The sequence below is a fragment of the Strongylocentrotus purpuratus genome, unplaced genomic scaffold, assembly GCF_000002235.5.
Source record: "Strongylocentrotus purpuratus isolate Spur 01 unplaced genomic scaffold, Spur_5.0 spur5_scaffold_12, whole genome shotgun sequence".
NCBI classification, from domain to species: Eukaryota; Metazoa; Echinodermata; class Echinoidea; order Camarodonta; family Strongylocentrotidae; genus Strongylocentrotus; species Strongylocentrotus purpuratus.
Window position 1 is genome coordinate 8,735,661 of NW_022145597.1, and position 72,089 is coordinate 8,807,749.

At 38.9% G+C, this 72,089-nt stretch overlaps 2 protein-coding genes across 3 annotated transcripts in view; one reads left to right on the plus strand and one right to left on the minus strand.

The window, feature by feature from the left end:
* Positions 1–2,367: 2,367 nt before the first annotated feature.
* Positions 2,368–29,718, minus strand: LOC586384 (integrator complex subunit 6-B). Of its 2 annotated transcripts, XM_011677708.2 has the most exons (16): positions 29,436–29,718; positions 29,154–29,231; positions 27,960–28,109; positions 27,502–27,591; positions 26,615–26,807; positions 25,608–25,739; positions 24,328–24,402; positions 18,535–18,722; positions 12,530–12,682; positions 11,825–12,055; positions 10,941–11,134; positions 10,162–10,427; positions 9,197–9,345; positions 8,230–8,467; positions 5,373–5,843; positions 2,368–3,909 (listed from the first exon to the last, which is right to left on the minus strand). In XM_011677708.2, exons 1-16 carry the CDS (start codon positions 29,544–29,546, stop codon positions 3,707–3,709), a joined length of 2,922 nt encoding a protein of 973 aa, XP_011676010.2. In that variant the 5' UTR covers positions 29,547–29,718; the 3' UTR covers positions 2,368–3,706. The 2 variants fall into 2 exon arrangements, with proteins under 2 accessions (XP_011676010.2, XP_030837624.1); XM_030981764.1 differs by lacking the exon at positions 24,328–24,402 and having other exon boundaries at positions 3,427–3,909.
* A 9,453-nt stretch (positions 29,719–39,171) lies between these two features.
* The window catches only part of LOC578329 (E3 ubiquitin-protein ligase TRIP12), a 62,318-nt gene continuing 29,400 nt past the window's right edge, over positions 39,172–72,089 (plus strand). Inside the window, exons 1-12 of the mRNA XM_030981766.1 lie at positions 39,172–39,380; positions 61,008–61,284; positions 62,212–63,170; positions 64,437–64,527; positions 65,582–65,727; positions 66,492–66,575; positions 67,444–67,539; positions 68,086–68,273; positions 69,094–69,189; positions 69,585–69,677; positions 70,224–70,385; positions 71,143–71,265. Of these exons, the coding sequence (XP_030837626.1) occupies positions 39,365–39,380; positions 61,008–61,284; positions 62,212–63,170; positions 64,437–64,527; positions 65,582–65,727; positions 66,492–66,575; positions 67,444–67,539; positions 68,086–68,273; positions 69,094–69,189; positions 69,585–69,677; positions 70,224–70,385; positions 71,143–71,265 (2,331 nt within the window). The 5' untranslated portion in view covers positions 39,172–39,364. The remainder of the gene's footprint in view (positions 39,381–61,007; positions 61,285–62,211; positions 63,171–64,436; positions 64,528–65,581; positions 65,728–66,491; positions 66,576–67,443; positions 67,540–68,085; positions 68,274–69,093; positions 69,190–69,584; positions 69,678–70,223; positions 70,386–71,142; positions 71,266–72,089) is intronic.

Consider the following 72,089-nt stretch of genomic DNA (forward strand, 5'->3'; position numbering starts at 1 on the left):
TTGCGAATGTGATGAAAAAGCAACTTGACTAATAAACGAGAAAAGCTTTAAAAAGTATTATCACTAACCGAGAGATGGCGATATAACAAGAACACAACAGCACGTTGAGGAGGCCTAGCTCAACCAATGTCGTAAAGAAGATATTACTTGACAGCTCAGTTGTGTTCTTTGTATTAAATTATAATCATGTTCACTGAAATGATAAGTGAACAAATACAAATAATAACTTTAATGTCAAACAGGCTGCTGTCATAATGATAAGGTATTCATCTTCAGGCGGAATTTGATTCTCTATTTTCAATCATTCACAAACAAGGGAGCAGATTAATATATGTAATGGTTTGCTTGGAAGTGCTTTAAATCATTTGTTGATATACATCTTCGCGTGTAGTCCAGAATCTGACTGATTTCTTAAAAAAAAAAAAAAATCTCCACCAACGTAGCGCGATCTTCATCTGCAAGCCAAACATTTTAAGTGATTCACGAAATTCTACGACGCGCCCGGCGAAAAAAGGCTGGGCGTACCATCGATGCGAACTGATTCATGGATTAATTACGCCATCTTCGGCTTGCAGCAGGAGAGGGAGGAATCGCGAAAAAAAACACTGTCTAGATGATCATCATGTAGTATACTTACCTTAGCTTTGCTCATTAAAGAGGTTACAATAAAGAGATGAACTTTCACTCAGGTTTATGAATCTCAATATAAATATATGTAACAGCATTTAGAGATGGCATGACTCGACTGGATTTTGAAGGAAAAATGCAAAAGGACGAGTTTTTAATATTTAAATCTGTTAACTCCTGTTAGGTGCATAATGGTCGTAAATGACAACGTAGTAACACAAAGGCTGCTTGATATTTTAAGCCAAAGTTGAAGTGGGTGCAAGTCAGTTGAGCTGTGCATCTTATGTGATGTCACTGCAGTTAAAAGCTTATCAGGTTTTTTCTCTCTTAATCTTGTAGTTCCCCGGCCCCCCGTCTTTCAATAGTATTATTAATATCAATAATAATATCAGAAAATCGGGAACTCGGTCATTCAGAATGCATAGGTCTAAATGTTGATATTTCTCATGATCTTTAATAATATATATGCTACAGCACAGGCGCGTACACAGGGGGGGGGGGGGGGGGGGGGGGGGGGGGGGGGGGGTGGGGGGGTTGGGGAGATAACCCCACCCCCCCCCCCCCTTTTGAAAAAATTATTCCCATGGCTGACCTAAAAAAGCTGACCTTACCCCCCCCCCCCCCCCTAACAGAGCAACAAAAACAAAAAAAAGTGTCCTCTTACCCCCCCCCCCCCCCACCCCACCCGCTTATTCAGCGGCTGGCTGAGTCGTTGCGAAATTTTCGGCCCGATTTATATATGTTAAACCCTCCCCCCCCCCCCCCCCCCCCCCCCCCCCCCCCCCCCCCCCCCCTTGAAAAAATCCTGCGTACGTGCCTGCTCCAGCAACAATAGATCCAGGCTTTAGTTTGTTAAAGGTATATAATTAGGGTTTTGTTTAGTTTAGGTTTAGGGTTAGGGTTGGGTCAAGTGTTTAGTCCAGAATTGAAATCAGTTAGTGTAGAATATTGACGGTGGAGCAATTGGCAATTGTCACCAGAGCATGTGTCATACACCCTACTATTGTATTTCTTAAACAAGACAAATGCCACTACGTCTCCTATATGCCTCCGCCCTAAAGTAAGTATAGGAAATGGATGGAATTATTCATGACATATCACTTTGAAAACAAAAAGCCTATTATCAAATCGATGACTATGACCTTGACCTACTCGCCCCGAAATCATCTTCCTATAGTAATGCTGTCACCATATTTGAAGCTCATACCTCAAGAAGTTCTTGAAATATTGTGAAAGCAAGGGAAATATCTCTACTACATGAACTAGTCGTTTTTAGAATACGAGATATGCAGTGGCTGCAAGACATGGGCATTAGAAAAGGCAGACAGGAGAGCAAAATCAGCCTTTGAAATGTGGTGTTGAAGGAAGCTACTTGGGATATCATGGAGAGATCACATCACCAATGAACACATAATGTCCATCATCGGAGATCAACCGCCACTTGCAACTAGTAAAAGCTATAATATTTGGGTCACATTAGCAGAAGATCAGTAGACAACCTTGAAAAAATTACCATTCAAGGTATCTTTGAAGGAACACAAAGTAAAAGTAGACCCAAGCTAAGATGGAGTGACAGTTTTAGGGATTGATATCACTGGCCACCCTCTCAATACACTCTACCGGATTGCAGGAGACAGATGCTGATGGAAATGTCTCATCAAATGGGTCAAAATAGGTCAGCTACAGACCTATAGAATGACACAATGATACACACAATGATGTAAGGAAGACAGACAAGGGTTGAAAAATTGCAACATAGCATATTGTTTATTTTTTTAATATAAATTCATCTAAAACATCTTTTTATTTGTCCATACATACAATTCAATACTCTGTGTGTAACAATTCCAACTGAACATTGAAACCACATGAATCACATTCAGATATCGGACACAAAGCAATGTGGGGAACATATATCTACCAAGAAAGGGACTTGATATCACCCCGCCCCACCCTTTTAAAAACCTCCTGAATTTCTGGCAAGCTGGTTCTTAACTCATGGACTACTGAAATTTCTCATTCCCATAAACTTAACACAGGGACCACCCACTTCCCGTCAACAATGTATTAACATAATCAAAACCAATCCCCATCACCCCTCCCCGATCGGGTTACTATTTAACTATTTATTTAATGCTTCTTAACCTCGTACACAAATAAATTCAAATTCTTAAATAGAGGGATTGAAGAACTCGAGACTCTTGCCTCAGACTTGTTAGAAACATAACAAGTTGAATTTTGAATACGGTACATGCGTGAACAGATCTATCGCCAAACACGTCCACCGGGGCTTCACAGTTGTCGATAGCGACGGGAGAAAGGCACATCTTCGAAAAAAGGCTAAGACGGAAAGAGTCAAATAACTTAAGTCAATAAAGCACCAGGACCTAACTCGATCACGGTTGACTTTTATATTAAATGCATTAGCGGTCTATTGTGTGTTAAATACACATGCACCAAAACTTTGGTTATTGACAGCAGAATGCAACAGTTGGAATCATAAATAATCCATTTCTTATAGACACTATTTTTTTGTTGGGGGTGGGGGGGGGCAGTATAATATACCATATCTTTTATTTTTTAAAAGGAAATTGGAGAATAGAGAGTAGCAAGAAATTTCAAAAGGCCTCCTGCATAAAAATGAACATTCAAATTCAACTCTAAAAATCAATCGCAAATATGGACTTGTGTTTGGTTGAAAATGGAGTCCTTCTTTCATTTATGGAGTTGCGTTTGAAACATACCACTGTAATCAGCTTTTGGCAATGAGAATTCAGACTCGATACAATGGTCTCCTAACTGCTTGAATGGAAGAAAGTCTTTAAAGGAACCTTGCAAAGATTCTTATGAATTCTATTTGGTAACAACAACAAAAAAACGTTAAAGAAAAAAAAAATGCAACAAAACTCAAATAACAAAGAAATAAATCAAGGGAGAAAAAAACATTTTCATAACTTACGACAAAAAAAAAAAAATCAATAAATTACATCAGTAGGCAGGACAGGGATTGACAATATCAGAATTGGAAAGCACTGTCCATACAGTTCACACAGATATTGAGCGTCCGATCGATCCAATGCTATCTGACGTGATTTAATCCTGTGTTTCCTAATGTCTGCTTCTTCTCGAACGTGACCATGGAACTGCGGAACGTCTCCAGCATGCCGATGAGGGCCTTGCGTCGGAAGCGTTTGGCCTCGTTGATGATGCTCTCGATGAAGAGGTATTTGGTGTCGACGTCGCCCTGGACTTGGTTGAGGATCTCGAAGAGACGTCTGAAGTCTGGATGGATTTTGAGGGAGATGGAAAGTAGAGATATTAAATTCAATCAATTCATTTTTCAATTCTGGTAATGCACGTGGGGAGAGAGAGAGGGGGGAGGAGGGAAAGAGGGAGGGAGAGGGTGAGAGAGAGAGAGAGAGAGAGAGACAGACAGAGAGAGAGAGAGAGAGAGAGAGAGAGAGAGACCCCAATTCACAAAGGAGATTTGTCGACAAACCTAGGTTTATGTGCGTCATATGACGCGTTTCGATGCGTTTCAGACCAAGGTTCAGACAAACCTTGGTCTGAAACAAGTCAAAACGCGTCATATGACGAACATAAACCTAGGTTTGTCTACAAACCTCTTTTGTGAATTTGGGCCATAGAGACTGGGGGAGAGGTACAAAGCTGTCACAAAGAAAATAGAAATAGCATAAGATGGCTGAAGAAGAAAGGATGCATCTTACTCAGAAAACAAAAAGGGGTAAAGAGAAATTATCGGTGAAATTGATTTGAGAATGCACTGGACACTCCACTCATTAGTAAGCCTGACAATAACACAGATGACTGCATTTTAAAATTAAACATGCATGTCATTGCATTTTCATTCAAAATGTAATACAGATCAATGGCAACTTTCAACACACCGGTTTACTAACATGTGCAAATTAATCATTACTTTTCTTCCCAGAACCCCTGTAAGGCATAACCAATAATTTGTATTCAATTCATAATACATGTCCTACTGCTATTTCAGGGAAGTATCCAACATACATAAGTTTATCAAGAGCAACCTATGCATGAAATAAGTCAACTGGTCTATTGCCACTTAAATATAAAGTTGAGCTCTTGTCATGCGATTGCATTGTGAAAGTAACGGTGTGGAATCGATCAGAAAATTTGATCACGTAGCATATAAGTATTGGTGTGTACTGCAATATTCTGGAGTAATCAAAATAATAAGAAATTTGGCCCAGTCTTGTAAAGTAACAATCACTGTACAAAGAAAGATGTATATCGGACTACACAAACATGTTGCATAAAAATTGGGCCTCATTTTTAAACTGTTACTTGTCATATTTAGAATACGAAGGCGTTTGAAGAGCCATGCTTTTCAGGGAACATTTTTTCTTTGATGTTCTTCCACACTTGCATAATAACAGTGATAATGCTCACAAATTAATTTCTACCTCTCCACATAACTCAATATTCTCTTTAAGCTTTCATAGTACAGTGTCCATATCCATCTTTCTGATCGTGCTAATTTCTAGATATAGTCAAACCTGCTTTAGCAAACACCTATTTAGAAAGACCAACAGCAACAACGACCACATTCTTTCTTTCTTATTGAAACATGTAATAACGTAACCTGCACATAAAGACCACCGGTCCATGAAGACCACTTCTCCATTGAGTGCTCTTTATATACAGGTTTCACTGTACTGCAATGGAATATTCACTGAATAGGCCTGTACGCCACTTACTTTTGCCTGGTTTCCGGACCTCCCTTATAACCATCGCTCTCAACCTGGAATTGACCGCATTCACATCAATATCTGAGTTCATAGAGTCTGTTCTCTGATACGCGTTCCTCACATTGTTCATTGTCGACGCGGCAGTGCTCGACTGCTCCGACGTTGGAAGCACATTGTTATTATTCATCTTGCGATGTTTGTTCGTCGTATTGTTCGACTTCTTCGAGTCCACGTGATTTGTCGTCGTCGTCGAACCTGATGACGAAACTGGAAGGGGTGATGATGATGATGATGATGATGGGGGCGTCGCCTCATCCTCTGAGGATGCATTGCTGCTTGTTTCCATGGCAACCTCATCGTTGATGCCGTCCATGATGATGACAAGCTCGTCCGAGGAGCCTCCTGATTCATCGCTTGATGATACGGATAGGTCGGGTGGTTTGCCATCCGGTGAAGGTAGCCTCTCTGGGGTCGATGAACCTAAGAGTAAGACACACAAAAACAGTAAGTTTGTAAGTGCGATGCTTAAGAGAGGATTGGTATGTTGGTTGGTTGGTTTGTTAACTTACTTGGTTGCTAAGACCGCACGTAGACCGCACAATAATGTACCTTTTCTACAAATCTGTGATAGAGAGCATGATAGTAAACGACTGCGTTGTGTGGTTCACAGCATGTCGAAAAGTAGACTTGTCTATGCTAAAAAGAATTGTTAAACAAGCGGGAAAAATTGTAGGGAAGAATCTAGACTTCGAAGATATATGTAGAAATAGAGTACTTAACAAGGCAAAATCAATCTACCATAACAGCCGTCACCCCTTAAATGATAATTATGTAGCCCTGAGGTCAGGAAACAGGTTAAGATCTCTAAGGTCCAGAACGAGCAGGTTTCTCAATTCATTTGTGCCAAGCTCAATCAGGCTGATGAACGAGGAGGGTTTAATCTAAGTCTGAATAATAAACTGAATTTAATCTGAATTGTGAATTCAATTTGAACTGTGAACCTAACTTAATCTGAATTATGACTGAATGTAATCACCTATTTTGAATTATAACTTGTATTTAATCTGAATTGTAAATTTAATTTAATTTGAATTATGAATTGTAGGTGATCGGAACTTGAATTGAATTACATTATGAAATATGAATTGAATTGGTCTGAAGTATAAATTGTATTGAATTTGAATTGTGAATTTCATTTAACCCGAAATATGAATTTAATTCAACTACTTAGTTTGAATTATAAATTGAATTTGATTTGAATTGTTAATTTTATATTAATCTTAATTACGAATTTAATTGATCTGAATTATAAATTGTAGTTAATCTGAATTATGAATTTATTTAACCTGAATTGTTAATTTAATTTAATCTGAATTATGAATTGTACGTGATCGGGATCTGAATTGAATTATTTTCTGAAATATGAATTGAATTTGTCTGAATCATGAATTGTACTGAATTTGAATTGTGAACTTAATTATAACCCGAATTATGAATTTAATTTTATTATTTAGTCTGATTTATAAATTGAATGTGATTTGATTTTGTTAATTGTATTTTAATCTGAATTACGAATTGAATGTGATCGGGAATTGAAATGGATTTGATTCTGAATTACGAATTGAATTGGTCTAAATCTTTAATTGTACTTGATCTGAATTGCGAATGAATTTAATCCGAACTAGAAATGAATTTAACTACATAGTTTGAATTTATGAATCAAATTTTAGTCTGCATGTTGAACTATCGCATTTGTTGTTACCTATGTCCAAGTTAAATGTTCTACTCTATACCCATCTGTATCTTATTGATGTTTATAATGTGTAATCTTGTACTGACATGCAAATGAAACAAATTTCCAATCATTGGACAATAAATTTGAATATGAATATGAATATAAGAAAGCATGTATGTGCTTGTAAGTGAGCAGCCAGGGGACGAACGACTTTAAGTCCTCTCCGAGGGACTTGGTAATGATGATCAATACCTTACCAAAGGACAGTAGCGCATCGACTTGGTAAGAAACTGGGAGGTCCCTGGTTACGAGACGACTGCTCTACCACCGAGCCATTGCACCTCCTCTTAGGATCCCTTAGTTATAAAAATTGATTTACCAGATACTAAACCTTACATTTCTTAACCCCTACTTCCTCCCAGTTTCCTGATAATAATCCCACCACCCTCTAAAAGAAATACAACAGTTACAACAGATACCTATCACAAGCATCGATAATCATCTTGTAAAACATTGCCCAAACGAATCTCTTTAAAAGCACCTCTAATCGATCCCAGACAAGCATTCTACACTTGAGATCAATGCGGCTTGATGTTTTCTTTTTACATTAATTTTGACCGTAAGTAAGCAACCAAAGTCAAGATTTATAGTGCACACTGGAGGGCCTCCTAAAAATCACATGAAACTGCTTTATACAGCCCTACTTTTCATCATTTGGAAGATTTTTACCGTGATTCCATAGTTTCCACAAAGAAAACTGACATGCAAATGCTAGGAAGAGGATTTGGCATGTAGACATTGTGAGTTTAAAATCTGTACTTATAATTCAAAATCAACAGGATGATTTGACTTGAAAATATAGTCCATGAATAATGATCATAACGACTATTTCACTGAGGTGGGGAATTTGAGATTGTAGATAGCTATATGAGTCAGAGAAAAAAATATTAAAACAATTTGGGGGGCTACTTTTCAAGCTTGCTTGCAAATAATACTCTTTAGTTTGTTTTGCATTGAACTCTATGCAAATTTTGGAGGGCTCTTTTATGACTTTCAGGGGCTCCTTTTTGGCATTACGAGGGCAAATTTGCCCGAGCCCCTATGTATTTTTTCACTGAGAGTGATTCTCACCAGAGTTCTTGTTCTCCAGATTACCACCATTAGGGGTGGCATTCTGGGCCCTTCGTTGGACTAGCTGAAGCAGTGGTAGCTTGAGTAGGGCGCCCTGGGCCCCGGGGGACGTCGGTCTGCGGCTGGGAGGCGACGCCCCTCTGAGCTTCTTGATGGAGAGATTGCTGTCGGAGGCCCGCCTTTTCTGAGGTATGCCTGCCATGTGGTCGTTGATGTCAGCCTCATCGACCATCATTTTCTGGAGATGGAAAGAGGATTGGAATATGACGTGTTACAGAGTGTCAGAGTTTGATGATATAGGATTAAATGTCTAATACTGCTTTTATGCTTCTAAGAGTCAGAAGGATGTTAACACCGTGTTCAAGTATGAATGGCATAGTGGCACTCAGAAGATCATATACAGTTAAATGTTTTGTAATTTTTAAGTATTTTAAAAATTGATTTGTACAGATGTATGTTTCTTAAAGCTTGCATCTAAAAGTATTAAACAAGGGCCCTTATTCAACCAGTCCACCTTTCATTCTTGATTTACAAAGAACAAACAAAAACATCAAATTTATAAATATGAATAAGTATGAATAATTTAGTTGAAAACAGGAGCATCAGGCACTTCAAGTAAAAGGCATCCAAAAAGAGAGAACAAATGAGAGTAAATAAGTGCATATTTACTATTCAGAGGAAGAGGAAGAGGAAGAGGAAGAGGAAGAGAAAGAGAGAGAGAGAGAGAGAGAGAGAGAGAGTAAATGACATAGAGACAGATTGTAATGAGAGAAAGTAGAAAGTCACAGACAGACTTACTTGAAGAAATAGATATAGATAGGTAGAGAGAGAGAGAGAGAGAGAGAGAGAGAGACACACACACACACACACACAGAAAGAGAGAGAGCTCTAGAGAGAGAGAGAGAGAGTAAAACAGATAGAAAATCTGACAAACAGCAAAAGAAAAGTTACAGAGAAAACCTTGTACCTTGTCTTTTTCAGTTGCCAATTTGAAGGGGTTGCCAAACGTATGTAACCTGGCTGGAGCAGGATCTGCTTCCCGTAGAGGGCTTGGTATACGCTTCAAGTACTCCTGATAGTTACCCATCTCCGCTATGGGAATGTTGTGGAATTTATCTGCAAAGGAAGGAAAGAAACACAGGAGAACTTGAAATACATGGAACAGGGATAGTGTTGGAAATGCCACTGCACTGTTTTGTGTGTACTGCGCTGGTCGAGTTTTGCCGCAGCACTAATGTATTTCGACAAGATATTAATCTACATTTGTCATACCCCACCGAGGTTAGGTAAATGGGTACCCCGTAGGAAGAAATTCCTTGAATCCTTGAGCGCCTTTCATGGTAGCTCAGCAAAGCTGGGGTATAATAATATGATTGCAGGGCCCTCAGGGAGATCAGTATTAAAGCCTGTCTGCACTATTTTGGCCAGGAGGGATAAGACCTCCCTGCATGGTCACTGACAGGTGTTTATCTATTCAAATCAGCTCACACTTAACATAAGCAAAAGGGGATCATGGGGGACCACTGGTCACCAATTAGGCATTGTTTGCTATATAGAGTGCACAAGTTGCTACAAGTAGTGCAGTTCTGCTTCAATACACCAGTTTACGGTTAGGGGCGCCATTTTAATTTACGAGTAAACAAACCAAATGACCTTTAGAGGTCAGTGGTTTGTGCGTAATTAAGATTGTGCCCATGCAAATTATGATAACATCACTGCCTGGCGCTGCGTTGTGCGCTCACATCATAATTTGCATGGGCGCAATCTTAATTTTATGCATAAATACTACTCACCTCTAGGTCATTGGATTTGTTTACTCGTCAATTAAAATGGCGCCCATGTCTGCTCATGCGCACTGATGTAACCGTAAACTGGTGTATGCTGATGAGGCTACCCTGGGTAAACAAGACATGTTATTATCATCATTATTACCTTCGTTCATGAACCTGACCGATCGGTTGGACGTGATCTGGAGGAAGTTGGCTCTCATCCTCACCACCTGGTCCAGGATCTCCTTCCGAGGAATGTCAAAGGGGTTGCGGTACGTCTGGGGTCGGATGTCACGGTCGCTGACCCTTAGCATGTAACCAGGGAACTCGTTGACGTTGTTGTCCGCTCGGACCGTGATGGTCTCGCCCGTTATACTCTGGAGGAGCTGCTGGAAGTCTCGTCTTGCTGCAAGGGACCGCAACGGAGACCTGAGGGCAGGTTTAGTAAAAGGATACAAATGTTGATATTTCCGTTGGTTGGTTTGTGGTTTTATTTCAAATAGCATGCTAAGATATCAAGCTCGTTGCTCTTGGAGATGTAGTCATATGAGCTGCAATGGAAGTTCTTTATCAATGAGCTTTTCAATTCAAATATTGCTTACATAAAATGAATCTCAAATGAAATTTGTAATACAACTGATTTATACAATCTTAATTGTCGACAAGTAATCAAAGAATTTTAGGAAACAAAACATACAAGTCCATGTGCCTATGCAGTGCATACAATAAACAACTTAATAATTCATACCTCTTGTAAATTCAATGTTTTTTGTGTTATTTGTTACTCAAGAATCAAGGTGGACTGGCTGAATTAGGGCCTTTGTCATATTCTCAAGAAACAAAAATGGGTACAAATCAATATTTTACATACTTCAAAAGTTATAAAAGTTGGTAAGGGTACAAATAATTTAGTTGGTAATGGTATATCTTTGCAGAACATACCTTGACTGTACTTTGATGCCTAGCTCCTGAGCCCTGGGTCTGCTGGCGACGAGGCTGGAGAGCTTCTCCCCTTCCACCTTGCTGTGTTGCTTCAGCTTCTTGAGGTAGGTCACCACGCTGTAGCTCAGGCAGTTCTCGAGGCCGTCGGGTATCAGGTTGGGTGCACCCATGCGTCTTAGAGCTACCTTGAGTGGCTGTGGGACACGAGACAAACAGGTTATTTCAAGCATGGGTAAAGATTATGGAAGTAACTTAAGTCGCTCACGCCAATAAATCATAGTCAATAACAGGTGCAGTGGTCGAGTGTTTAAGTCCCTGGACTGTCGATCACAAGGTGCCCGCGGCACTAATATCCTTTGGCAAGACATTGATCTACATTTGCCACACTCAACCCAGGTGATGTAAATGGGTACCAAGTTTGGAAGCGCTTAGTGATTGTAATAAGCGCTATATAAATACCGAGTATTATCATTATTATTATGAGATATCACTAAATTTGATTTCTGTGGAGGTCTCATCTTTATTCCTTGGAAAGAATTTTGAAAATGAAAATATAGCAAAAACATCCACTCAAGTTTTTCTTTCAAAAAGCATAAATCCATAGTTTTACCTTCTCTGATCTCCTCTCCCCCCCCCCCCCCCCATAAATACTGCAATTCGATTATGATTTTTTTAATGTTTTTAATTCATCTTTTTTGATCCCCTCCCCCCTCCCCTATAAATACTATAATTTGACTATGACTATTTCTTTTTGTCAATTGATCATTGAACTTTTAACCAGTGAAAACCTAATTTCAAAATAGGTAATATGCTTGATTTCAATTTCAATTTTAGTTGGTGAATTTCGTCACTCCAAAAAGTAAGAAAAAACTATCAAAGCTCACCCCTGCGTAGTATCTGGGGACTTCCTCCAAGTAAGCATCGAACGCCTGCTTCCACTTCTGCGAGGGCTTGAGCTTGTGGACCTTGCACAGGTCATCAAGGAGGGGGATGAGGGTCGGGTAGTTGTAAGGCATGACGATGAGGTTAACGCAGGAGAGGTTGGAGGAGGCCTTGAGGAAGCCAAAGGGGTAGCCCATCGGGTCGCCATTCTTGCTGCTGTTGGGTACAAATACCTGAACATGGGATGAACAAATAATGATAATAATAAAGAATAACAACAACAACATGAACAACATTCATAAAATGTAATGTGCTCAAGGCACAGTCGGGTACAAATACCTGAACATAGGACAACAACAAAATAATGATAATAATAATAACAGCAACAACATGAACAACACTTGCAATATGTAATGTGCTCCAAGCACTGTAAAGAGAGAAGAAAGAAAATGAAAACATACAATGGACAAAATAATAACGTATATTAAACTGGTGCTCTGAGAGAGAGGAGAGAGAGAGAGACAGGGGAGATAGAGGAAGCAGAGCTGAAAACTAACAAATTCAAAGTCCAGACCCTCCCCCCCCCCCCTCCCCCTACTTTTAAAGCTTTAATATAGGGCTCATAAATAGATACTGTAAAAGCTTCATCCAGTTTTCCCTCCGAAAAAGGTTGGTAAGGGGTCTTGGAAAAGGGTCAAGTATCTTACCTGCCAGCACGAGTTAGGGTTGCGTCTCTCCAGGATGTACTGGGTCAGAGGGGATGGCTCTAGCTCATACTTGTCGAACGGGAGCTGGTCCAGGATCATCGGTTCGCTGTTTGTACAGGTGAACTTCACGACTGGGTGGGAAACACGCTGAGGCTGCAAATATTGACAGAATAAAAGTATAAACTTCATCTGGAATGCTACTCATTTACATGCACAAGTTCTGTTTGATAAAAAAAATTCACCACAAACAAAACATTCTAGAACACAAATGTCATGTGGATAAATACAGGTAATTTGGCATAATTGAATAATAGCAAGAAAAAGAGTAAGACTTTATTGGGTATTTTACACAACACATCATTATGAACCCCTGCCCCCTCCCCCCCCCCCCCCCCCAAACCAAAATATTGATAATTCTTTGGGTAACTCTGGAATGAGACAACTTTTCTATAACAAATAATATATTTTTAGGGCTTGGATTTATCAATCGTGATTGAGGACTACTGGTATGATTGGCTGGCATATGGCGAGCGTCATTTAACATTTCTATTCTTGCCTTTTCTCTCACAGAATGTAAAAAAGACACTGTTAACTAAATCATTCATACCCCTTCTAAATTTGATGTTTTCTGGGTTTGTCGCAACTCAAGAATGAAAGGTGGACCGTTTGGATTAGGGCCTTTGTTATATACTCTTAGATGTAGGCTTTAAAGCCACACAGTCCTACTTGAAGCTACTTGCTCCCTCTATATAGAAAACAATGCCTAATTGGTGACCATTGGTCCCCCATGATCCACTTTTCTTATGTTAATTTAGAGCTGATAAGCTAACAACCTGTCAGTGACCTTGCATGGTGGTCTAATCCGGTAGTACAGATAAGCTTTAATATGTCACTTTCTCAAGAAGAATAAATTGGGACAAATCAATATTTCATATACTTTAAAAATTACATAACATGGTAAGGGTATGAATAATTCAGTTGTCAACTTTATTTGGTCAAATGTTGTCGAGGGTTAGTGTTCTCTTTAGGGCAATATGCACAATACTACCTGGGGGTGTTTCACAAAGACCCTAAGTTGAACTAAGTTGAACTTAGAAATACTGCCAATGCAATTGAGTTTTGTCACCACGATTGATTGGCCTCATCAACTATAGCATTACATTATTTTTTCTGTATTAAATTCCAACCCGTGCATGATTCTCACAACATTTTTAATTGTAATACAATACTTAGTCCATTGTTTTCCTTGTTTAATTACAATATCTGAAAAGAACCATGCTTCTAATTCTTGATAATTTATATCACATGTAACGCAAGCTGTTTACCAATCTTTTCTTGTCATATAACTTCATTTAAAGACGTTTTTTTTCTCCAACACATCATCTGCTTATTTCATATTTTAAGGATTATTCATCGTTATTTGATTTTTTTTCTCATTCGCAATTATTATTGTCATAGGGCCTTATGGCTGATCGTTTGCTTTTCCTGTATCATGATATGCCCCTGCATGTATCGATTGCCTTTTAATGTTCGTAATGCCGACAGAGTTTCATTTTATGTTTTTGTTCTTACTTCATGTGTCTGTTCTCCTCTCCTTGTTTCAAGTGGTTATTCCATCTCTTCTAATCGTGTTTATTCTTTCAGCGACAGCAATCTTCTTTGTTCTGTACAGTTTATGCATATGTCTTGTTCATTTCTTCTTTCTCCTTGCTGCCTTTGGATGCTCTATTTTTCTCTTCCTTTCCCCATCTCTCCTTGACAGCGCCAAAATTTATCATGTATTTTATTTCCTCATATCGTCAATTATTCATATTCGGATACTGATTCTGAATTCATGATGGCAGGTTCACCTGATAAGCAGCCATTCCCTTTCCATACGGTGAATGATGATGATTTTTTTTTATTTACACAGACCTATTCGACTTGAGGATGAAGCTAACACCCCTGCTTATTCATTTGATAATTCTGTTATGGACAATTTCAACTCTTCACTTGAAGAACTAGAATTCGACTTTGATTTTGATGATCCTGCTCATCGTAACGTTTCCAAATATGTAACTGTTAATCAGTTTCGTAATGTAGTGAAAGAATTTCGTAGTGATACGTTCTCCTTGCTTCATTTGAATATTAGAAGTTTAAATAGGCACTTCAATGATCTACTTTCGCTTCTTGATAAGCCCTCTCAAAACCCATTATCCTTAATTGGTCTTACTGAAACCTGGTTAACTTGTGATTCCAATCACCCATACTCTATTGATAACTACGATTTTATTCATAAAAATAGGCAAGAAAGACTGGGTGGCGGCGTTGCTTTATATATCCTTAAAAAACTGAATTATACCGTTCTAGATAATCTCTCAACATGCAATAATATTATAGAATCCCTTTTTATTGAAATCGTGATTCCTGGTAATAAGAACATAATGGTCGCGTGATATATCGACCCCCGAGTTCGAATGCACACAAATTTTTATTGTATTTATCCGACACATTACAAAATGCCAGTTTCAACAATAAAGATTGTTTTTTGATGGGCGACTTTAATATAGACCTGTTAAAGCACTTACATAGCAATGTTTCTCAAGAATTTCTCGAAACAATTTTGTCTGCTTCTTTCTTACCCCTTATTTCCACGCCAACTCGTGTTGCAAATACATCTGCTACTTTAATTGATAATATTTTTTCTATTGTTACTCCACATTTTGATTCTTACATTATTCTTTCAGACATATCTGACCATTACCCCATTGTGACTCACTACACGGTTTCACAGCCATTTAACAACAATGGTCCTTACCCAAGTAGACGTAAAATAACTGTAGAGAATTTAGCTCGCCTTGGCGCTAATCTTGAAAATACTGATTGATATAGTGTTTATTCCGAAAATGAAATTAATTGTTCTTATGAAATGTTCTCTAGTATATTAAACAACCAATTAGATACTAACATGCTGAAGCAAAAAGTCAAACATGGTTATAAGAAAATGCCCAAACTCCCTTGGATTTCTAAGTCTATATTGCGATCAATAAATCGGAAGAATAACCTTTATTATAAATATAAAATAAAAGGCACTGAGCAATCAAGGAGAAAATATACATCCTATAAAAACATTTTGACTCGGATTATTCGATTAGAAAAGAGAAATTACTTTGTAAATCGTTTGAAACTTTTTAAAAATGATATGCAAAACACTTGGAAGGTAATCAAACAAGCAATGAACCAAGTTAAAAATAAATCTGAGGTAAATAAGATCAAATTTGATGATGAGATTGTTGAAGACCCAAAAGATATAGTTAATATTTTTAATACTTATTTTTCTTTAATAGGTGATAATCTTGCTAAAAACATTCCGCCTTCAAACACAAATTTTGTGGAGTTTCTAGGCCCTCACAATCCAAATTCTATTTTCTTTGTTCCAACTAATAGGCAAGAAATTGTGAAAATTGTTTCTAGTCTGAAAGATAAGAAAAGTTCAGGGTATGATGGAATCAATAATGTCATACTAAAATCCATTATTCCCTTTATTGCAGATCCATTGGTTCACATCTTTAATATATCACTTTTACATGGTAAATTTCCTAACTCTACGAAAATAGCCGAAATTATTCCGTTATTTAAAAAGGGTGATAAATTGGATGTGGGTAACTACAGCCCGATTTCTTTATTATCTTCATTTTCCAAAGTTTTGGAAAGAATAATCTATATCCGGATGATGTCCTTTTTGAAAAAATATGATGTCTTTTCAAACTTCCAATTTGGTTTCAGAGAAAAGCACAGCACCGTTCATGCTTTAATGTCTTTTGTTGAGAAGGTTGCCCACGCAATTGATACATCGTCACACACTGTAGGTATATTCCTGGACTTCTCCAAGGCTTTCGACACGATCAATCACGAAATTTTACTTTAAAAACTATCTCACTATGGTGTATGTGGAAAGGCCTTGGAGTGGTTCAGGAGTTACCTCTCTTATACTCTTTTCACACTGGTTTTGCTTAACCCCGTACTTTGCTTAGCCCCGTACTATCCTTAACCCCGGACTATTTTTTTGGCTTTTCACACTCGCTGTTTTTAGTCCCGTACTAGCGCCTATTCCGGAATAAGAAAATTCCCGCTGTTCTCACTGCATTTCGTTAACCCCGGATATCGTGTATGTTATGATTGGACATACCTCGCATCTGGCCAGCTGCGATACGCTCCATTGCGTAGTACCGGACTATTTTTCGTTTCTGTTCTCATTCATTTGCTTAGCACCGCAATTGCGGGGTTAGCAGGAGTTAGCACCACAATTGCGGAGTTAGCCCCGCTATTTTGCAGGGTTAGTTAACCCCGTACTATAGGTGGGGTTAGCCAACTTTAGCCCACTTTGGTAAAAACCAGTCTGAACAGAAAGTGGAATAGGCTTAACCCCGTACTATAGGTGGGGCTAAGACCCCCCCTTAACCCCACCTATAGTACGGGGTTAAGCAAAATATTGCCAGTGTGAAAACAGTATAACATCTCTGCATCTGAATTATGCAATATTAGTTGTGGTGTCCCACAAGGTAGTCTGCTAGGCCCGCTACACTTTATTCTTTATATAAATGACTTTTGTAAATCGTCTAACTCCCTGTCGTTTATTTTATTTGCAGATGATACTAATTTATTTTTTTCACACAAAAATCCAAACGTCCTGGTTGATAAAATCAATGCTGAGTTATTAAATATATTGCAACGGATACAAGCAAAAAAATTGTCACTTAATTTCCAGAAAACAAACTACATGCTATTTACGGTAGTAACTCTTTGGATTCATTACCCTCTGACATTATTTTTGACAATACCCCTTTGAAACATGTCCCTCTTACCAAATTCTTGGGTATAACAGTCGATGATAAACTTTCCTGGAAACCACACATTGATACTATTTGTAAAATCATTTCGCGCAATATTGGTGTTATTAATAGACTAAAATTGTACTTACCACAATCATCATTATTTATGCTGTATTCTTCATTGATCTTGCCATATTTGAATTACGGTCTTCTAGTTTGGGGCAATACACATCATACATTGTTGGAAAGAGTTCTATTGCTGCAAAAGAGAGTTATTCGTATTATCTGTATTGCCCCCATAAGCCAAATTGTTTTCTTTCCCTCTTTTCTTCAGCCCATCTCAAAACAAAAACTTGCCATCATGTTCTTGCTCTTTTTGTTTCAGCTATCTCAAGGATTTTGTGCGCTCCCTATTTCGTGCTCGATCTCTACAACTTTCCTTTCCTCTCCTCTCCTTCCCTCCAAACGCAGCCTGCATTTTTTCCCCCTTTTTTTTCTCCTTTTTTTCTTCTTCTTTTTTCTGTTCTTCGTCATGTAATTTGTTACGTCTTCTTGTTTACAGTCATTACGTGTTTTAATAAATGTTCTCTGTTGGCCACTATTCTTTCATTGATTATGTATTCCATATTTTGTTCATACTCATTATTATTTGAGGGGTCCACAATTTACAAGCTTTGCTTTTCAGTGGACCTCTCCATTTCTTCAAAATATAAATGCAGTTAAATTTTAAAATTCATTTTGTGTCTTCCTAAAATGTATAAATTATTATTAAGATTTGTTTATTACCAATGTAACTATGTTTTGTATACATTTTACATTGTATTCGTTATTATGTATTGTATTTTGTTGGAACTGAAAAAATAAAAATGAAATGAATGAAATGAACTTATCTCTAAGTTGGACTTAACAATTATGGAAAGCTGCTGGTAATTTTAAAAACATTTTGTAAAAGATATTTTAAAAGGCATCAAATGTTAACTCAAATCATTCATATTTTCTATCATCATGGGAGATTTCATGTTCTCGATGTGGAATTTTAAAAAGTCTAAAATACTTGAATTTTTGCTTTTGAATATATTTCATTATAAGGCTACACATGGCTCTCCATAATTTTTAAGTCCAAACTTAGAGTTAAGTTCTACTTAGAACCTATGTGAAACACCCCCCTGGATAGCACCCTGTCTTGATACATACCATTGATGGGGCCTGGGGGTCGGGCCAGAATGTCTCTGGGATGGGCCAATGTCCCATGGGCACCCCGCTCTTAGGGTTGGGCCTCACATGGATCATTCTACGGCAGCTGTACCAGGAGGTGTCCGTTGGGGTAGGGGAAGGGGCCCCGTTCCGGCCATTAGGGGGCACCACCAAGTTAACCTGGGCATCTACAGAAAGGTAAAGAGTACATTAATTAAAGAAAAATATTGTACAGTCAAACCTGCTTTAGTGACCAGCTGTCTTTAAAGACAACCTGTCTACAAAGGCCACATTTGTTGTTTCCCTTGAAAATGGTTTCTCATTGAATCATGTACCGGTACTAAAGGAACCTGTCTACAAAGGCCACTTTTTGTGTTACCCCTTGGGCAGTCGCTATAGACAGGTTTGACTGTATTTTGAATTCTATAATGGTTATGATTTGACGTAGCATATTTGGTTATTTGCCTTTTTGTTGTTGGTAAAGAATTGACAAGTTACCGGTACATGTATATTTGGTATATTGACATGGTTTTTACCTTCTTTGTAATGATTCAAGTTTATTTTAGTATATTGCTTTGCCGGCAGTTTAATGTGACTCTTTCTGGTGGAACAATGAATATGTAGCATTATTGTCTGACTGATGGGAATGATATTTGGATATATAGAGTTGACAATATTCAGGCAGGACTTTGGAAAATCATGTCATAATATCTCATACCCATCGAGAAACGCCTCCAACCCACTCATGGAATGGAAAGGACACTTAAAATTGCATTTCATGTATTATCCCTTTCCCTTTAAAAATACTACTTGCTTCTTACCCATTTATGTATGTATTCTTTTAATTGAATATGCATTACATTTCACTGGTTTGTGATTTCTGTGATGGAATGATATGATTATTTTTTTGAAGATTATGAAGTATATAGGGCATGCCGTGTGTTTGAATAAAGAGAAAAGTGAATGTATGAATACAATATGAAATATGTACAGGATTAACAGACAAAGCTTTTGAAAGACGAGTTGCAACACACTGATGGACGAAGGGTTATCTCGTTCCCTGAAATAAAAATCGAGAGACATAGAGAGTGAGAGACAGAGAGAAAGAGGAAGAGAGGAGAGAGACATAGACAGAGAGAGAGAGACAGACAAAGAGAGTGGGAGAGGAAGAGAGAGAAACAGACAGAGACAGAAAGTTAGAGAGGAAGAGAGAGACGGAGAGAGAGAGAAAGAGAGAGAAAGAGAGAGAGAGACAGAGGGAGGCTCTTCTTCTTCTTCTTGATTTGATTGGCAATTACCGGTAGTCAGTAGTCACAATTGACACACACTATTTTATGAATTATTCATATATACATATGTACAATTACATGTCATAAATTACTATTTTTAGGATTTTTTTTCCATCCTTTTTTGTTGTTGCTTATTTTGTCTCAGTAGTTTAGGAGAAAATTATATAAATAAATAAATTTGGGACAAGACGGCCTAGTATATATCACCTCTGTATGCCCACACTTGTGTACTTCACACTCACCCCCACCCTTTTCAAAATGCCATCTTACCAGTAGTTGAGGTTCATTTCTCAGACTTTTGGTTTTTAACTTTATAGGCAATACAGTTAAGAATAGTCTTGAGAAAAGCTGCATGGCTTTATAGTAATCCATGGTGGGTGGGAGGGATTACGACAGTGAAGATTGGAAGAGTATGAACAAAAATACAAAGATGGGTAGACACAACACAACACAGAATGAGAGATACGTGGAATGTGAGGGGTAGGGACGGAGACAGCCAGAGGGGAAGGAGCAGAAGAGATAGAGGCAAAGTCACAGTGAAACCTGTATATCATGACCGCTCAAGGTAGACTAGAGATGTGGTCTCTATAGGCAGGCGGTCTTTGTGTACAGGGTTCTGTTATACATGTATCAATGGCAAAGTCTTTTCAAGGGAAATTTAAAAAATTTTGGTCTTTACAGACAGTTGCTAAAGCAGGTTTCACTGAAAATAAAGACATTGAGATTTGTCTGAAAAAAGGGTGAAGATGAGACAGAGATTTTGAGATGAAGACGGAGAGAGAGAGATGGAAAATGAAGATAGTAAGATAAATGACAGAGACACAGGCAGAAACAGAAGACACACAGAAGATAAAGTAGGCAGGAAAAGAAAGACAAGATGAAAAACATTGAAATGTGGTACTGATGCTAAGGGTGGATAAAAAAAAAAAAGACGGGAAGGCGAGAATAGGATTGGGAGAGACAGGAAGAGAGAGAGAGAGAGAGAGAGAGAGAGAGAGTGGAGGGGGAGAGGGAGAGAGAGACTAGAGAAGGACAATAAAGAAATATTGTGGGAAAAGAGCCTCAATTTGTGGCTAAACCACAAAATGCCTCGGGGAAAGATGAGGGAATCCCCCTTTATCATACAACAAAAAAATGTTTGAATGCTTCATCACTCAGGAGAATGCTAATGTAATCAGATACCAGTAGATATAATACCAAATCTAATCTCCTCTTCAATGTTCAATCAGACTGGATAAGGTTAACCTGTTCCCTACCAATGGCAAGATAACTTTGCCAAGATACACAGGTAGAAGAGGTACTATGTACCGACTAAAAGCAGGGGTTTTCAACCTTTTCTTAGTCAGGGAACCCTTTTAAAACATAGAAACTTTGGTGTCAACCCAATACCAAATTCATAAAAGAGGATTCATTTGCATCACTTTGGCACTCGTTTAAGTGCCATATACATCTGTATCAACATTTTTATTATATGATTAAATAAAAAAAAATTGTAATAAACCACACTAGATGAAATATAGAATATGTGCGGGCTCCTCGCTGCCGAATACAGTTCAGCAGATAGAGAGAGAGAGAGAAAGAGAGATAACTTGAATTTCTAATGTGGTAAGAAATTTACCGCTATCCCCATACTACATATTACACATGCTAAATCTCCAAATAAATGAGCACGAGTGAGAATAATTCCACCCCAGAACGATGCTATCCGTCATCCTATTTTGACGTTGGTATTAACTACATTAAATCCTCCTCATCATGACTCATGAATATTTCATGAATATTCATGCATTACAGTATGTCATCAAATGTATAATGCATAGTGACATAAATACAACTTTAAACAAAACTGACCATAGGCTATTCTGAAAGATCTCTACATGGGATTACACAAACACGTTGTAGAAAACGCTTGGTCAAAACCAGCATGCTCAAGGGATGATTATTTCTACTCTTCCAGAAAAATCCTTCTCGTCTTGCATTTCTAGTACTCTGATATTTGTGTACAATTGAAGAAAAAAAACCCTCATGCTTGTCAGTACTCGTGAATCCCTTTAATTAGTTCGCAATCGTGATTACCCTTTAAATTTGTTGGTATCTATATTTGTCACTTTAATCCCCACCTCTTCCCACCAACCCCCCCCCCCCCCACCCCCTTTTTGTTCTTTATTAGTGTGTGTGTGTGTGTGTGTGCGTGGGCAGAATGCAATGAACCATAAATAGACTGGCAGCTTTAGTAGAGTTACCCCACTCTCTTTTGAGTTCATGCCAATGTTTTCTCTCTTCTACACAAGAAAAAGACGCACATTATCTTCAGCATGGAAAATGGAGTGGTGGAATTTCTCCGTCCTGCTTATTCATTGTCTTAAAATCAAGGTATAACAGCGATATGGAAAATGACATATGATTGTGTTGTTGTTTCTTTTTTTGTGTATGCAATACATGTATAAGCTTCCAATATGTCAAATTTTTCCAGGTATAGGGTGACCATAGAATATAATACGGTATAATGCTAAAGGAAAAAATATCATGTAGTGGTACATATGAATTTGATAGTTGAAACGTTTTAAGACATGCAAATTCATGCTTTGATCTGTTACAATGTACTGCATTTGGACAGCAACAACTTTTTTTATTTTTTTAAAGAAAGCTTCCTTTGCTACTTGTTCAACTTTTAGAAGTACATAATAGCTTTTGTACTTTCAAGGTTCATCAAGGAATATGGGTTACAACATGGCTTTGCTAGAGCACACTACTAAACAACAAACTGTCAAAATAAAATTCTTCTAGTATGGAGTTTAAAAGATAATGGTTTTGTGAGGCTAGTTTTGAAACATAATGGCTAACCACAAATTTTGACCTTTTCTTATTGGCTTGTTGCAAAAGGTTTACCAAGTTGTTGTCAAATTTTGTCCAACATCCATTCAAATGGTAAAGCGATTCCGTATGGATGCAATAATATTTGACATGCAGGTCTAATCTAAGGGATTCATGCTAGGCTGTATGAGAGTTCGCAAGAATTTCTTTTCATATATCGTGTCTGCAAAGAGCAAACATTACAGTAACCTCAAATACTTACCACCATCTTTTTTTAATACCACAAGACATGTAGCCATTTTGGATCTGTGATCCTACTTAGCACACACAGTAACATATATTTCAAAATAATCAACAATATTTTATGACTGCTTGCAAAATTAAATAAATACATTAGAAAATGCATCTGTTATTAGCAATCAGCAAATTGCCCATTGAAGAAAAGAAAAAAAGAAAAGAAAGTTTTAGAGCAGCTACCATCAAGCTTACATCCCAGTTCAGTCAATAGAGAAAAGACAGCTCAAAGTCTCATATATTCAAGAAAATATCAACAAAATGATTAACAAAAGTAATAATAGGATAAGCATATAGCCGCAGTCACAATGGAAAGATTTTTATCTAGCAAGCCACAGCAATCTGGTACACTGTCCCGTCTCGTCTCCATTTCATAAGAAATTAAACCAGAACCACCAAGATCTGGGCACTGTTTCACGAAACCGTCATAAGCACAAGTTCACAGACATCTGGTTGAAACGCTGGTTAAACTTGATACACACGTTGCAATGGGTTGTTGGCAACTTGTACTTATGACGGTTTTGTGAAACGTTGCCCTGGAATTGTTGAGAAAGTTGTTTTGAACGTTCTGAATCATTATGCTTCTTTGGAGTTCTTTTTCGTTCTGTATCAGGAAAATTTACTTCTATTCTTGGAGGCAATTTTGAAATGCAAAAAAATAATGCGTCTGCAGATAAACATGTAGACCAGGACCTGGATTATTCAATTCAATACCTGTACTTGAATTATGCCATTATTTTTTTTATTTAGCACTTGCCGTAGTAAAATAGCACAATTCTTATTAAGATCACATTTAGGAATTTTACTTCAGAGAGCCAACTTCGAACCAATAAACTTACCAATGGCCACTATCATGTCACAAGGCCAATTAAGGAACTGTGAGCAATAACTGCCTTGCATTAATGAGCCTAAACATATTTTGCTGGTATGCAGCTTATGATTCCCTGCCTGTAGACTGTAGACATGAAAATTCGAACAAGGCCTCAGAAAAAATTGTTTGGCTCAAGTCTGCTAGAGTGTTCTTACACTTAGGGTAAAATGATTAGCCAAAAGCTTCTACTGAATAAATAAGTTGGCTCAGTATTTTATCTAGGCATAAAAACTGAGTTAAATACTCATATTTTAACACTGTCAACTAGTATTGAATTGAATAACGGCCCTCATACCTATGCTTCTGATCATTTCAGCTTTGAAACGAGATGGTTATATGACAGATTAATACTCTCATTTCATTGTGGCTTGCTATAAAAAAAAAATTGCCAGTGTGTAACTGGGCAGCGGGGAAGCAGAGGTGGATCTCAGAAGAAAAAGAAAAAAAATGGAGAAAAAAAAGGGAAGCACTTTGTTGACACGGCACTCGGAAGACTTGACCTAGTTTCCTAGGCTGCCATCTTACCCAGCGGTGGCTGTGGTGTGCCCTCCCGGTCCCCCACCTCTGGTGGCAGCGGGGACTGGCGTCCACCAGCTTTCACTGTAAGACACAAAGCAGGGTACCGTCATTCATAGGTGCACAGGGTACCGCCATTCTTGGGTGCACAGGGAAACATGAGCAGGTTTCACGGAACTGTCATAAGTACAAGTTGCCGAAATCCCATCGAATGTATGTAAACTTTAATACATGTTTCAATGGGTTGTCAGCGAACTTGTACTTGTGACGGCTTCATGAAACGCTGTCCTGGGATTCGGGCGCTCATTAAACCCCAGTCACAACGATTCCCAAATGACCGGGAAAAAGACAAATATCTCTGCCGTTCAGGGGGGAATTTAATTTAGGTTTGGTCCTTTGTCAATCAGGGTATTGTTTCACGAAACCTTCACAAGCACAAGTTCAACGACATCCCATTGAAACGTGTGTTAAATTACGCTCGTTTCAATGGCTTGTCTGCAAACTGTATTTTGGTTTCGTGAAAACGATGCCCAGGGTTCCATTTCATAAATCTTATTATCAATGACAAGATAAAATGCACCTGAAATTTTTGAATTGGATTGGTTGTGAGCGAATTTGTTTCATACAAAAATGTGAAACTTGTTACTGATTTCTAAAAAAAAGATTTATGAAACGGGCCCCATTTTCACAAAACGTGTCATCAGTGACAAACGACAGTTTTTTTTTTGTTATAAGCTAGTGAAATCCTTGCTTCTGATTGGTTATCAGCAAATTTGTCACCGATTTTTGTCATTTGTCTTTGAAAAAAGGCTTTGTGAAACAAGGTCCCTGGCATTGGTCTTTGTTGTTGTGACGAGGGTATTAAAACAAGGGTCCCTTTAGATGTTGTTAGAAAAACCTGGGATTAAACCCATTGGAAGTGTGTTAATTCTAATTAAAGCAATAGGTTGAGAGGGAGCAATGATATCACCACAAGCCTGGAAGGAAAAATTTGTTTTTCTTCTCCCATTTTATTCCTCAACGTTTGAGCAATATATCAAGAATCATGGTCAGGATCAAAACTCAACAAAGATAGATATGATGGGAAGAGGGGAGGATTCTTGCTTCTGGCAACGACAGTATTGTGAAATTTAAGGAATATCTACAATCTCGCTGAACAATTTATATCTTAAAATCGTCCTCCAAGTTGTAAATCAGATAATAAAAATGTTCATGCAATGAACAACTATTTTGATGGCTTAATTAACATCCTATGCCCTACAATGGAAGCCTGGAAGAATGCTACTTACTCTCTCCGTTGGGAATGACTGGATCTGGTCCAAACTTCTCAAAGTGGACCACCACGCCACTCTGGACCTTCTGGACGAGGGACTCGAGGCACTGGTTCAGGGTCTTCATAGAGTTCACCATGTAAGAACGACCTGGTAAAAGAAAAAGAGTTAAAGAATTGCAACTGGGAAAGTGGTACTTCTACTTGAAACCTTGAGCATGATAACCTTCACAAGGCAAAGACAACAAGTAGTCATTTTGGTAATAAACTGGTCCTTGTCCCCATAGACTCAAAATTAGAGAGAGTGAATGTGAAAATGTACCATTTGCTGGTAATTTCAACAGGTTCAAATTCATCTGAGATTATGTTTACAAATCAGAATCGGTACTCCTTTTATCACGAGCCTGTACAAATACTTCAGGACGTCTTACTACAAACATACAAGACGAACATATAATGACTGTTCGGTTGTGATTGCTAATCTTCCTAAAAATGGTAATCTATCTAATGTTGCATACCAATGGACTTCACTGTAGTAACTGTTTCAACTCTTTCTCTAACTATCACATTAACTGACGGTCCAATATTTAACCAATTAATATCATTAATGTATCTATACGTAGATTATCTGACATCATTTCTATCTCATTCTAAGCTTACTCCTGTCTGACAGACCTTCTGAAAAGTTATCTGAGGATTTAAGAGACTGATGGCCCGCACGACATCCATACCAGTCTCGCGGGCCTCCAGACAACTTTTCTGAAGGTTCATGGGACCAACAATGTTGGCTTCCTATGCTGTTTAAAGGCCATCTGTACAAGTTCAGCCAGAAGGGATTAGAACACCCAGTGAGGTCACTGACAGGTGGCTATCTCATTAACTCGGCTCTCAATTAACATAAGACAAAGAGGACCATGGGGGACCAACAGGCACTGATTTGGGAAGGTTTCTATATAGAGGGAGCAAGTAGCGGCAAGAAGTACAGTGGGGCTTTAAGACTAATGGGATTTTATTGGCTCTCCTTACCTCCAGTGACATCACACATACTGCTGATGGGTGAGTCATCTGTATTCACCAGGCTGCTTGTAGGTCCCATACGCTCCTTCTCCCCTGCAACCCCCGGCAGACGCAACACCAGGGCAAAGAGCCGCTGATCCCATCTGAAGGGCTCCCTCGTCAGTTCACTCCCGGGTAGAACATGGCTCATCGGCAGCGACAACTGCACGTTCAGGGGAAAGGAACGATAGACCCTATTATTAACGTATTCAATTTTGTCTTCTTTCTCTTCTTTTTCCTGGGGACCTAGTGACGAGGTATTTCATTAACCCATTTTTAATGGATGAACTACTATACTTGGAGTCCAGACTACATACATTATTTGTTGCTATGTCAGGCAAGCCTAATGCAAGCTTCCAGGTTGTCAAGAACAACCTTTCTTTAAACAGTATGCATAAAATTTCAATATGTTAGTAAGTTGGTCTATTTACCAATCATGTATGCATTCAAGGCTGAGCAAAAAATAAACACACATAATATCCTCAGGTCCAGACGAGGGTTCATTCTCGAAAATCAAAGAGAGAATAACTGCTCATGTTGCCCTACAAAATTCTTGTCAGGTACTGGCCAAGTGGGGTGAATTGATTATTGAGCTTTTGATCAAGTGTACAGCTCTTTCCATAATTCATGAAGCACTCAAAGTAACCACACCAGTAGACTGCATGCTGTACACAATTCGGGGAAGGGGCATAGGACGGGGAAAGGAAGAGTATGTTTACATCAAAAATGTGATACATACATCTAACTTTTTCTTGCGGTCAATTGTAAACTATAATATTTTTTGTAGAGAAATTAGTATATATTAAGACCACACAACTACTTTATTTGCATTAAAATTTCAATTCAGAAAGGTTTACCTCTTCTTGAACACCACCGTTGCTCGAAAGTTTATGTCCGTCAGTGATCGCTATGACAATGGCTGGTTCCAGATAGAAAGGGTTCCGTCCCTACAAAAGATATAATCAAATATTAAAATACAATATGTCATGGAAATCCCTAACTTCTCTTTTTCTGCAAAACTTGGGCTTAAACTCTATAACTTGTTAAGCAGTAGCCTGCTCATATATGAAGATACAAATGGCTAGTAATAACTTCTGATAATTAAACAATCTAATAACAGTTTAGGTAATGATAAAAATTTCAAATGTATAATAAGACCCCTATATAAAAAATATATCAAATATTGTTTTGAAAGATCAACATACTAGTAGTCTACATGTACTTTTCACTAAAATGAGGAAAACATTTTTTTCCTTTCAGAAATACGACACTTGGCCACCAGGCAAAGTTTAAAATCAACCACTCCTATACTTACCTGCCCATAGTTGTCAATGCCAGAGTAGAGACGATTGACATTCAAGAGGTCAAAGGTCATCTTGAGGGCATGACCCAAGGTCGTTAGACCCGTGGCCTGCAGGTTCTTGAGCTCACTCATGAAGACAGCTGGATTCTCCTTCCAACCAGCCTAAAGCAGGAAATTAAATGTTGGGTTTGAATAAAAATTATAAATGATAAATCAGAAAATTAGGTTTTAATAGAATTAGACTATTCGTGCAAAATTACACTTTGTAGTTAATCTTAAAAATATTTTTGGTAAAAACTCTACTAGTAATAGTATTCATGTACCAACTACCAAGTGCATGAGCAGATGTGATCCAATATTTGCTCCAACTTCTATTTCAAGGGTTACATATAATGTAGGGTCCTATATTATAGGGTTGAAGTTAAAAATTTGGTAAGTGTAAGAAATGGATGCAATGTCGCATGAGTAGGTGGCGTTTAAAATAAGTAGAAGGGGGAGGGCCTGTTTTGTTTTGTTTTTAAAGATAATTATTTGAAGTAAATAGAGCTGCAGCCGCCTGGTTCCGCACCGCCTGATAAATTAATGTTCTATATAATAGTGATTTTTGTTATATGTAATTAAGAAAATAGGCGCATTCCTGGCACTAGCTTGTTCTTTTATAATATCATCAGATGATTGCCAATTAAAAATAAGTTGAAGAGGTAGAAATTACAAGTTTAGAAGAAATTAATTGCTAGGATAATAATTTTCATCAAAATGTTTGACTCATTCATACGAAATATTTTAATAATTAATATCAGAGATTATACATGCATATGTATACAGCCCATTTTCCAATAAAAAATAAATCAAATTTATTCGAAATTTTGTTGTACAAGTACAAAAATGGAGTGTAGACCTAGTTTAGTTGAATGAAATCAACAAGTGTTTGCATGCCCCATGCCAGCTGCTAACTTCAGCTAATGAATATTCATGTGACCTATCGAGGATCGATTTTAGTTGCCACAATTCAGTCTGAAACAAGATGGATGACTGCAAGTAGGAAGTGTATTTGGCTCTATGTTTGACGCAATATCTTGCGAATCTAGCACTCATCACGACTTATTGTTGAAATATTTTCGTGGAGAAAGTGTCATGGAATCAAGATTTGGCCTTTTAATGACTAAAATATATGACATATGAGAGAAATCAAGGATCTCTGCAGACCTTGATTGTTGCCGGTGACTCGTCGCACGTCACCAACATGTAGCGATCAGTGCGGCTGGCTTGGTCTCGAAGGCGAAGCTACAAAGCAAAACAAAAGAAATCTCATAAAATGAACGTCATCAGCAATAAGCGTAACTTTAAAACATTTAAAATTAACATGACCATATCATCCAACAACAACACAAAATCATGTGCATAACTGGTTTTCATTACAAGCAAAATTATTCTGAACTTTGTAGAAAATTTAATCGATCTCCCAACATGCATTGCTGCTTCCAATACCTTCATGAACGTCTCCACGGCTCCTTTCGCTATATCCAAGAGTGATGTGCCCAAATGTGTCCGCTGATTCATCGAAGCACTGGTATCTATTAGAAAAACTAGCACCGGCATCTTGTTTAGAATTGTTTTATCTATCTCTCATGCCAAAACTGAGTCAAAATATGGCCTTCAAGGCCCAAATCAAGAGTTCCAAGCCCCTTCCTCTTTTTCAGGCAGCCTCGCGAGAGCTGCCGAATTTCAGCAGCAGCGAAATCATCGCGCAAAAAAAAAATGCACTGGAAAATCGCAGCCACATATCTAAGTCACGTGACAACGTAGCCTTCATTCGCTGGTTGGCCAACAACAAGCGCTCTAGTTTGCATATGATTACCATAATAAAAGATGTTGCTAAAAATATCCCGGTACATTTACTACGGCGTTGATGAGCGAGAGAAGATGTTGACTTTATCATGCAACGTTTTTGCAGAAAAAATAGGACATGGATGGCCTAGCTGTGTTTTAAAAGTATTTTTCTTCCTCTCTTCTCGGCAGTGTACATAGTTTGGGAGATGATACACATAGACATTTTAACCGGGGTAGGGGGGAGGGCGTGCTCCACTTTGAAGTTACCCCTCTCCTATCCCCGTAGAATGCCGGATCGCGGAGAAGGAGAAGGAGGGGGGGGGGGGGGGGGGGGGGGGGGGGGGGGGGAGGAGGAGAAAATAAGTACAATAGGTGAAAAAGAGACACACAAACAAAAAACAGAGAGGGGAGAAATGATACGTGAAAGGAGATAAGATTGGTTCTAGTTGGTATTCATGTTGGTGCATAGCGTATTCGGACAACCCTGGAGGTACGTGGGGGGGGGGGGGGGGTCATTTGGTAATTGGGGATTATTGTCCTAGCTACGGGGTATTTGTCTATAGGGGAGGTATATTGTCTAGGGGGTAATTTTCCTAGAATCGAATTATAGTGATCCCCAAACTCCCCATAATGCTACCATTGCAATAATGGGAGTGGACTGATATATACGTAACGCTTTTGTCTTAGACATGTATATGGGAGGATTTTTTTTGTTGGGCGGGGGAAGGGGGGGGGGGGGTCCATGACCCCCATCAGACATGTTTAATCCCGAAGTGTACCAAATAATGTCAATATAATTATGTTCCATTTTAAAGATTGGAAAAATTGAAAACGAGATCGACCACGGATGGGCCTTCTGCTTGCCTTTTAAATTCTCCCAAATCCTTTAGAATGTAAAACGTAACCCCCCCCCCCCCCTGGAGTGCAAATTGCCCCTTCCTCATGAAAGGGGCCGTGGTACCCCTTTCCTAAATTTTAGACCGGCTCCCGACATACCACCATTGGATAGGGTAGGAACAGTAACAATTTTACAGCCGAATTTCGTAGGTCCTCTCGTGCTTTTAAAAAGGTGAAACTGATCAAAAAAAGTGTGGGGAAGACCAAAGATTTATTTCAAAAAGTCATGACAGTTTAAACGATAGGCCTTGGCCTATGCAGGAGACCAATTATAACAACTCTGTCATCAGGCTATGATAGCATAGACTCCTTGTTTACAATCGTGGTGTATGCTTTTATTATCCTAAAACGTCCCTCGGATAGGACGTTAAATGGAGGCCCCGTGTACAGGAGAGTCACCACCCTTGTACGTTAAGAACCCATTGCACTATTCGTATAAGAGAAGGGGAAACCCCGGTGTAATGGTCCACCTGCACACCCCAATCAGGCCGAGTATACGGCATCTGCAAGAATCTTCAGTATTGAAGGAGGCAGATTATCTTGAAGAAGAAGAAGAAGAAGAGAACTTTCCAATATAGGCCTATATGAGCATTCATTATGCATAAGATAAACACAGTAGAGCAGTGCACGTGAATATTTGCATTAACACATTAAATTAACGTACGTAATGATTTTCTATGGAATATCCAAAATGTTACTAAATTGCCGTCAACATCTTTACGAATGTTTTAAAAGGATTGTAAAAAAAAGATTAAAGAGAGAATTGGGAAAAGGTATAGGGAAACAAGGCAAGGAGAAAAAAACACCAGGACGGCCCCTTCCGTTCCACGAGTATTTTTGTTAGTTCAAATTTTCCGGGGGGGGGGGATTGTCTCCTCGGGAAATTTGATAAAAGTGCACACAAAAAAATGTTTAGCAAAATTAATACTGACTAAAGACTGCAACACATTTTTAGGCTTTCGAGGGCCGAAGAGTGCACCGTTTAGACAAATAAAAGGCAAAGTCTTCTCGCTCTCATAATATCCTTCAAAGTGTACAGGCAAATATTGTGGAAACGTGAAGTGTGAAAAAAGTATATTGCTTGTTTTTATACACTGTCGCTCATAAAGTTGGAATATTTTTGTTTTACCCCAATTCATGGAATTATTTAAAAAATAATTTAAAAATAATAGATCTAGATAATAGTATACATTCTCAGATTTTATTGAATAATAATTTGACAATGTGTGTTTTGCGTGACTGCTAAAGCATGTGTATGCTACTATGCTTATCAACTAGGGGACCTACGCCCTTAAGTCATAAATGACAGTAATGAGGATTATTGCCCCACAAAAGGGCACCAATATAGCACATCGACAGGGTTTTGATTCTGGTGTCTCACAGTTACGTATTGCTTTGTCACTGAACCATGACTCACGCAGCGGGGGCTAGGGTAGGGGGCAGTTTCCATAAATAAAATAAAAAAACAGAACTAATGCAATAAATTGTCAATTATTTTTTGCATTTTACCCCGGTCCCCAACATAAAAAAAATCTTCTGGACGGCCATGCATTATGGCTCAACGGGCATGGGAACACATAGGATTTTTAAAAGTTTTTTGCTCATTACTCCACTGCTCCCTCGTCCCTCGTATATTGTCCCCCCCCCCGGTCATTAAAAGAAATCGCCGCCCCTGGTTCCACACCCTAATCTGTATAATCCCGAATCTGGGACAGTTTCTTCTAATAAGTTGCATCTCTATTCCCAACACTTGCCTCAAACCACCCAAGGTGGCGTTTTTAACGAACTAAATCGCCCAGCTTAAAAAGATTTTATTTTCGCCGTTCGTAGAAATTCGGGGACCACGTCATTTTCGGCTTTCAGAAGGGAAGGTCGCGTTTGAGGAAATTTATTAAAAATTATATTTGCCAGATTCTGACTACCTAATCAGCAGTCTTGCACTTTATTTGTGCACTTTATTTTCTGAGCAAGACGGTTCTAGGACACTTATATTACCCCCTGGGCAATCACTCCCCGGCCATGCATTTACCAGCGGGACTTACCACCCAAGGACAATTGCCCCCGGAAAATTACCCCCTAGAAAAATATCCCCTCCTGGACGATTACCTCACGTGGACAATTATCAAACAGACGACAATTACCTCTCTGAAAATTTTGGACAATGACCCCCCCCCCCCCCCGCCCACCCCCCATGACAATACCCCCTTCTGAAATTATCCTAGGGGTGGTTGACCTGGGATAATTTTCCGGGGGCGACTTTCCTGGGGATGATAATCTAGGGGGTAATTTTCCTAATATTTCTGCATGCTGCTCCACTAAAAAGGATAATCATGAACGATAAAGCATGGGCAGATTTTCTGAAGGCCCTATGCATGACTTTGCTAAATCATTTATGTAATCGCTGATGAAAATAGTAACCTAACAAATTGCTATATTGTCGCAACTCATTTTATTGTAGTTTTGTATATTCACGTTTACACGTCTGATTTCCTACGACGGTCCTTTATATTTTCACTCAAAATTAAGCAAACTTGATTAATTGGGCGACATGCGCGGGTCAAAAATGGGAATGCGGCCGGGGCACACGTACAGATTGAGGCAAGGAAATTAGGTTGCTTTCATGCAAACATGAACCGTTTTTATCCGCTCTTTGCATAATTATACCATCTCTTGCCCCCTTTGATAGGTTTTTACTGTCTTGCATATGCTATACAAACACTCTTTGCATCCAATTCCCTCTAGGGATTTCCGGGTTTGGAGAGATCGATTCGGTGCATAATTATGGTTGCAACCCCTTACAATGCGTACAGTAGTCTAATAGAGTCAACTCAGGCCATCATGGCGCCCCCCCTTTATTTTCCATCAGATCCCATGACACAGCATAAAAAAAGGTTTTTGATGTGGGGTCATAGTCTGGTTCCTAGCTGCACGGCAGTTCGGCCACTGAACTAAAAAAATGGGCTCAGCACATTGGCAAAAGTCGGACGCCCCCTTTAGTATGAATTCTCTATTCCCCAGAGAGAAAAAAAAAAAAAAGGATTTCCAGCGACTCAACAATGAAATGTTGTGTGCTTCTGAAATCTCTCAATGCATGACACCCCTATTATGACAATAGGGCATTTTTCGCATCGGGCCTAGTCATGGATCTTGTATCTTCCTCTTTGTTCTTTATCAGTGATGCAGAACAAACATTATGATTGCACTTCTTTACTTGTCGTGTTAAATTGACAGGAATATAAAAAACAAAGTATTGATGTTTTGTTCACGTAGGCCAATGTCTTCAGAATTAAATTATTAATACCAGCGTTAATCTTTTTACAGTAGTCATGATCAACTTATTGTCGCTCCACTGCACTGATTATTGTGTACGCAATCATTGGGATAGATACAGACTCTAGAGGGAGCTGCATTACTTTCTAGATATCCGTAGAAAATCAACGTATGAGGTGAGAAACTTTGCAATAAATGTCATATTTCTGTGTGTAAAATGCTACTAAAAGTTAAGAGGATGGCTTTTATCCATAGATGAAACAATGAAGTATGTAATAGTTGAATTTGTGATGAGTTGGAATGTAATTTCTTTGTCTATTCGTGATGTAATTGTCATTTATTTGCCGGATGCTTGCAACGCAGGTAGTGCAGAGGTCACAGGCAGCGCCATAGGGCTGTGTGTGGCTTACAGGCCTGCGTATTGTCGATGTGTGTCGTCGCTGAATTGCCGGGGCACTGTCGGGCAAATTTGGCGATTCATGATGCGGCTTATGTTGCGGCATGGTATATGTAACGCACTGTACGGACATGGCATTGAGTTCAATGCAAATTTTGCTCTTGCTTTCTTTTCTGTTAAAATCTGGAGACCCTTAAAATTAAGAATAAGAAGAACGGTAGAGTCATTAGCCAAGGCAAGCTATGCAGGTCCTCGGCTAGGCTTAGGCACCCTGAAAATATATGCAATGGCAATGGATACCGGATATGGATTGCAAAAAGCCAATGCGTGAATGCGCCAGTCTTCTGATCAGTAGGGGCGCTGGTCCGAGAATAAGGATTGTCTTCATAAACGAGGATCGTCTTCGTAAACGTGTAGCGATGAGTCCTCAAAAAATAAGGATCATCTGCATTTGCACAGATGTTTCATATTCGTTTTGAGTATACAATGATCTAATTAGATATTTGATTATTAGATCATTGTATACTCAAAACAAATTTGTGGCATTTAGCTATGACAAATCTGGATTCGTTACAAAAGTCATGAACTTTTCATGCACGCAAAGATTTGTAGTTTTACAGTAACCTTTTATGTGTGTCTGAGACTCTGAAGAGACGGATCTTTGTACGTGTCCAGTCAGATGTGTAAAGCATGTAACAATGGATTGGCACGGTCGAATTGGGAGACTCGCCCACTCAAGATACTGCCTTCTAAATTGGAGATTTAGCTTACAAAAGGACCAAAATAAACAATACCAACAAGAAGGCAATTATTTTCAGCCAATTTTGTCCTCTCTTAGGTCAGGAGCCCGTTGGTTTTGTGTGTGGATCAAACCAAAATATGTTATGAAAAGGGAATATAGACTGAATTTTTAAAGTAGATGGTCAAAAAGGGGCAATTTGTCATGAGGAATCTGCTCATTACATTTTCAATTTGAGCCAAGCCAATCCCCTTGCAGCAAATATAAATAAAGGAAATCTGTACCCCAAATGAGAGGCCCACTCCCAAATAAGCTGCCAAAAATGTTGACAAATGTCTGTGACAATGGAGACAGTTCCCCAAAAGGAAAGAGTTCCCATATATTGGCTGTGCATCTCTACTGAGTAAAACATAGCGTCGGATGCTACACTTTATAAGCCATTATGAAGCTGCAATGATCAAAATTATCTCTAAAACCAGAAACTTTGGCCTTCATGAGACTTTGTCATTCGTGAAGAATCACAATTAACAAAACAGTAAGTTCACATACGATTTCTTGCCGTGAAAAACATTGTTGTATGTTACAAAACGCGACAGTTTCATGACACCAAAGTTTGTGGTTTTGGAGTATCTAAAAATTACTGGAAAGCAACACAAAATCCGTTCAGCAAATTGAGTCATATTACTCATCTTTTGCAAATAGATCACTCAGTTCTGTCGCCTCTCTTTGGGATTGACGAAATTAATATAGGGAGGGGGAAAGGAGGAGTGGGGGAGAGCATCAACATTATATCCTTCTCCTTTGATATTGGATTTAATATCATTTATAATTAATTTCCATGTCTTTTTTTCAGAAAGTTTGGTCTGGAGGCTTGAAGAGTTTGGCAGATATGCTTCTATACATGATTGAACACATAATCTGTAAGTCTGCCCATGTCTAGTAAATGTACATGTAGTTTCACTTGGTATAGACTTAGAAATTGCTCTGTTTTAGGGTGCCATGCTGGAACACTTTATAGAAAAATGTCGGCATAAAGCATTACTTCTGTTATGGGATATTAAAATACAGGGTGTAATGCAAATTTTACATGTAGTGTGCACTCAAGGACTGTAGGTAACACTGACTTGTGGGTAGATAAGTTGATGCCGAGTCTCTTAAATGCATGTTGTAGAAGTTAACTTCAAGTTAACCTCTGTGCGGGCAGTTCTTGTGTGCCTTGATTTTGAAGAAGACTAAAATGCCTCCAAAAGCTGGATCTTCATTAATTGTATGGTTAAGCAGATATGCCAACCAGTATGATTTTATCGTATTTAAGTACAATATCGCCTCTTGAAATACGATTTTTCATCTTTCAAAAAAAAAGGAAAAAAAAAAAGAAGAAAGATTTAAACTCGTGGAATCGCATAGAAACATGTACAAGTAAATCTCCTGCAACCCTGACAACAACTTTGCTTTGCAATTTTTTCATTAAATGTTAATAAAAGAGCAAACATTTTACTTGTCCTTTCTTAGCAGTAAAACATTTTTCTTACATTTTACTCGCCCGGGGCTAATGGGCCAGTGATAGTGACAGGTTTTCGTGAAAAAGGTGCTGCTAAATTATGTAGAACCATGTAGGCGAGGGGGGGGGGGGTGGGTGAATTGAATTAGTATTAGAAATAGAATTATAATTTGAACTTGAATTTAGAATCGCTAAAACACGAGTGAGATAGAGACAGAGTATGAACATGTATGTAAGGGGAAGGAGAGGGGCCATTTAAGGGGATGGGGGGGGGGGGGGGGGGGGGGGGGGTAGGAGAGAGTTAGGATGATGATTGCTAAGAATGTAGGGGTGCTACAGGTATTTACATATACACGAACATGTAGGCGGGCTCAACAGTTACTGGCTCCCGGGACACTCGGGCACCCAAAATCTAGGTCTGGACCCTCAGGCCCGAATTCACAAAGAAGGTTTAAATTTAACCCATGGTTTAAATCTCTATTTAAATAACCCATGGTCTAAAATTAGTCCAAAATAAGCGTGACACAGTCCGAGATCTAATAATAATATTAGACGTGTGCAAGGCAAGGTATGCTTAAATTGCGCCGATTTCAAACCATGGGTTAGATTTAAACCTCCTTTGGGAATTCGGGCCTCAAAGTTTCAAAATTTATACTTAGTGTGGAGCCATGATATAGGGATAGGTGAATGCCTGACTGGTACTATTAAAAGAGTGGTACAAAGGCATGCTTTGTCTTTTATTTTGTGAATGAAAAGAAAAAAGGGGGATGGGAGGGGATGGAGGTGGATTATTACAGTAGAAATGGAGGGGGACTATCATGTTCAAGTTATCTCAAGCTTGAAATTCAAATCTGAATGAGGGTAAGCCGATTCCACTGTCAAAGCCTCTTTTCTGCCTCGTTCATCCCCTCAAAGTGACTCCAAATTGACCGATTTTGCCATTTGTGGTAACTTCCTCTCTGTTCTGTCTGTTGACGGTCTGATGTCATTCTCATTGGTGTGGTATTCTGGTATTAAGAGTGGAACAGTAATGAGGAAATACTTCCCTGTATATAATTGGACTTAAGAGGGGGGAGGGGGGAAATGTCAATGAACTTTGTCCTCATGCAATGGGTCCGAAAATGCCCTTAGAGGCTGGCAGTAGATCTGTGTTTAACAAGGGTCTTGAGTTTGACTGAGACTGTGAGGGCACGTCCCCACATATATTTGTGTGTTCATGCACCACAGGTCTTGTGTCAGTCGAGACCCCCAGTGCTGGCCCCACTTACATTTGTACGTAACAAGGGTCCCACATGCAATGTAATCAAGATCGGTCATCCAGGTGGATAATTTTTCAAGTGTGAATGGGGTCCCAAGACGAGGACCCTCTTGACCTGGTTTTTAATACTCCAATAGGGGTACCTGTACGTGGGGGAAGGGGGCTCACTCCATAACACTAGAAATGTATGCATCATTGACTAGACTCCCACAGTGTACCCTACATTAACCCGGACATACATACAATGTGCACATATGCGTGTGTGGAGTAGGTAAAGATTTGTTAAAGCACACAACAATGAGAATATTTAGAAGGGCACCTTCATATATTGACATGTCAAACATCAGACTCAGAGGAGCCAAGGTGTGTTTTAAGCTGAGTGAGGCAGACAGGATGATCATACACAGGTTTTTGTTTTATTCTTTAAAAAAAAGAATGACATGGCAATAAACACTTAATCTGTGCAATGTGGCTTTTCTAGAAGGACAAGAGGGGGGGGGGGGAATTTTGGAACATGGTTTATGACCCTTTACTTCCTCTAAGGCTCTATCTTCTGCTGAACTGTGTGAGTAGAATCCACGTTGTTCACTCACCTAAATTTACATCTACATTATTTCTTTTGGCTGATTTGACTTCTAATCCAAGACTAGACTGAGGATTTATGTGTGATTTGCTTTTATGGTATGTGACCCTTCAGAGATCAAGCCTTTTTCTCTAATTGAACCAACCTACATTGCATCTGTATGTGTTTCTCTGTTCATTCTATTGCAATGACTAACTAATGCTGTACATGGCCAATACTTGTACAAACTGTATACATACAATGTACCATTTGTACATACATGTATGTACTGTAGCAGTCTTGGAATATGAGTTGTTTAGGGTTAGGGCCCGGCCCCCCCACTCAGGGGTCGGAATGACCGCATGCGTGTTGCCAAAATATCTGGTAAAGGGGTGCTTTTCGTGCGACAAAGTCCGGCCCGAGAATTGTAAAAAAAGGGTTGTATTTGACTTTTCACCCGGAGATTTCTTTAAAAAGGGGGTGTTTTTCCTTTTTTTCTCTCATCTCTTTGGACTCCTGAGAAGTTATTCAGAATTTAGGGGGGTACATTGAGCATTTTTCCTGATTTAGGGGGGTCTCCAAGGCAGGAAAAGCCCGCGAAAAGCCCGCGAAAGGGGGGTTCGGAAATGTTGGCAGATAGGGGGTGCTTTCAAAAAGAGGGAACGAGCATATGCGTACCCTAAATAACACTGAGTGGGGGGGCCGGGGGTTAGGGTCTCTTTAGTGTATGCAAGCACAGACTCTCATGTGACTTTACGACAATCCCTAAAGCCTTGAGCAGAGCCTAGCTCTGTCCGTCTCTGGCTGTGTATGTTGAATTATCCAGAGCAGCTACATGTACATGTAATGTACAGAGCCTATGCAGGATGCCGTCGGCCTAGTCTCAAAGTGCAGACACTGTCGTGCACCTACATCTTCACCTTTTCTTCTTGCTGATTTGACTTCCAGACTGAGGATTTCTGTATGATTTGCTCTTGTGGTATGTGACCCTGTTAGAGATCAAGCCCTTTTCTTAGTGAACCAACCTATCGGTAGTACAGTACATACATTGCATCTATTAGTGTTTCTCTGGTCGGTCTATGACAATGGCTAACTAATACATGTAGATCAACATACATGTACATGTACGTGCCCAGTATTCAGTGTACAGTGTACAAAGCAATCTTGGACCATGAAAGGTGTTAGGTTTAGGGTCTCTTAATAGTCTGGAAGCATAGACTCTCATGTGACACTACTACTATTCCAAAAGCCTTGAGCGGAGCCTAGCCCCGTCAGTCTTTCTGGCTGTGTCAAATTGTCCAGAGTAGCTTGAGTACAGAGCCTATGTAGTATGCCGTCGGCCTAGTCTCAAGGCACAGACATTGATACGCACAGCAACTGACAAGGGTTTGTGCATGCAAACAAGGGCCTCTTATCTTTAATATAAAAAGTGGATTATTGCCTTTTTTTTAAAAGAGAGAGGGGGAGGGGGAGGGGACTAGTTGGTTGATTTGCTATTTTATGTAGACATGGGGAGAATGGAGTGGAATGAATTTGATTGAGGTAGAGGTTAAAGTTATAGAGAGAGAGAGAGCGAGAGCTCGTATACTTGTGTATCACGTGTACCGATAGGCCTATAGACATTGTCAGAGATAGACTATGTATTCAACCTATACTCAGAGGCTGTTTTCTGATACAGAATGGACTTGTGCTTAATTGCCCTCAACAGTAACAACTGGATGATAATTGAATAGAAAAACATCCACGCATAGAGCCGAGAGGATCACGAAGGCCGGGTTTCATGTGTCGCTCCTCATTGTTTCATTTTATCAGTTCAGTACAGTTTTATCAGTGGGGAATGGTGTTCTTCTGAGGGGCATAGTGCTCTCTTTGTTTTATACAAGCAGGGCCTACATGTACATAAACATGAAGGCCTACATGTACATGGGTATGGTTGATTCATAGAGTTCTCCATATGTTGTAATCTGTAGCTGACCCATGGGAATTCTAACTTCCCCATACTTCCACTGCATCCTCATTCATAGTAGGACACTGACAGATAGAGACCTGCTTCAGTCTTCACTGTCTAGTTAGTTAGTTAGAACATTCAACATACCTCTCTGCTTTATCAGTGATTTCTTTGAAGTTTGATCCTCCTCAAACAATATCGGTACATGATACATGTATGTTTGTAGTAACCCTGTAACCAATCATCTTATCGGGGCCGATCGTTGGCCGTTCAGGCGATCAGGTGAAATGGGATAATAAATTCCGGTCGTCGATCAATGAAAATGATCAGAAATTATGCCGAAAATTCCAGTTTTGGGCTATCATATACTAAAAAACATGCATAGCTGCGATTATTTTGTCATGTCGAGTTGTTTTAGACCATGTTTGTTGATATTACATGTAAGTGCCTTTTCATGACTTTGAAATTAATAGTATTAGTCTAGTATGAGATGAGGCAAAACATGTGAGCCACCATTTTGGATTATAATGTAGGCACACATTTTTTTCCATCGTCATTACGGCATGAAAATTGTTCTAAACATGAACTACAACAACTTTGAATGAAAGAATCATCAAAGGTATGAGCAATTTTAGGTATTGGAGTGCTGAACCAACAGTAAAAAAAAAAAAAGAAATAAAAAAATAAAAATTGAACTGATACTTTTTGATGATAATTGGTATTACCTTTAAGTAAGCTCTTGTATGTAGTGGTCACTTATTTAGTCACAAGGAAGAAATATATGGATAACTGAACCGGACTAGAATAGAAAGGACACCTGTCTCTATTGACAACTATAATGGCCTTGGGGAAACAAGCTTGATTGGAAAAGGAGCTTACATTCTAATGTCTAAATTATAAATATAGCGCTCATGTCTGTCAGACTTGACACTCCTGGCGCTCCACAATTATTACCCCGGTTTTAGCATGGCTGCCATTATGGCGGTCTAGCATTTCAAGGAAATAATTCCAGTCAATGAATGACTTTAACGGGGCATTATGTTTTCGGGTTGTCCATCCGTACGTTCGTCCGTCTGCATGTTCCGTTCTCGTGATCCCGATATCTTAAGAACCGATCGATGGATTCCTGCTAAACTTAGGTCATGTATGTATCTTGCAAAGCCAATGAACTGATTAGTTTTTAGGGTCATGAGGTCAAAGATAAAAGGGTCATACATGTATATGAAAAATAGCTTCTGTTTTGGTTTGTGAAATCGCTCTATGATGGAGGCATCATTTTTTTTAACTGCGCGCAGTCGAAGTTCCATCTAGTTTTTTTCAACTTCAGAATATGTATTTCTTTATGTCACTTCATTTGTCAGGTGAAAGATAAAAGCAGGCAGCCTGAAAGCTACATATATATACATTAAGGCTGCGACAGGTAGTCGAATGCTCAAGTACCCGCACGGTTGACAACTACTCGGGTACGATTTCTCGTACTCGAATATTCGGCCGCAAAAAAAAAAAAATGTCCAGGCCCACGCTTACCCGTGCCAGGGAGAGCGGCAGCCGCTGGCATGGTACCGTCGGTAAAAATGTTTCCCAACTCGAGCACTGTCAAACTCACCTTTCAGAAACTGGGACCAAATGTCCAGATTTCTGTTTGGACTTGGAGGAAAATGGATTATTCTGCCATCTTTGGTTTTTAAAACAGCATCGTTTACTGTTATTATTCTTATTAAATCGGCACCTTCAACTGCAACTCAAAGTAAAATTGCATACGTTTTCGACGAGGGACCTGGGAAACTGCCGAGTGGTATGGTAGTGGCAAAAAAAGAAAAAAAAGAAAAAAAAGAAAAAAATCAAAAAATTAAAAAAAAATTCAATAAAATTCAAAAAAATTCAAAAAAAATAAAAAAAATTCAAAAAAATTCAAAAAAATTATAAAAAACATGGCGCCTGAATATTCGAGTATTCGCTTGTGAGCCTGGGAGTGTACTCGGGTACCTCATTACACTGTTGTGCACAGCCTTAATATACATGTACACCGGTAGCCTGTAGGACACATAAATAATTGGGTAGTAATGACAACAATGCATGCCTCACATACATGTACCTCTGTTACATATGCTGTTCACTTGTAATACATTGTGTCAATAGTGAGAGGGTCAGTGACTGGATACAAATATTAATAGTATTCATGAATTTATATCTTCTTATTTACTTCGATTATCTTTTACAGTCCTTCTCCTCACTCTATGGGTATTTTCTTGAAAGTTCTTGTTCTCTCAGTACGTATGGAGCCTAAAAATAGAAATAAACAGACAACAAAGACTTTTAGTGGATTTTCCCATTGTACGTCCCGAACAGCATAATACCTCGTGCTGTTTTGTCCCAAACTCTTTATTTATGTTTGAACAATGTACATGTTTGACTTATAGGTTTGGTCAATTTTTTTTATAGAAAAGAAAAATATGTGTCATCAACTAAGAGTGCTAAATGATTGCATGTACTTGGGAAGTTATTCTGACCCCTAGGACTATATTAAAGCAATGCAATGAATCTAATTATGTGTGGCGTTGAATCATAGTTCTGGTTGACCTTTGCTTGACCTCTTTGAGTGATGTCATTCTCTACAATTTACATGTGTGTATTAGAAGTGTAAGCCTGTCACGTTTATAGCCGTTTGGTCTGCAACTCGTTTGTCCAGGGTGCTACAAGAATTTTTTTCACCACTTGCCCTGTCGGGCAAGTGGGTTTTCAATTTACTTGCCCAAACAATATTTCCACTTGCCCAAAACTTTAAAGCGAAAAAGGACTCGAGGTTAAAGCATTTATTATCTCGTAATGATAAGTTAGTGTTTTAGATAGCAAATTAATGCACATACATGTACAGTGTAACTGTACTGAATATTATCTTCGTTTGTTCCCTTTCCTCTTCTTGGAGGTGATGCATGCAAGCCGGGAGATTTTGCTGCTGCCTGTCCTTTCCACGGGCAATCCTCCTCGCCTCCACGCACCGCACATGCCCTCTGCTCGACTCGTGCGCCTGAATGCACTGTTTCCTCAAATTAGCCGTCCCCACGTACATTGCTGCCTTTCTATCGGCGATCGCAGGAAAATCCACACATATACCACATTTCATGGTATTTTCATCACTATTGAATTGTAGCCATGGAAATTCCGTCTTCCATTTCGGAACGAACCCTCGTTGTCTGTTGTGTTCGTAGTTCGCTTTCTTGGCTGGCGGTGCCTCCATGTTTACTAGCACAATCGAGAAAAAACAGCTGATCAACGCACGTGTGTGTCTGTGCAAGCCGCTGTCATTTGGAAACGTAGGCTAATTTTCAGCTGTTAATAATTTGGGTCAACTCTTCCATCAAGAAACGTCATGTAAATAATGGGTAATCAACTATTTTAAATAAAGTACGGACATTTTTATTTCATCATTCACTGCTATAAATATCATGCCAAAATTTGTAAATTCTTACTAAATAATAATATTGAAGATATTTTACGATAAATCTCGGATAAGTATGCGAAAACTAGACTAAACAACGTCGCTAAAACCATGAAAACAAAACAACAACGGCTTATATTCTGGGGGTCTCGATACTATTATCAAAATGACTCGCTCGGTCGGATCTTGAGACCGCAGTAATAAATTGAAAACGAGACAAAAACATTCATCTGATTTATATGAGCAGCGAGTTTTAAATAATATGTTCACAATCATTAACAGTCATTATGAATAAATATCAAACATTTGACTTTTTGTACTTACTAGAAAATCCCTGTTGTTTATTCCATTCCGATTCGCACGTGTTCATTTCCCTAGAATAATGACGTCATATTTGGCATGATTCAACCAATCGGCAATCAGAGAATAGCAAAGGCCTGTCGGTGCGGCCTGCAGAGCTAGAGAGAGAGAGCGCGAATAAGCTCGCAGCTGGTACGATCGCGCTAGCTGTCTCTAGCTAGCTCACGGCCGGCCGTGCGTGGAGGCGGAGCGGCATTCATGGCTTGAAGTGTCACTGTTGCATGCGCGCTGAGCTAGCTGAGCTGGCTAGCTGTCTGTGAAGTTTTTTCGAAATCGGAACGATCGCTTTTTTGCTTCTGGATTTTGACGACGGGTAAGAAGTTGACGGGTGAATGGTAGAGTTCTTGGACACTAGGAAATTACTGTAAAAGTATCACTTGCCCGAATCGGGCAAGTGATAATTTGATTTACTTGCCCGACGGCTCAATTTGGTTGCCCCGGGACGTCGGGCAAGCGGGTTTGTCGCGCCCTGTTGTCTACTACCCAATTGGTCTATTCCCATAATGGTCTACACCCAGCCAGTCTACTATCCACATAGTGTAATAATCATGTCGTCTACTTATCAGTCTAATGGCCATTCAGGCTAATAGTCATTTAGTATAATTTCCATTTGGTCCAATGGCCATTCAGGCTATTGGTCATTTGGTCTAATTTCCATTAGGTCCAATGGCCATTCAGGCTAATAGTCATTTAGTATAATTTCCATTTGGTCCAATGGCCATTCAGGCTAATAGTCATTTAGTATAATTTCCATTTGGTCCAATGGCCATTCAGGCTATTGGTCATTTGGTCTAATTTCCATTTGGTCCAATGGCCATTCAGGCTATTGGTCATTTGGTCTAATTTCCATTTGGTCCAATGGCCATTCAGGCTATATTGGTCATTTGGTCCAATTTCCATTTGGTCCAATGGCCATTCAGGCTAATAGTCATTTGGTCTAATTTCCATTTGGTCCAATGGCCATTCAGGCTAATAGTCATTTGGTCTAATTTCCATTTGGTCCAATGGCCATTCAGGCTAATAGTCATTTGGTCTAATTTCCATTTGGTCCAATGGCCATTCAGGCTAATAGTCATTTGGTCTAATTTCCATTTGGTCCAATGGCCATTCAGGCTAATAGTCATTTGGTCTAATTTCCATCTGGTCCAATGGCCATTCAGGCTAATAGTCATTTGGTCTAATTTCCATCTGGTCCAATGGCCATTCAGGCTAATAGTCATTTGGTCTAATTTCCATCTGGTCCAATGGCCATTCAGGCTAATAGTCATTTGGTCTAATTTTCCATCTCATCTTATCTCCAATAAGTCTACTTTCCATTTTGTCTGATTGCCAGTCAGTCTAATATTAATCATTTAACACTAAATAATAATGATCATCAAGTGATTATTAGACCTTATGGATGGAAGACCAAACAGCAATTTACCATCTACACTACACAAAAATGTACATTGTTTTGTACATACATTGTATGTACATGTACAGCTGTTCTAAATACATATACATGTACATGTACATGTGCATACATGTACATTTTCAAGTAGGACTGTGGCCTACATTCTACGTCAGAATTTTATTTTGAAGGGTCTCACGTGGTCATTCACCCTTCTAACGCTTTAAAGAGAATGATGAAATAATTGATTTTAAATAGACACTTCATGGTCTATATGAAGGGAAGGGTCAGTTCTTATGGGAGAGGGTGAACAATTATTTATGAGCTTTTCCATTCTTCTTGTGTTAAGATGTTAAGTGTGGAGGAATATTTATATAATATTGACTGGCCTTGAGGGGTATATCAGAAATATTGACCAAGCTCAGATCATATTGCACTGAGTCGAAAGACGAGGGCAATATGGTCTTAGCGTGGTCAATATTTCTGATATCCCCGAAAGTAAAGCCAGTCAATATTTTTATTGTTATCCAAATCAGACATCTAGAGCAAATACAGACATCCACCATGACAATCTCAAGAACTGAACAAACTTTGTCAAACCAACACTGCATCCAGTGCTTGACAAAATTTTCGATACGCTACAAACAGTGTGTATTTGGTGTGATTATTACGTCACAATAGAGTGCGCGCAAAGTGCGCAGGTTCTCGTACGCATAATATTAATAGATGCGCAATGAAAATGCGAGACCGTGGAAAATACCAAGGTATATTTTCACTCGTCTCTACACGCAAAGTCAATACGCGCAGGGAGACCAAGGAAAATACAAAGAATATACCCCTCCGTTCCCACTGCTAGTGAAAACTAGGGCAATACGGTTTTGTAAATGACCAGCTCAGATGTCTGATACGGGTAATAATATTGATTGTCAAGCACTGGATGCAGTGTTGGTTTGACAAAGTTTGTTCAGTTCTTGAGATTGTCATGGTGGATGTCTGTATTTGCTCTAGATGTCTGATTTGGATAACAATAAAAATATTGACTGGCTTTACGTTCGGGGGATATCAGAAATATTGACCGCGCTAAGACCATATTGCCCTCGTCTTTCGACTCGGGGCAATATGATCTGAGCTTGGTCAATATATCTGATATACCCCTCAAGGCCAGTCAATATTATATAAATATTAGATAGCTTAGACGGATACCAAGATGTGATTGGTCCAGAGCCAGAACATTACACCATTACCGAGGGTAATTTTTTTTTCAATATTTTTTTTTTCATGAACTTTTTTTTCCCCTTGAAATTTTTTTTTCCAAATTTTTTTTTCCCCAAAAAATGCTTTTTGGGGCAGAATTTTTTTTTTTTTCTTCGTAAATTATCTCAAAATATTATTTTTCAGTCAGTTTTTTTTTGCACTTCTTTTTCTAAAATTTGGATTGCCCCCGAAAAAAGAATTCGGGCACCAAAAAATATGGACCCCCCCCCCCCCCACCCGAAAAAAAAAAATCAAACCAAGGCTATCTAATATAACAGTTATTGACTGGCAGGGGATATATAACATTCTTTGGACCTGAAGGGAGTTATATTTTCCCTCGTGACCATATTTTCCCTCAGCACTGCGCGCTTTGGGAAAATATAACCACTTGGGAAATATAACTCTCTTCAACAGTCCAAATAATGTTATATTGTATACAATATGCCGCCTGAAAATGATGGGCTCTTCCAATGCCCTCATATTAAAAAAAAAATGAGTGGAAATAGCTGAATGTTGGACTAAACATTCATGCCCCCTGTTTGTATAGGGAGTAGGGACTATAGTCCTATATACCCATTTTTGCAAGAATGTCAATTTCTTATTATTTTAATGATTCCTTAACTTTACATTAAATAGTATTATACACTAATTCCTACATGTATGTCATACAAAATCAACTTTTTTCAATTGCTTCTTGACAGTTTCTCTCATCATAAAATCGCGTGACCAGAACTCAACTTTATCTTTAAGCTAAACTCTTCACGCTTTTCTCCAGAAATACAGAAATAAGATATTAAAATTTGGAAACCAAGATTTCCTGTAGCCTGTGGGTTAAGTCATAGTTCACAGATCACGGGAATACATTTAATCTTTAAATAATGATTAAACCCTCTTAATACTAGCTGTCTGCTTTACATTCATACAGAGTAGGGTGTGGCTGGAAATGTGGAAGGTTTGGATTACAAAGAGATTAGCAAATTAGGGTGAATTTCTGATAGACGAGCAAGGAAAAGAACAGACATGGGATTAGACGGTATATTTTAATGGCGTACTCATATTTGGGTCAAATATGATGTCTTCCTGGAATTGCATGTTTTGTTTGGAGTCACAGCTTCATTAATGGAGGATATACATGTAGGAAAGGTTGAAGGTACAATCAAACTTTTGAAAATAGACCTTGAAAAACATTGGGAAGCAATTAGATTCATTTAGATAGTGTCAAAAACAGGGATTTCTTTTTGATTACTCATCTACAGGTACATACATGTACATGTAGTTACTGTATGATGATATCAATAATTATTGCGTTACCGTCTTTTTGTAACTTGGTCCAACTATTTTTCTAATGTTACATAAATTGATGCTAATTTTCCAGTACAATCCTTTGATAATTTTTTCTGATATTCTCAGAGAGATTCAAACGCAGTTCAACTCTGCTCTAGCGTAAGGAGTACCTTTAAAGGGAATGGAGGATGGCCTTTTCCTTTTTAAGCTTACCAATACATGTGTACATGAATGTACACGTGTTGCTGCATGCCGGACGTCATTTAGATGTATGTAAACAAGTTCAAGTAGATAATGGAATGCAATGTGCACATTTTGTGTAGCCTACTCATTCAGCAAAGGAAGACATAATGTACATTGTAGGTCCGACATGTTTGTACTGCATGTTGCACAAGTTGTATTGGGGACTTCTTCCTTTGAGATTTGAAAATCACTTTCTGCCACTCCGATTACATTATTTTGGAATTTATGATTCCAGATCTCGAGATGAGATGTAAATGAGAAATTCTATCTGTTTCTTGCCTATCATGTATGTTGGGATTTGTATTTTATTCTATTTTGTCTTTAAAAAAAATGTAAAATTTATGCGAGAAACAGGACAGGCTAAGTGACTTACTGTTACTTACTAAGTACATTACTGTTGGTACACTGTAGACCCTACACTGTGCATCGTTCAATTTAGGGCAAAGATTTAGAGTATATCTAGTTAAATTTTTAATCTTTATTATTTGTACAGGCTTGCTGTTTTGCAATGTGCACTTCACACAATTCAGCACTTGTTAAAAAAGAAGTTCAATTTTGTCATAGAGAAACTCTAATAAGAGAATGATTTGACAAGAATAGTTTGTTTACATTTTACTCAAGAAGCCCCTCCCCCCCACACCCACACGTCTCAAGGGGGTGGGGGTGCTTCAGGTGGAGGCCCACATTTGACAGAATAGGTTTCATTCGTCATTTATCTTACAGATGAAGAAATCTATTGTGAATTGTGATGTCAAAGCTCTCTCTACTCTGTGCCCCATGTATTGCAATGCTGTGTGTTCATGTGTAAATACCATTCACTCGTAGAGGTCATGGATAAAATGCCATGTACATGTATGTATGTACAATGTATGTGTCTGTATGCAAACAGTCATTCAAAGCATGTACATGTAGTAGGGCTAAGGCACAATGGGGTCAGAAGGTAATACATGTATACTTTTAAGATCATTGGCAGGAAAGTCATCAGGGGGGGGGGGGGGGGAGGGAGGAATGGGGGGGGGGGAGGAAAGGACGGGAGAAGAAGGAAGAGTGAGGAAGGAAGAGAGGATAAATTACTGGAAGAAAAAAATGAAGGGCAAGTCCAACATATATGTGGTCATATAATATTATGTCCAAAATGTTAATGAGTTAAAAAAAAACACACTTCATTTTGCTTGATATTTGATTGGAGCTCTGGTATGACTTGCTAAATATAATCTACCGGTATTCTATGGTGGGTAACATATGGAACAAGATAGCTTGGCCTTGCCTGGAGATTGTATGAAGATTAAAAGAAATATGATGTTGTTTTAAAAAGGAAAGAATGTCTTTTGTCTAATTTCAGGCTCTGTTACCTCTCTAGCTCTCCATTTCAGGCTTTTTTTTCCCAGTCTTCACATGGTTCTGAGCATATGGGACTCTTAACATGCTGCTATTTTCATGCTAAATAACTAGAAATTACTGGCATCCTTGCATACAGTATACAAGCATGGATTCATGGATAATAACGCAGACATTCAAACACACAACACGTCCACCCAGACGGTGATCAGAGCATTTATAATTTCTTAAAGACAGCGATTAACATTGTGAAATCTGAGTGGCCCTACGTGTTATCAGTGTCTGTGATATGGTTTAATAATAAAGCTCTAAAAAAATTGCGCTTTAAAATGATCATGAAGTGCCTCAAAAACGTAAAAATCTTTGAGTGACCGGTCTTACCATACTCATTTTCCCCAATAGACTGTAGTGTTATAAAAAACGAAAAACAAAATTTTGATATCCAATCATAAATATCTTGATAATCAGACAGGCGATCAGCTTGTAAAAGTCATGGAATTCCTGACTGACCTAAAGGTTTCTAATTATGATTGCAGCATGAGCTAAATACAGGATTTTGTTTCAGAATCTGAGGCAGTGTACCGAATCACTTTAGACATGCATGATAACACAAGATAGGTATATCTAGAAATGCAACGAGTAGCACATGTGTAAGAGAGAATTTACAATACAAGCAATGACAAAAATACACGGGGGCTCGTGCGAATTAGCCCCCGAAATGCCCAAAAGAGCCCCTGAAAGTCATAAAAGAGCCCCCAAAATTTGCATAGAGTTCAATGCAAAAACAAATGAAAGAGTGTTATTTTCATGCAAGCGAGTTGAAAAGTAGCCCCCAAATTTTTTAAAGTTTTTTTTCTCTGAATACAAGGACAAAAAATGGAAACCGAAAAGAGGAAAAACATTGCACTTGGACCTACATACATAGGTATTGATCTTTGAAAGTTCATCGTATTCAGGAAACATGTGTAGTAGTGATGGAGCCAGAAATGGACTATGCACTTCACTGCTTAACATGTGACACATATGTTCAGGGCAGTGCAAACCATACAAGTCCCTGAGTCAACTCACTGCACCAAATTAAGGAGAAGGTTGAGTTCTGGGAAGAGGTGAAAAATAATTTGTGAGCGTTATCATTCTTATTATGCAAGTGTGGAAGAACATCAGATATGACATGTTCCCTGAAAAGCATGGCTCTTCAAATGCCTTCATATTCTGAATATGTCGTGTAACATTGTAAAAATCCTTTACGCCATGTGTTTGTGTAGTCCCATATACATCTTTCTGTTTACAGTGTTTGTAACTTTACCAAGACTTGGCCAAATTTCTTATCATTTTGATGATTCCAGAACCTTGCAATACACACACATTCTTATATGCTAGATGATAAACCTTTTCAGATCGATTCCACACCGTTTCTTTCACAATGCAATCGCATGACCAAAACTCAACTTCATCTTTAAACTAAGGTACAGCATGACTCAATGGTAAAATAGACCATGCCAGAATAAAGTAGAAAAACTATCTCTATGATCATTTGAGCAGAAAAATGTGCATCGAATAACAATCCTTGAAATGATTTTGACAAAGACTGTTGACTTTTGTTGTTGCCATTCGTTGTTGTTGCCATGAGCTACAATGTATATAAACTCAGCCATTTACAAAATAACTACATTATGTATGTACATGTAAATGTACATGTATTTTTATTGCTACAGACATAAATATGTACATGTGGGACTAGCGTACAAGTTTATGGCACTGTATTGCAGTCATCAGAGAGTGCACAAAGTTGCCAGATTCTTTTATGAGTGGCCATTTTGCTTTTGACCAACTTGGCATAATTTACAGAGTGACACACGTTTCTATAATAAATCCAAGATTTATTGCTATACATTGCCAACAACTCACTGCATAGTAACTGTGTATACAGTGGGTGATTCCCAAAGGGATATGTTGCAATATCAAATTGAGCAATTTTTGCAGATTTCATTGTCATTGAATATGAAAATGTCAATATACCGTAAATCTCTGTGTATAAGACGTACCTGTGTATAAGACGCACCCTATATTTAGGACCAAGACCAAGACCCCAAACCCCCCCCCCCCAAAAAAAAACAAACAAAAAAACTCTCTTCCCTTCAAATTAGGAACGTAGTTAAACTTCAAATAGTAGATCCTATTCTTTAATCGCATTATGTAATTTATGTTGAGACACAGAGATTTTCGAAAATCACTAAAAATTAGCATTTTGAGGACTCAAAATATCCTGTACCTGTGTATAAGATGCACCCCCGACTTTTGAATTTTTCCGTCGGAAAAAGAGTGCGTCTTATACACAGAGATTTACGGTACAGTAGTTTTTATTAAGTTCTTCAGAAACATATGCATAATAAAATAAAATTAGCTGATTTTAGCCTTGTCTATCTTTGATTTTACGATGCATATGACAATGGTGAACTTTGTTTATATTGTAGATTTCTTTGTTTTGAATAAGATATTGCATTATTAAGATTCTGAATCAGGACACAGTTTGGTATGCAATAGTAACTCCAAATGGGCTGGTCAACTTGCATCATAAAGATAGAAATAGATTCCTCAAAGTTGCCATTCATAGAAGAAAGGAAGACTTTTGATTTGCCAAGTTTGTTGTCCCCTTGTGGAAGGTCGCATGAGCTCAGATAAGACGAAAATCGCCCCAAAATTTGGATGTGGTCAATGATTTATCAGTCTATGTACCCATAACCATATATGAGAGAGATAAAAATAGCTCAACTTCAACATACATGTACATGAACATGTACACTACTGCCTAAAGGTTTTGGCAGCGGGCTGACCCGATGCCCGAAGCGCGTAGTTGAAGAAACGATGTTCGGGTCGCGCCCGATGTTCGAGTCGCGCCCGAAATCTGCCCGAAATCAGCCCGAAATCAGCCCGAAATCTGCCCGAAATCTGCCCGGTACTATATTCGCCTTGAAATGATGCGCGTGCTGAAGTCGTGCGTTTTTAAGACTCGCACGCGACGAGACCCGATGACGTCACGTTGAAAAGTCAAATTGGTCGAGAAGAGCGATTCAACTGCAGATCAATTTGCCTATACAATTTGCGTGTTAAAATATGAATCGCACCGCACGAAAATTATACACAAATACACGTAGAGTGTATGGAAGAGTCGAGTGTATGTTAGGAAAGACGCTCACTAATTTGTTTTGGTGTTCACCAACTCTCACAGCAATATGAGTAAGGCAGCCTAAAGTCTAGTCTAGACACCCTGATTTAGATCTAAGAGTGGATGATCACCGTAGGCTTTAGATATTTTTCTGCCAAACATCTTCGAGGAGCTAGGCCCAGGGTCCATGAAGTTAGCAGTCGCTAGCCGGACGGCAACGGGGACGGCAAACGCTAGGTACATCGTCATGCCTAGCCTAGGCTCTAGCCTAAACTTAATAAAATGGCTCAATTGAGCATTCATCAGACTAATGATATGAACAATTTGGTCTCACCTTACATTATGCCAATGACACATCAGTCCCTGTTTCCATATTTTAATTCCAAGGATTAAGATATACTTTCTTTGCAACAGCTAAGTCATAATTAATACTAATAGTGCTACATTGTGTAGCCTGAAGGCATAGCCTATGCTAATAACACTATATGCATGCTGGATCTAGATTTTGGACGCACGTGGTACGCGAAGCTATATCTAGGTCAACTTAGGACCTATGCTTGCGCTGCTTGCATCACGTTCGTGACCTTAAAAAAAAAAAGGAAGGCGAGGAAAAAGAAGAAAGGAAATATGTAGAAGGAGGGGAGGGGGAAGAAAAGGAAGGAGAAGAAAAGAAGAAGAGTAGATGAAAAGCAGAGGGGGCGGGGGAGAAGAAAATGAAGAAGAGTAGATGAAGAAGCAGAGGGGATTGGGAAGGAAAAAAGGCCCAAGGAGAAGGAGAGGAAAACAGATATAAAGAAGCAGAGGGGGGGGGGGGGGGGGGGGGAGAAGAGTTGATAAAGAAGCAAAGGGGTGGGGGTGAAGAAAAAGATGGAAGAGTACACCTGTAGATGAAGAAGCAGAGGGGATTGAGGAAGAAAAACAAAGGAAGGAGAGGAAAAAAAAAGAAGGGGGAGAAGAAAAGGAAGGAGAAGAAAAAGAAGAAGGGGGAGAAGAAAAGGAAGGAGATGAAGAAGCAGGGGGAGAAAACGAAGGAAGAAGAAAAGATGAAGAGTAGATGAAAAGCAGAGGGGGGGGGGGGAGAAGAAAATGAAGAAGCAGAGGGGATTGGGGAAGAAAAAAAGGAAGGGGATATAAAGAAGCAGAGGGGGGGGGGGGGAGAAGAATAGATGAAAGAAGCAAAGGGGTGAGGGTAAAGAAAAAGAAGAAGAGTAGATGAAGCAGAGGGGATTGGGGAAGAAAACAAAGGAAGGAGAGGAAAAAGAAGAAGGGGAGATAAACAAGCAGGGGGGGGGGGGAAGAAGAGTAGGTGAAGAAGCAGAGGGGCGGGGCCGGGGGTGGAAGAAAAGAAGAAGTGGATATGAAGAAGCAGAGGGGTGGGGGAAGAAAAAAAGGAAGGAGAGGAATAAGAAGAAGGGGGAGAGGAATAAGAAGAAGGGGGAGAAGAAAAGGAAGGAGAAGAAAAAGAAGACAATCTAACTAAAAATAAGAACAAACATAGACACACGAAACAAGCAGAGAACTTATTAATCAATTCCAAATTTAATTTGTTCACCAATGAATTGAATGTTTGAATGAGGAGAGCTAGCGTAGCGTATATTTCGTATTATGTTAAAAGTGTTTCTAAACAAAGGGTACTTTGGAGACAAGGTGTCTGGCAACATGCGTTTATCTCAAAAGTTATTTATAAACAGATCATGTTTGCGCGGTAAGATCACGTGATCTTAGTAGTGATGATTGAATCTTCGAGAGAGAGAGAGAGAGAGAGAGAGAGAGAGAGCAGTTCTGCCCTGAAAACTAAGCGTATGCATTTGTTCTAATCTTTCTCATCATTTTCTGTTTTTGCAATTCTTTGTTCCACCCTCTCTCTCTCTATGCTTGTATATTCCCTTCTCTTGTTCATTACGGTTCTAGTTCTAGGAGAATTACCCTTGGGCAATCACCCCGGCCAATTACTCTCCCCCCCCCCCCCCGTGGACATTTACATTTCCCTGGAAATTACCCCATTTCACAATCACCCCCTTGTTTAATTCCATGTTTTTCTTTCTTTAATCATGTATTTTCGATTATCATTTTTTCTTTCCATACGTAGATCTTTATGAAGCAATTATTAATCATTCTTCTGGTTTCCTTCGTAAATGTGTTCACTTTATGTATTTCTTAGATTTTTTCAATCATTCCTATTTTTGTCTCAATCCTCAAGTATTTCTTTGTTATTTCCTTATGTATTACTCGTTTTTCGAATTTTATTTCCATCTATAACGTATTTTCATTGTTTATCGCCATGCTATCTTGTGTGTGTATTTTTGTGAAGTGGGGGGGGGGGGGGGGGGGGGCTGGAGTTTCTCTACAACTACATCATCATTTTATAATCGCCATCAATACATACAGCCAGCATTTTCATCATCGTCCATCAATATCATCACCATCATCATCACTACGGTCACCATCGATAAATCGGTATCATCAGAACAACTCAACATCTCTTCAGTGACTGGGCAATAACTTTCCTTTTCCACACAAAGCGGTTCCCTTTAGAAATTTGATTTGTTTACTAAAGCTTTGTTTCGTGAAGTTGCCCTCTCACTTCAGACATGCATGCCGCTGCGGTTTGTAGAAAGAACAGAAAAGGCGTAAACATTGCGTAACATGCACTTTCTCTGTCATCATGATGGTTCGTAGTAGGTCCATGCTGAAGGCTGGTGGAATTTGACAGGGGCCACGCGAGCGGCCACAGAATATTCATAAAACAATAATTTAAATGTAAATAACTATGCATCATGAGCCACTCGTGTTTTCTTAAGAACCCCTTTAAAAATTGTGTTGCTCTTTACTCGAATATCGCAACCCTGAATCGCATTTGATTCCACATTTGGCGTCCATTGTGCGAGCACGAGCATACAGCCAGTAGTTAACTAGCCTAGCCTCGTGGTTGCTGCTTTCCCTAACGTCCGCAATGAAGGCACATCTTTTTTCCGTCAGCAAAATATCGAAAGTCGGGAGTGCACCTTAAATAGTCAGGAACAGGATATTTGAGTCCTCAAATGCTACTTTTTAGTGGTTTTCAAAAATCTCTGTGTCTCAACATGAATTACATAATGCAAATAAAGAATAGGATCTACTATTTGAAGTTAAACTACGTTCCTAATTTGAAAGGAAGAGAGGGGTTTTTTCAGTTTGTTTTCAGTCTCGATAAATTATGCCCTGTCACAAGGCACTTTGCCGGCCGAAGCTCTACCGTGTCTTCAGCTCACTCACCTGTATGATGCAGCTCACACAAGGGATAACGAATCACCACACGAAAACTAGCCTGTCCACATTTCTGTTTGGACTCGGAGGAAAATTCTGTCATCTTTAGTTTTAAAAACAACATTGTTACTGGGTCTAACTCAGTTCACAAGCACTTCAACCGTGCCTCGTAATAAAATGAAAGTATTTTTTAACACTGTCACTGAAATAAGAGCCGATCTGATGTTAACAAAAAGACCAATGTTGGCTTTTTTTCGGTGGCTTTTTGTTAACCAGATCAGATCGCGTCTTATTTCAGTGTTCGAAAAATACTTTCACTTTTCATTATACGAGGCACAGTTGAAGTGCTTGTGAATTAAGTTAGACCAAGGTCTAGTAACAACTAACAATGTTTTTTTTTTAAACTAAAGATGACAGATTTTTTTTCCAGATTTTTTTTTCTGATTTTTTTTTTTTTTTTTTTTTGGGGGGGGGGGGATCTTCGAAATAGGGGTGCGCCCTATAGTTTTGTGATTTGCTTTCTAGTATTGCGATGATGTATAGTTGTACGCTTTAAATTAAGACATGTTCATCATTGAAAATGGTCATGGAAATTTACATTATCCTGCTCTGGAAAGTCATGAAAAGTCATGGAATTTTTAAAATGTGTAAGTGTACGAACCCTAAAGTAAGTCTTTATAATTATTTGGATGTTTTGATATTTCGGTTGATTCCAGATGAAGAAAAGCAAAGGCAAACTGTTCGCCAGATTCCGGTAAAAATCGCCAGTCAATCCCCCTTTGCGTGTGAAGCAAGGGTTACCGGATGCGTGTGGGTCACCTCCCTGGTTTTATCAAAGCATTTATCCTCGTATCACACGGTTAATTTTGTCTATTTTGTAATTAGCCGCCTGGAGAAGAAAAAAATCTGCGGTAGTCCGCAATTGACAAAAAAGTTAGGCGACAACTGTACCAAAATAAGTGATAATACTTCAACACTAAATACTTAAATTGTAAATTGATTTAATTTTTAGCTATGTCCTTCCATCGTGTTTATTTTAACTTGGACAAAATGACATGAGTTCGAGAACGCCGACTCGGCAGACGTTCACCGCATGTTAATTAAATCTGTTTAATGGTTGTTTTCTTGACAAAAACATCGAGTTAGAGTGACTATTGTGACGTTTGGAGATAACCATTATGACATCACAAAGCCGCGTAGCACTAGCATTCCACGCAGATGCGCATTTTTTCACAGACATTGCGCGCAAAGCAACGGCGCATAGCAACAAAGTAAACAAAGCAGCTCGAAGTTCGAGAACTTCCCGAAGTTCGGGCGCTCCCCCAAATTCCGCGCGTGCGTTCAATTCAGCTGCCCGAAAGCTGCCCGAAAGCTGCCCGAAATCTGCCCGAAATCTGCCCGAAATCTGCCCGAACTTGCTCACATTTTTGGCAATTGACACTCAAAAAAAATACGCGACCCGCGAGTAGCTTGCCCGCGCCCGCAGCCCGCTGCCAAAACCTTTAGGCAGTAGTGTAGGTGCTACATACATTTCATGTACTCAAGTACATGTTGATACTGCTGTCTGTGATTAATGAATGGAATTTATTGGTGTACAATACATGTATACATGAAGTGCTGCATGTATGGCTCTAGTTTTATTTCTTTGTACAGAAACAGGTATCATGCATACAATTTAATAATAATAATAATAATGTTCAATTCTTATAATAATAATAATAATGGTGGCTTCTTATATAGCGCACATGTCCGTCACGTTGTGACGCTCCTGGCGCTGCCCCGAGAGAGAGAGAGAGAGAAAAGGGAAGCCATGACAAATATTGAGGTTTCACCGCTTATCACTTACAATTATCAAATCCATTACAAAATACACATATTTACTTTATGATTTAAGACTGGCATGATCGAAGCAGATATGTTTTCATTTCGGATTTAAACTGATGTAGTGATAGTGAAGGACAACATTTTAGCGACTCTGGGAGATTGTTCCATAGTTCTGGTACTATGGAACATGTAAATCATACAACACAGAAGTAATGTATTCATGTTTACGTTTTCATGAGACAATTCATAGTGTAATATCATAGAGACTATTTAATGCTAATTTAACAGTGAAACATAACAGTAGCTTTAAAATCCTTAATGAGTTACTTGCCATCAAATTAATGATCGTTATAACAAAGTCTGGTGGCACAGAAGTGATTAATGACAATTTCCGAGGTTGGGGATACATCAAATATTTTCATAATTACATGGTTTATTGAACAATAGATGCAGTGCACATGTAAAACATGTGGTACAGTATTGCTTGGAATAAAGTAGACACTGCACTGTGTCACGCGTGACTGCATGTATTATCCCATAGACTTTGGTGCGACTTGGTGGTAATGTGTCTACTTCATTTTGAGCAATACTGTAATACTCTTTTCACACTGGTTTTGCTTAACCCCGTACTTTGCTTAGCCCCATACTATCCTTAACCCCGGACTATTTTTTTTGGCTTTTCACACTCGCTGTTTTTAGTCCCGTACTAGCGCCTATTCTGGAATAAGAAAACTCCAGCTGTTCTCACTGCATTTCGTTAACCCCGGATATCGTGAATGTTATTATTGGACATACTTCGCATCTGGCCAGCTGCGATACGCTCCATTGCGTAGTACCGGACTATTTTTCGTTTCTGTTCTCATTTATTTGCTTAGCACCGCAATTGCGGAGTTAGCCCTGCTATTTTGCAGGGTTAGTTAACCCCGTACTATAGGTGGGGTTAGCCAACTTTAGCCCACTTTGGTAAAAACCAGTCTGAACAGAAAGTGGAATAGGCTTAACCCCGTACTATAGGTGGGGCTAAGACCCCCCCTTAACCCCACCTATAGTACGGGGTTAAGCAAAATATTGCCAGTGTGAAAACAGAATTAGTGTGCTATTGTACATGGTTTCCAATCAATCCTATTTTGGTGGAATGATTCCTCTTTTTGGCCTTCAAGCTATTTTTTGAACCCTACATGTAGATTCCTGTCTTTTTCTCAAATATTCTATGTTAAAAGTATACAAAATAGACTATATTCCTAATTTTGTCTTGAGAGATTCCTAATTTTTGCTGTGAAAGGTTGACAGGTACATGTACATGTACATACACAGTACTGCAGATGTAACCTATTACACCTGTTTGTGTATGTAATTTACACGTAATGTACATGTACACGTTCATACATAGCCTTTCATGTGTGGAAGTGACTGGACCATTGTTGTGTCTTGCTTGTGGACTTGTGTGTGAACGTGTGGAATGATGACACAAAAGACCAATTTTATGACACAGTAATCTTCCTCTACTGCAAGGAAGGACAGGGAATTGTCAATATAAAGGGCTTAACATGGGCATACTTTACTCTTATGGGTTTATGAGATTGTCTGGCAGGAAAAATCAATATACATGTGTATCATTCAGAGTCCCGAGGCAGTAAGGCAATGAGAGAGGCTCTGCGTCCATTTGGGAGCATTTCATCATTTTAAAATGAATATTTCTTGCTTTTAAATTATGACTTACAAACCTTTCAGTCTTGAAAGGAAAAAAATACTATAAAACCAGAAATTTTCCGGCATGGAATTTTTGTGAAATGTTAAGGGCTGCCAAAGCAAGAAACATTTACTGAAGGCGACGATTGGTTTATTTCTTGAAATTGCATATTTTATTTGAACTTCTTTGGTATAATTTATGTATTTAGATAGGTGAAAACCAAACATGCCTCCGGATACAGGACAAGTTAAAAACCCAACCAATGGCTTCATCACTCAGATAAATGACGCTAAAATATACAGTAGTTTACAGTTAAGATATAAGTAGTCGTAAAAAAAGTTTGGCAGCATGAAAACGGATCAATGATAATAATAAAATACACTGAAAAATATGTAGTAAACTCTCATTGACTATATCTACATGACACATTTCAGGCAAAGTGTCTAAAATGTTCACAGTAATTGGCTATTCATCTAAATGTAGTTCCTGTATTAACCTTTCATAACTAAGCTAAACTAAAAACAAAAACAAAGAAAATAAATCCACAAAACACGGTACATAAATTTTCACGGATTTGGCGCTAAAGTCGCGAAAATATAAACATGACTTCTTATGCGTGTTCTGAACGGGCTGAATTTGGTGCAACACAAATTTAAGAACCAGCGAATCTGTTTTGGGGTCGCTCAGCACGAAAATAATAGTGTTAACAGTAGTACCTGTGGTGCGATGAAATAATTGAGAACTAACCCATAAATGTTTAATGTGTAGAAATGATGAGTCATACAAAATTCATATATTGTATTAATGTTAATGGAAAAAGGGAGCAAGATAAATAGGGCATGCTACGTACATGTATACACAGTGAGTACATGAGTGAGTATAATATGTTGGACCTTTTTTTTTAATGCAATTTTTTTTTCTCCTCCCCAAACTTGAAATTCAATCACGTGTGAAAAAAACAAAAAAAAATTATTGCATTTTTCAGAAACCTGATGGGAATATCTCAGATTGAAATAGTGGTGATATATTTTGTCTTCATCTGTTGACTGCTAAATTGTCTAATTCTCCTAGGCCTAATTCATGGACCACCCACTTCTCATAGGCATTGGGTAAACGAGAAGTGGTAGTGAAATACAAATTGAAGGAAGGCGCGATAGCTCAGTCGGTAGAGCAGTGGTCTCGTAATCCAGTGACCCGGAATCGAAACTAAGGCGATGCGCTAGTACCCTTTGGTAAGGCATTAATCCTCATTACCAGGTCCCTCGGAGAGGACATGAAGCCGTTGGCCATCTGGTTGCTTACTTACAAGTATTTATGCTTTCTTAGCAGTCAGGTAAAATAACAACAATCATTTACATCAGGGGTAAAATCATGAAATCAAATCAAATCATGAAATTGATTGAATCTTTGCTTGTGTCTTCCAGAGAGCAGATATCATTCGCCTGACCTGAGGAACCTTTGGGAATGTCTCGTCCCAGGACCGGTGCCTATTATGGCCGACCAGAGCCCTAGCTGCCACCAATTAGGGGGGTCCAAACACCGACGATCAAAGCGAGGTGCCACTGCTACCACGTCTACCACTACTAGCAACGCCGTGGCCTCCTCGACCGCTGGATCTTCGGTAGCCAGTCTTGTACAAGACCTATCAAATCACCAGAAGCATCAAGTGTCCTCTAGACAGGAGACTTGCATCAAGTCAAGGTAGGTTGAAAGATGTAACCATGTCCCTCTCATCTCTTCTTTTTCTTCTTCTTCTTCTTCTTCTTCTTCTTCAAAATAATCTGCCTCCTTCACTGCTGAAGATTCTTGCAGATGTGTGTGAGTGCATGTGTGTGTGGTGACATAGGGCCCGGTGGGGTCACTCCCCTGCAAAGAGTGACACGTATGACCGTTACCACCAATGCATATAACCCCCTTTTGCGGTCAATTTCAAGGACATTTTGTGAAATTTAACCCCTTTTTTACGTCAAAACAAGGACAACATCGTATTTTGGAATACCCCTATTTATAAGATTGTAAGGACACTTTCGCAAATTTACCCCTATTTTACCATATTTCAAGGACAAGACTCGGCTCCGAGAATTTTTCTTCCCGGTTTTCTCTTTTCCCTTCCCGGTTTTCTCTTTTCCCTTTTCCTGACCCCTATTTATCAATTTCGGGGACACCTGTGCACCCCTATTTTCTTTATTTCGAGGAATATTTTGTCCGTGGACATTGCTTGAAATTGACCCCTTTTTCCGCGATTTTGGTAACGGTCATGCGGTCCGGAAGTCACATTGAGTGACCCCACCGGGACATAGGGATGCCCAGGTGTGCAGGTGAAAGGTGCATATATACATAGTGCCCGTACAAAATTTGCCGGAATTTACTTCCCCCGTCTTTAGTTGTCGCTGGAAGGCTTCCACTGATGGAGCCAGGACAACCTCAAAAGGGAGAGCGTTCCACTGTCGAACAATGCAAGTAAAGTTGTTTTAATTGGAATGTTTAAAAAAATAGAAAATGACATTTTACAAAAGATCATAGGTACATGCAAATGGAGGGTTTGTGTACACAGATTCCTCACAAGCTGTTCAAATGTTGGTTTTTTCATTTACATATCCACCTATTTGTGTGTTTTTGGTATTGCAGCAAGAAGCAAACTCTCACCAGTGCAAGCAAGAGGAAGGCTTCAACCGAGAGCCACGGAGCTCCACCTTCCAAGGTATCATCAAGTACTCTCTTGGATGCCTCCAACGCTGACAGCAGCAGCGGTGCTCAGCTAATCAAAAACAATAGACACAAACACGAAGTGTGCATTCCAGTGACCACTCTCAAGAGCAAGCGTCACAACCTCCCAAAGAAATCCAAAAAGACTGTCGAGCTTTCCAAGCACAACCTCCTGCAGAGCGAGGACTCTGTCCAGAACAACGTCAGCGGCAACGAGAGCGCGCACTCGCGGGACTCTAAGCAGCGCAGGCGCGGGAGCACGTCTTCCGCTTCGTCAGCGTGGTCTTCCCTCTCTGGAGGATCAAGTCGTTTTAGCTTATCGGACTCCACAGGCAGCGTCTGTTTCGCCGGGAGTTCTTTCACAAGTGCAGCCCTTCCAACGGGGGAACTAGAGGGCTCCGAACCTAGTGTGTCGAGTGATTTGAAAAGTGGCCGGGTGAATATAAACATTACATCCCGCTCCCTACGCTCATACTCCCGACATCACCCCTACCAATTTGAGGCCTTGGACTACTACTCCCCGCGCCGCCTAGGTCTCAGGACTACCACCACCCTTTCCACCTCCTTCACCAAGTCGTTGGAGGAACCCAAACTGAACAGTGTTACCTTTGGTGAACCTCAAACCAAAGCAAACGATCTGACCGCAAGTGCTACCAAAGCCAAAAGCCTTACGCCAAGCGACCAAGCAGGTTCTAAGAAGGCCAAAGGGACGGTCTCCAAAACTGCAATACAGAAAACCCCTGTGCAAGCAGCAGCACAGGCCAAGAGGAAAAGCAATAAGAAACTTGCCAAGCCCGCTACCGCCAAGCAATCTTCATCGGCTTCTGCGTCACAGCCAAAAGCCAGAAAGCAGAGTAGCAACCACAAAGCAACTGTCAAAGGTGGGTAAACCAGTAATTCAATTTTCACAAGGAAAAGAATAACATTAATTAATTAGTCCCAAAACTAATGTCTTTTGGCAAGACATTAATCTACCTTTGCCACACATTGTGTTCTTACACAACATGATTGTTTGAAAATAACAGTGATGCCTGGAAGGAAGCGGCTTTGGGAAGACAAAATGAAGGAAATCATCTGGAAAAAAGAATGGATAATTTGATGAGCTGACTAATTACTGGTGTATTAACAAGTAAAGCACGTTTGTTCATGTCTATCCACTTTTTGTTGAAGCACCTATGTGAGGTAAGAGTACATGTACATGTTACTGCTTTGTAACGAAAAAGATAATAAGACTACCCTTTCCGTTTTGAAGCTTTAAAGGCCCACTGCACTACTTGTAGCTACTTGCGCCCTCTATATAACAAACAATGCCTAATCGGTGACCATTGGTCCCCCATGATCCTCTTTTTCTTATGTTAACTGAGAGCTGAGTTGATGAGATAACCACCTGTCCAGTGACCTTGCAGGGCGGTCTAATCCCTCCTGTAAACTATGGCAGATAAGCTTTAAAGAATAGCCCCATGCTTCTTTCAAATCATTCTGATTCAGAATAATCCGTCCCCAATGTTCTGAAGTTATAAGTTTATCAGAAGGATACAATTCTTATTTGGCTGCAATGCAAAAATTAAAAAACAAAATAGGATGAGGTTTCATCTTTTGCCCCATTATGTTTTATCAAGATATCATTACCATAGATACCAACCATTCCTACTAAGAAGAAATGATTCCCACCTTACGGCAATCAGACCAATGCTACAAAGCCTAGATTCTTTTCTTTTTCTGAAAACTGTCAAAATGCATGCAAAATACATTGTATTCATGCATGTACTTGTTGTTTAATTTTGTCAGCAGGTCTTGCGGCACTCGGACCAATGCTACAAAACCTAAATTCTTCTCTTTTTCTGAAAGCTTCCGTGTAAACGCATGCAAAATAAATTGCTATATTCATACTTTTGCCATGAAAGGGTCTTCATTTTTGTTGTGTAATTTTGTCAGCAGGTTTGTGATCATTATGAAGACACATGTCCCTCTCTCGTACATGTGTTATGTATCTCTTGTGTTTAAACTTTCATGAATGGTAAAATTCAGTGTTTTGTCAATGTCATGCCAAGGACTTAAACAAATCTGAACTACTCATGAAATTTGTGAACTTTCCTTCTCTTGCGTATTTATTTGTCTGATGCATCTCTTGTGTTTCTCTTGAGCAGGGAAGGGAAAGGGCCGGTCATCGACCGCTCGCTCCGATTCTCTCCGTCAGAGGTCAACAGAAACCACCACGGGAACGTGTGCAAGCACAAGGTACGTAGGGAGAGAGAGAGAGACGAGAAATAATGGTTTCCATGGTAACACTTGCATCAAAGATACCTCAAATGGAAGAGATGGTTATCATGAGGATTGAGGAATGATTTTGTGGGCTTTCTCATTCTATTTATTTCAGTTTGATAGTGTAGAAAAAATAAATATTCTGAAAGGGGATTTATCCTTGAATACCATCGTATTCTAAATATAACAAGAAATAGCTGAATGGTTATGACCAAAATTTCATGCTACGTGTGTTTGTATGCTGTGCATGTGACTTGAACCAGGGGGGTGTTTCACAAAGATCTTAAGTAGAACTTAACTCTAAGTTGGACTTAAAAATTATGGACAGCCATTGGAGTCTTTAAATGAAATATATTCAAAAGCAGAAATTCAAGTATTTTAGACTTTTTATTAATTCCACATCCAGAACATGAAATCTCCTTGATGATAGAAAATATGAATGATTTCAATAAACAATGAATGCCTTTCAAAATAACTTTTACAAAATATTTTCAAAGATGCTAATGGCTTTCCATATTTTTTAAGTCCAACTTAGAGATAAGTTCAACTTAGGATCTTTGTGAAACACCCCCCAGGATGTGTGCTGTTATTGGTGCCTACACTTATATCAAGAAGCTTTTCTTTTTGATGTTGTGATGTGGTATAAAGGGTGAAAATATAATTTTAATAACAAACGATCATCAACATGTGAATCACTGGTATCATGCATGTATGTACATTAAAAAACATAATTTAATTAAACTTCCGATTGGATTAGATATGCTGTGAATATGTGTATCAGTGACTAAAAAAAAAAATTCATATGGTCCCCCCCCCCCCCCCCCCCCCTCCATGCAAAAATAGCTCTTGGACATAGGAAAAAAAACCTGTAAATTGTATTAATGGATACGATTGGTCAAATGTGTAAATATATAAAAATCACATGTACAAAATGTCTGTAACTACGTTAATAAATATGACCAGTTAGGATGATGGTTATTAAAGGGGCCATAACAAAATGTAATTCGTTGACTTTGATGTGTTGCAATAGGAGCCGGCGCAGCTCGGGCATGAGTAAGCGAGGGCCAGGGGGCTCTGGCCGACAGGAGGGCAGAACTGGAGGAAGGGATGCTAATACTGACGCCAACCCAACTAATGCTCCTACCGCATCTGACGAGTCAGCACAGGGAGCCACTGGTAAGTGTCCTCTGTCATTTACAAGGTCTAGGGTTCAAGACTCATCTAAAGTCATTAGTAGTTTGACATCAATATAGGGTTGAGAGTTATAGGGGAGGTTAATACATAAGCCAACCCAACTAATGCTCCTACCGCATCTGACGAGTCAGCACAGGGAGCCACTGGTAAGTGTCCTCTGTCATTCACAAGGTCCAGGGTTCAAGACCCAAGTATAGTCATAGGTAGTTTTATACCAATATAGGATAGGATAGGATAGGGGATGTTAATACATATATGCTAACCCAACTAATGCTACTTTTGCATTGAACGAGGGTCTGCACAGGGAAGCCACTGTGTCATATTGTCATTTGCAAGGTCCAGGGTTCAAGACCCAAGTATAATCATTGTTATTAGAATAACAGTAATATGGTATTCACTTCAAACAGATGTCCCTTGTTATCCACTGCGGATAGGTTTTAAAAGTATTATACAAAGCGATTAACTTTCTTATTGACCCCGATATAATAGAAGAAAATGCCATTATGCATTTATTCATATCACTTATAATATATCTGTAAAGCGCTTAAAGACACATTGTTGTATTGATGTATTGGGCGCTATATCAAAAGCGGAATTTTATGATTATTATTATTGTTATCACGTTTGTACGAGGGAAAAGGTTACTACTTGTTGTATAGCTGTACCATTCTGATTCTCATAAAGCTATATGATGAATTCTGGTAGCCTGGGTAAATTTAGCAAATGTTTTGAATGTTTTTTTTCAGCCGCAGGATCCAGCACAGGCGCCTCGGCCTTAGCAGCCGGCAGCAAAGGCGACGCTGACGAGTCTGAAGTTACGAGACTACAAGGTAATTTATTCCCCTTGGCATCGTGCCAACCTCCTTGTGCTGCTTGCTAAGCTAGGCGATCACAGGATTGTATTCTCCATGAATATTTCTGAATGATATGCTCTCGAGTCTTTGTCATAAATTATGCTATAAACTGCCAAGAGAAAGAAAGAGGAGGAGGAGAAGAAGAAGAAACTGGTTGGAAGTAGTAAAGAGAAGTGGGTTGAGATGGATACGTCATGTGTCGAGAAGGGAATATGATGGATCTCTGAAAATTAGCGTGGGATCTGGAAGTGGATGGCATCAGAGGGAAATGAAGACTTGAGATTTCAAGGAAAGATATGGTGAATAAAGAAAGCAGTAACATTGGTCTGAATGAGGAGGATACGCGAGACAAGAAGAAGTAGAGGGAGGGCGTGACATCATGGCGTGAAATTCAGTCTACCCTTGTAAGAGAGAATAATGCTGACTTCAAAGGCATCGTTTAACAATGTCAAATCTGAGATGCATGGCCCTACATGTTATCAGTGTCTGTGATATGGTGTAATATTGAAGCACAAACAAATTGCGCTTCAAAATGATCATGAAGTGCCTCAAAAAAGCAAAAGTATTTAAGAGATGATTTTACAATACTCATTTTCCCCAATAGACTGTAGCGTAATAAAAACTACTAGGAAAACAAATTTTTAAACTTCGATTTCCAATCCTAAATATCTTGATAATCAGACAGACGATTGGCTTGTAAAAGTCATGGGGTTCCTGACTGACCTATAATTATCATTGTAGCATGAGCTTTATCTAGAATTTTATTTCAGAATCTGAGACAAAGTTACTCAATCCCTTTAATAAATGATGATGATGATGATGTCTTGTTTTTGTTGCCTCCTAGCTCTTCTGGAGTCCCGAGGGGTACCTCCACATCTGTTCAACGCTCTTGGACCGCGCATGCACCAGCTTCTACAACGCAGCATGGGGTCTGGAGCTAGTAAGTATATTCAGAACCTCTTTAAAGACCCACCTGCATAGAAAGACCACCCATCTATGAGGACCACATACAGTCAAACCTGTCTATAAAGACCACATACATTCAAACATTGTTTAATTTATAGGCCAAATATTTATTAATAACTTAACAATTTTCAAATCAAAGAAATACTTTTCCTCATCTGTAAAAGAGGTTAGTTTTAGCCCATACTCAGGGAAATATGAGTGGGTTCATTTGGTCAGCTCTCTGTCTACGCCTATAAACTGGCTCAGGTGACCCCAGTTCGAAGCTGAGTCACGTTTTTCGGGTGGCGACGTTAAAGGTCGGTCCGCAGACGTAAATATTCTAATCTGATTGATACACATCTGTAAAAAACCCAATTACACACAAACACACACACCATAATAATAATAATAATAATTATAGTTCAGTTCTTGTATAGCGCACAATACGTTATGAAATAACATCTCCATGCGCTTCCAAAGAGCTTTGGAAATTATTACCCTAGCTCATTCTGTCTTTTCAATCTTCCTCTCGCCCTACCAGGCAGCAAAGCTCACCAGCTATTATCAGGCCTGCAGGCCAGCGGAGACGAGAGCCAGCAGCTTCAGGCTGTGATCGAGATGTGCCAGCTCCTGGTGATGGGCAACGAGGACACGCTGGGGGGATTCCCTGTCAAGCAGGTGGTCCCCGCCCTCATCAGCCTACTCTCCATGGAACATAACTTTGACATCGTGAGTACACCCCAATCCTCCAAGGACCAGCAACCCTAAAAAATTCAGAGACCACCCCCCCCAAAAAAAAAAACAAACAAAACAAAACAAAACAAACAAACTAATAATACAAATTAAAATAATTAAAATAAATAAAAATATGAATGAATATATAGATCAATGGAAAAATGAATATATAAATAAATTAAAAGATAGATGAATACAAAAAAGAAAAAAAAAGAAATAAAATGGAATAATAATAATTTAATAAAATGTAAGACTGAAACACAGGGATGCCAATTTCCATGCCTCATGTTAGATTTCAGGGCCTTCCATCTCTGAAACTTTACAATGGACATAACATAATGTGCCCTTACATATCAGGATCTATCTTAGGCAAATTAAATGAATTCAAGTTGGCATCCCTAACAAAATTATATCTTGAAGAGACGAACATGTAAGTAAATGTTTTAGGGATGTTCCTAGAGTGTTTGAAGACGCACTTTTATTCAGGAGCTTTTGAACAGTTCTTTATTGTGTGTCTGTAAAGTAGCACTGTTGAGCTTGCTCAGGAGCTTATCAAATCAACTATTTTGGGTCGTTATGATACATGCTTGCACATTTTTGTGTTATGTTTAATCTAAACAGATTATCTGATCTTGCTAAATATGCATACAGAACAAGACTGATACTTTATATTACCATAGTTATTGATTTGTATATCAGGATGTCTATTTGCTAAATAGCTACATGTATTTATCATGTAATGGTCAGTTAGAGAGCCTTGGTTTGTAATACGTTGCTGTAAACATTATTTCTTATTCTTACCTTTGACCCCTAGATGAACCATGCCTGCCGCGCATTGACCTACATGATGGAAGCTCTACCGAGGTCATCGTCTGTTGTCATGGATGCAATACCGGTATTCCTAGAGAAGGTAACATTCTTACTTATATATTCATGTTATATTCCCTGTAAAGTTTGAACTTTGAATTACAAATAAAAGAAGAAAAATTAGTTACAAAAGATTAGACAAACTTGAATCAGAATGAAATAAGAACATAGAAGAAAACAGAGAGTGGTGGTAGAAGAAACAAAGAGAGGAGATGAAAGAGAGAGAGAGAGAGAGAGAGAAAGAGAGATTACACACAAGGACAATCTTGGATCAACAGTTTTCCGTTGTTAAAAGTATTGTTTGTGGAGTACTTTCCAGTACTTCCGGGTATTTCCTTTCGTGGGTCAAAATTTGCTTGGCTTTATCACCCTGTATTTCCCGCCCCAGTATTTACCAACCAACCCTAAATTTTTACCATGTTTCTTCCCTCATTCTAGCTCCAAGTGATCCAGTGCATGGATGTCGCCGAGCAATCTCTAACGGCTCTGGAGATGCTGTCTCGAAGACACAGCAAAGCCATACTTCAGGCAGTAAGAAACACTACACTTATTCATAGAAAAATAAAAAGTAATGGGAAAGTCCCCTTCTACACACTATTTTCAGTAGTCTTCTCTTTATGGGGATATCATGTCCTTGAGGTTAGCCTGTTTACATTGCCATACTTCTTAGGTTTACTCATGAATGATCATTTCAAAAAGTGTGAATGTTGTATGAAAAAAGGAAAGTAAAAAGAAACCCTGTTGCATTTTGAAACAATATTGTAGACATGGGACAATGATAATGTTTTTACCAGCATGTTACATGCTGTGATTGCAAGATTGTACCAAGTACGAGCCCTAGAGCCTGGTGTTCAGGTAAAAAAATTAGATACCCGTTACCCAAAATTGGATGGCAAAGAAAAATAAGCCCTTAAAAGTTCTATTTTTTAGTTGATTTATTTAGGTTGCACTTATTGTCCTAATAAACATTTTAAACTCAATTTTGATATTACATTATCATCATTTGTAAATCACCAATATCTTCAATGTTATCTTGAAAAATCCAACTTATCACTTCTTTTTTGCTGCTTCTTGTAGGGTGGTCTCTCTGCATGCCTTCTCTACATCGAGTTCTTCTCAATAACTGCCCAGCGAAATGCCTTGGCTGTTGCAGCTAACTGTTGCCAAAGCATGGGACCGGATGAATTTAATTTGGTTGCCAACTCGTTACCATTGCTCACTGGAAGACTTCAACATCAGGTATGGCAAATAACAATTTAGAATTATTCCAAAATTACAATTATTTTTATTACGTATTTGAAACGGTCTATTGATAAGAAATCCTTCGCGGCCAGATAGCCAAATTTAAGAAGATTTTTGAAAATTTGCAGTAGAGACTCCTTAATGAAATTTGTTGCCTTTATATTAAAACCATTTCTTTCAAGAATAAAAGAGTTGGAGAGAAATGTTTGACCTTTGCTTCCAACTTTTGTTGATATATTGTTTTCAAGATACAGTCAAACCTGTCTATTAAGGCCACCAAAGGGAAAGACAAGAAGTGGCCATTGTAGACAGGTGGCTCTTCATCATGTTTCCTCATAGAGGAAGGCAATATGAGGGGGCGCGATAGCTCAGTCGGTAGAGCAGTGGTCTCCAGTGACCCGGGTTCGAAACCAAGGCGATGCGTTAGTGCCCTTTGGTAAGGTATTAATCCTCATTACCAGGTCCCTCGGGGAGGACCTAAAGCTGTCAGCCGTCTGGTTGCTTACTTACAAGCATTTATGCTTTCTTAGCAGTTAGGTAAAATAACCACAACACACACTTGAATATAGCTGACCACTACAGACAGGTGGCCTTTATACAGAGGTGGCCACTAAGACCCGTTTGACTGTACCACAAGGACATGTTTTACCTACTCATGAACACTCTTTCTCTCTCTCTTCCTCTCCTTCTTCCTCTCTCTCTCTCTTTCTCTCTCTCTCTCTCTCTCTCTCTCTCTCTCTCTCTCGCTGTGCAGGATAAGAAGTCTGTAGAGAGCTGTTGCCTGTGTTTCGCCCGTCTCGTGGATAACTATCAGAATGATGAAAAGCTTCTATTGCTCATAGCAGAACATGGTCTTCTCACCAACCTACAACAACTGGTATGTTGAAACTGTCTGATCTATATAATACTGATTATCATAATACTAATGATGATGATAATGATGATATTAGTAGTAGTAGTATTAGTATTAGTAATAGAAGTGATAGTAGTAGTAGTATTAGTAGTAGTATAGTAGTGGTAATTGTAGTGGTAGTGGTACTAGTCCGTTCCTTCTGCAGTTTATATCACATTATGATATAATGCTCTATGTAATTCAAAATGACTTTAGATATTTTTACCTCGGCTTTCTTAACAATTTAACAAATATTGCTCTATATTTTGTTGTAACCAGGCATTACTTTACTCTTTAAAAACAGGCAATCGTTACTAACCTAGAAAATGATTTATCTGTTTGGAAATTTAAACTCCCATAGTTTTGATTTGATTTGATGTTTATTTATTCCATATACATCAACATATTTACATTTACATTTACATTCTTAAAGGGATCCGGTAACTTTGTCTCAGATTCTGAAACAAAATTCTGGATTTAGCTCATGATGCGATGATAATTATAAACCTTTAGGTCAGTCAGGAACCCCATGACTTTTACAAGCCGATCGCCTGTCTGATTATCAAGATATTTATGATTGGAATTACAAATTTTGAAAACCGTTCGCCTGAAGGTTTTCATAACACTACAGTCTATTAGGGAAAACGAGTATGGTAAAACCGGTCACTCAAAGATTTTTACTTTTGTGAGGCACTTCTTGATCATTTTGAAGCGCAATTTTTTTAGGGCTTCAATATTACACCATATCACAGACACTGATAACACGTAGGGCCGTGTATCTCAGATTTACCATTGTTAAACGATCCCTT

Coding starts and splice junctions, on each gene's coding strand:
- LOC586384 (XM_011677708.2), bottom strand. CDS start 29,546: ATGCCGGTGCTAGTTTTTCTAATAGATACCAGTGCTTCGATGAATCAG. Junction 26,808..27,501: donor ACGGTGGTGTTCAAGAAGAG/GTAAACCTTTCT, acceptor CTGAACGTGCAG/TTGTCGCTGCCGATGAGCCA. Junction 12,056..12,529: donor ACCCTAACTCGTGCTGGCAG/GTAAGATACTTG, acceptor TCCCATGTTCAG/GTATTTGTACCCAACAGCAG.